The sequence below is a fragment of the Chiloscyllium plagiosum genome, unplaced genomic scaffold (genome assembly GCF_037043375.1).
Source record: "Chiloscyllium plagiosum isolate Xiang-an unplaced genomic scaffold, Cpla_swu_hap1 HiC_scaffold_4, whole genome shotgun sequence".
In the NCBI taxonomy this organism is placed as follows: Eukaryota; Metazoa; Chordata; class Chondrichthyes; order Orectolobiformes; family Hemiscylliidae; genus Chiloscyllium; species Chiloscyllium plagiosum.
The window spans coordinates 28,613,751-28,685,839 of record NW_028270142.1 but is presented as its reverse complement, the minus strand read 5'-3'; the positions used below and the strand labels follow the sequence as shown (position 1 = coordinate 28,685,839).

Here is a 72,089-nt window from a genome sequence, read left to right as displayed (position 1 = left end):
AACTCCACACAGTCAGTTGCCTGAGGCAGGAATTGAACCCGGGTCTCTGGCGCTGTGAGGCAGCAGTGCTGGATTTGGGAGGATAATCACAGGATAGAAATACTACATGTGTAATTCACCACCTGACTCTCCAAAGCCTGTTTGTCACCTACAAGGCATAAGTCAGGAGCCACTTGTCTGGGTGAGTGCAGCTCCAACAACATTCAAGAAGCTTGACACCATCCAGGACCTTATAGAGGTTTATAAAATCATGAGGCCATGGATAGGATAACTAGACAAGGACTTTTCCCTGGGGTGGGGAGTCCAGAACTACAGGGCATAGGTTTAGGGTGAAAGTGGAAAGATTTAAAAGGAACCCAAGGCAACTTTTTCACGTGGAGGATGGTGCGTGTATGGAATGAGCTGCCGGAGGAAATGGAGGAGGCTAGTACTATTACAACATTTAAAAGGCATCTGGATGGGTATATGAATAGGAAGGATTTAGAGGGATATGGGCTAAGTGCTGGCAAATAGGACTAGATTAATTTAGGACATCTTGTTGGCATGGACGAGTTGGACCAAAGGGTCTGTTTCCACGCTGTACATCTCTATGACTCTGTGACAAAACATGGCACTTGATTGGCACCACATCCACAAGTATCCATTCTCCCCACCACTGATGCTCAGTAGCAGCAGTGTGTACTATCTACAAGATGCACTCTTGAAATTCACCAAAGACCTTAGATAGCTGGTTCCAAACTCACCACTACTTTCATCTAGATGGACAAGGGCAGCAAATACTTGGGAACACCATCACCTTCAAGCCACTCACCATCCTGCCTTGGAAATATATCGCCATTCCTCCACTGTCACTGGGTCAAAATCCTGGATTTCCCTCCCAAATGGTATTGTGGATCAACCCACAGCAGGTGGACTGCAGCAGTTCAAAAATATAGCTCACCACCACCTTCTCAAGAGAAACTAGGGACAGGCAATAAATGCTGGCCAATCCAGTGATACTCAGTGAATAGGTAAAAGAATAACTACTCGTGCAATGCCTTGTGTGAAATGTGTGTTTTAATCCAGTCTGTTGTAGAATAATTCAATTTCTCCACAAAGGGAAATTTGAACCAGGAACTGTTGAGCAGATTAAAGATCATTTTATAGCACAGCATTCACTAAACTGACTTTAGTAAAGGTTATGTTTCTTGTGATCCCCACCATCAGGATGAACACTTAATGCACATGTGCAGGAAGACAGTGTCGCAGCCAGTTGATGTCACTTCCTGTGCATGTGTCAGTGTGATGGGGAAATGGATTGAGGTGAGGAGGATTGGAGTTAGGAGATGGGAACGATTCTACCAGACCATCCCACACCCTGCACCTCACTTAACCTGGTGACATTAGCAGTACATGAGCAGATATGTCCTGCAGCCTGTCATAGCCAACTGACCCATTTCGCAATGTCTGCACATGTGCGGGACCATTTTCCCATTATAGCTAACCACTTCGTTCAAAGCTGACCCTATTGTGTTCAGGGAACGGACTGAATTTTTTCAGCCAGAGGGTGGTGAATCTGTGGAACTCGGTGTCGCAGAAGGCTATAGAGGCCAAGTCACTGAGTGTATTCAAGACAGAAATTGATAGGTTCTTGATTAGTAAGGGGATCAAGGGTTCTGGGGAGAAGGCAGGAGATTGAGGTTGAGAAGCATATCAGCCATGATCGAATGGCAGAGCAGGCTCAATGGGCTGAAAGGCCTAATTTTGCTCCTATGTCTCATGGCCTTATGATAGTCCTATAATATTCCATTTCAGTTCTCCTACTCTTATCAAATGGTAGATACATCAGAATCATCATTTCTTTACCACCTTCATTTTTGTACAAGTCTTCTCTATTGCACAATCCTCCGCAAATGCCTGTAAATGGTCACTCAGCTAGAGGAAACCACACTTGTCTGGCTCCTTTCTCATACAATCATATAGTTAGAGAGTCAAACAGCTCAGAAACAGACCCTTCAGCCTAACTCATCCATGCTGACCAGGTTTCCTGAACTGAACTAGTCCCATTTGTCGACGTTAGCCCATATTTCTCTAAACTTTTCCCATCCATGCATCTGTCCAAATGTCTTTTAAATGTTGCAATGTGCCTCTACCATTTCTTCTGGCAGCTCATTCCATATTCCCACCATCCTCTATTCGAAAACTTTGCCCTTCAAGTCCCTTTTAAATCTTTCCCCTCTCAACTTATGCATTTCACTACCCTGGAGAAAAGACCTTGGCTGTTCACCCTATCCATGCCTCTCATGATTTAATAAACCTCTATAAGGTCACCCCCCCCACTCCCCCCCACCTCCAATGCTCCAGGGAATGAAGTCCTGGCCTACCCAGGCTCTCCTTATAACTCAGAGGAGAAAGTGAGGGCTGCAGATGCTGGAGATCAGAGCTGAAAATGTGTTGCTGGAAAAGCGCAGCAGCATTCAAGGAGCAGGTTCCTGAAGAAGGGCTCATGCCCGAAACGTCGATTCTCCTGCTCCTTGGATGCTGCCTGACCTGCTGCGCTTTTCCAGCAACACATTTTCAGCTCTCCTTATAACTCAAACCCTCCAGTCTTGGTAACATCCTTGTAAATCTTTTTTGCACCCTTTCCAGTTTTAGAACATGTTTCCAATAGCAAGTTGACCAGAATTGTATGCAATACTCCAAATGTGGCCTCACCAATGACTTATACAGCCATAACATGACGTCCCAATTACTGTACTCAATGCTCTGACCCATGAAGGCAAGCATACCAAATGCCTTCTTCACCATCTTGTCTACCTATGATGCCAGTTTCAAGGAACTATGTAACTACACCCCCACCCCCCTGCCCCCTGACACTGGTCCCTCTGTTGAACAACTGTGTAAGTCCCGCCCTGGTGTGTCTTACTAAATGCAACACCTCACATTTATCTAAATTAAATTTTATCTGCCATTCCTTGACCCACTGCCCCTGTTGATCAAGATCCTATTCTACTCTTAGATAACCTTCTTCACTATGCCTATACCATCAATTTTGGTGTCATCCACAAACTTACTAACCATGGAGACAGTGAGGTCTGCAGATGCTGGAGATCAGAATTGAGAGTGTGTTGCTGGTCAGCACAGCAGATCAGGCAGCATCTGAGGAGCAGGAAAATCGACGTTTCAGGCTAGAGCCCTTCATCAGGAATGAGGCTGGGAGGAAGATAAGGCATTCTTCCTCCAGGCATCAGGTGGTGAGGGAGTGGCAATGGAGGAGGCCCAGGATCTGCATGTTCTCGGCAGAGTGGGAGGGGGAGTTGAAAAGTTCAGCCACTGGGTGGTTGGGTTGGTTGGTGTGGCTGTCCTAGAGATGTTCTCTAAAGTGCTCTGCGCGAAGTTGTCCAGTATCCCCAATGTAGAGGAGACCACATTAGGAGCAATGACGTGTGGGCGTGCAGGTGAAACTTTGATGGATGTGGAAGGCTCCTTTGGGGCCTTGGACAGAGGTGAGGGAGGAGGTGTGGGTGCAGTTTTGCAATTCCTGCAGTGGAAGGGGAAGGTGCTGGGAGGGGAGGGTGGGTTGTTAGTGGACGTGGACCAGGTAGTTACGAAGGAAACAGTGCCATTCCTTCCACAACTACCTGGTCAGGAAGAATGCCTTATCTTCCACGTCAGAACCCTTCAACCCCAGGGCACCAATGTGGACTTCACCAGTTTCCTCATTTCCCCTCCCCCCACCTTACCTCAGTTCCAACCTTCCAGCTCAGCACCGCTCTCATGACCTGTCCCACCTGTCAATCTTCCTTTCCACCTATCCGCTCCGCCCTCCTCTCCGACCTATCACCTTCACCCCCACCTCCATCCACCTATTGCAGTGTCAGTTACCTTCTCCCCAGCAGCACTCCCCTCCCATTTATCTCTCCACCTCTCCCCCACCCACCCCGAGGGTCCCAGCTTCATTCCTGATGAAGGGCTCCGGCCTGAAATGTCGATTTTCCTGCTCCTCGGAAGCTTTCTGACCTGCAACACATTCTCAAAATTTACTAACCATGCCTCCTATGTTCCCATCCAATTTGTTTATGTAAATGATGAACAACAGTGGACCCAGCACTGATCCTTGCACCACTGGTTACAGGCCTTTAGTCTGAACCATAACCCTCTAACACCACTCTCTGTCTCATATTGTCAAGCTAATTTTGTATCTAACAAAAACAGAAAATGCTGGAAAAACTCATCAGGTCTGGCATCATCTGTGGAGAGAAATCAGGAGTACCATGTCAGGTCAAGTAACTCTTCTTCAATTACTTCAATTTCTGTTTTTTTTTCTGTTTTCCAGTATATGCAGTTCTTTTGGTTTTTAATTCAATTTTGTATGCATTTGGCTCGCTCTCCCTGGATCCCATGTGATCTAACCTTACTAACTAGTTTACCATGTAGAAACTTGTTGAAGGCCTTGCTAAAATCCATAATGACTGCGGTGTGCTTGCAATTGCATGGGGATCCAACAGGGGGCAATGTTTGACACAGGAGAAAGATTGAAATGGCAGGCTCTGAATTTTCATACAAGAACACATGTGAAACAACGCATCGTAAATGAGAAAAGCAAATTTTGCTGAACAGCATAGAATCCCTACAGTGCAGCATAGAATTCCCTGAACATCCCACCCATATCACCCCTCCACCTTAAACCCATAACCCCACATTTACATGGTTAATTCACTTAGTCTGCACATGCTTGGACAATGCAGGGCAATTTTGCATGGTCAGTCTTACAACCTGCACATCTTTGAACTGTGGGCATCAGTGCAGTTGTAGCTGGAGAATCCCCTGCCGTGATTTTCTCTTCACTGTTCCACACTGTACCTCTCCTTTCTTCCAGGGATGTAGCCTTACCTCATCCTATTTCTCGCCTACGTGACCTCCTCACTGACATCATCTGAGAACACAGTGTCAGTTTTCACGGGCATATTGATTACACCCACATCTACCTTATACCACCACCAACTGCTGCCTCTACCACTCACATTATTCCCACTCCTACTGACTCCAAAGTGTCAAACTGTCTGCTAACTGGGACTAATGAACTGAAATTTCCTCCAATTAAACATTGGAATTGTCTTTGTTCCTTGCCCCCTGACACTAATATAATTACCTAACCAGCAACTCTATTCCCCTCTTTGGCATCTCTCTGACTGAGTATTTCACAACTTTTCTGTCCATAATTGACATCAGGATGAGTTTTCAACCACAGCATCACCAAAGCACCATTTCCATCTCTACTCCCACTCAATATTGCCCTGTTCTGCCTCAGTTATTCTGCTTCTAATTTTGCCAATTTGACCACTTCTACCCACCCCAGCCAGCATCGCTTCTAGTATCTTCAAACTTGAAATCTCCATCAATGTCATCTACTGTATCCATTGCACTCAATCTGGTCTCCTTAACATCGGGGAAACAGGATGCCAACTTACAGATCGTTTCAGAGAACATCTCTGGGATACCTTGACCAACCAACCAACCCCACTGCCCCATGGCTAAACACTTCAACTCCCCCTCCAATATATCAAGGCAGGTCCTGGGACTCCTCCATTGCCAAATATTACCACCTGATGCCTGGAGGAAGAACGCCTCATCTTCCACCTTGGGACCCTGCAATCCCACGGTATCAATGTGGATTTCACCAGTTTCCTCATTTCCCCTCCTCCACCTTATCACAGTCCCAAGCCTCCAACTCAGCACCACCCTCTTGACCATCACCTTCCCCACCTATCCGCTGCACCCTCCTCTCTGACCTATCACCTTCTCCCCCACCTTTATCTACCTATCACATTCTCAGCTACCCCCCCCCCCACCAGCCCCTCTCCCATTTATCTCTCAGCTCCCCCCGGCCCACAAGTCTCATTTCTGATGAAGGGCTTATGCCCGAAATGTCGATTCTCCTGCTCTTCAGATGCTTCCTGACCTGCTGTATTTTTCCAGCACCACACTCTCGACTCTAATCTGCAGTCATCACTTTTGCATATAAGATCTAGTTGTCTAAGTCCTGACTTGCATCAATCCCCTCACATTACTCCTGTACTCTCTGGTTTACTTCAGATCTTGGTTAAGCAAAGCCTCAATTTAAAAAAAAACTCATTCTTGATTTCAAATCTCTTCATCACCTCACCATTCGCTTTTATGCAATCTCTACCATCCCCATAAGCCTGTGAGGAATCTGTACCCTTCTAATTCTGGCTTCTTGAGTGTGCTTGATTTTAATGGGGTGGCCTGGTGACTCAGTGGTTAGCTTTGCTGCCTCACAGTGCTAGGGACATGGGTTTGATTCCAGCCTCGGGTGACTGTCTGTTTACATAGAGTTTGTAAATTCTCCCTATGCGTGTGTGTGGGTTTCCTCTGAGTGCTCCAGTTTCCTCACACGGTTCACTGATGTGGAGGTTAGGTGGATTGACCATGCTGAATTACCTCATATTGATTGAGCAAATAGTTCAAATAGTTTGGATGGAGCTAATTTTGTCAGGTGTATCCAGGAAGGATTCCTGACTCAATATGTAGATAGGCTGACTAGAGAAGAGGCCATTTTGGATTTGGTGCTTGGCAACAAACCAGGTCAGGTGTCAGATCTCTTGGGGAGAGCTTTTCAGTGATAGTGATCACAACTCCCTGATCTTTACTACAGTTATGGAGAGGGATAGGAGCAGATGGTATGGGAAAGTATTTAATTACAATGCTATTAGACAGGAACTGTGCAGCATAAACTGGGAACAGATATTCTCATGGAAATGCATGACAGAAATATGAAGGTGGTTCAGGAAGCACTTTCTGATGGTGCTGGAGAGGTTTGTCCCACTGAGGCAAGGAAGAGATAGTAGGGCGAAGGAACCGTGGATGACAAGAGATGTGGAATATCTAGTCAAGAGGAGGAAGGAAGCTTACTTAAGGTTGAAGAAGCAAGGTTCAGACAGGGACCTAGAGGATTACAAAGTAGCCAGGAAGGAACTGAAGAATGGGATTAGGATAGCTAGAAGGAGCTTGACGGGTAGAATTAAGGAAAATCCCAAGGCATTCTACAATTGCATGAGGAACAAGAGGATGGCCAACTTGGCCACCCAAGTTGATAGATTGTTGAGAAGGCGTACGGTGTGTTGGCTTTTATTACTCTGGCCATCCTCTTGTTCCTCATGCAAATGTAGAATGCCTTCAAGGATAGTGGAGGGAACTTGTGCCTGCAGTTGGAGGAGGGAGGGGAGGTCCTTAATGTTTCAGTACTCACCTGTTGTTTGTGAGGACAGCATGAAACAGGCGGATATGCTCGAACAGGTAGATGTTAAGAAGGAGGATTTACTGGAAAGTTTGAAAAACATGAGGATAGATAGGTCCCCGGACCAGACAGGATATGCCCTAGTTTACTACAGGAAGTGAGGGAAGAGATTGCTGCGCCTTTGGCAATGATCTTTGCATCCTCACTGTCCACTGGAATAGTACCAGATGATTGGAGAGTGGCAAATGTTATTCCCTTGTTCAAGAAAAGGAATAGGCATAATCCTGGGAATTACAGACCAGTCAGTTTTATGTTGATGGTGGGCAAATAATTAGAAAGGATTCTGTGAGACAGGATTTATAATTATTTGAAGAGCATAGTTTAATTAGAGATAGTCAGCGGGCTTTGTGAGGGGCAGGTCATGCCTCAGAAGCCTTATTGAATCCTTTGAGTATGGGACAAAACACATTGATAAAGGTAGAGCAGTGGATGTGATGTATATTGATTTTAGCAAGGCATTTGATAAGGTTCCCCGTGGTAGACTCGTTCAGAAAGTAAGGAGGCATAGGGAAATTTGGCTGCCTGGATACAGAATTGGCTGGACCATAGAACAGAGAGGGTGGTGGTAGATGGAAAGTATTCAGCCTGGAGCTTGGTGATCAGTGGTGTTCTGCAGGGATCTGTTCTGGGACCTCTGCTGTTTGTGATTTTCATAAATGACTTGGATGAGGAAGTGGAAGGGTGGGTTAGCAAATTTGCCGATGACACAAACTTTGGTGGAGTTGTGGATTGTATGGAGGGCTGTTTTAAGTTTAAACAGTATATTGACAGGATGCAGAGTTGGGCTGAGAAGTGGCAGATGAAGTTCAACTTGGAAAAGTGTGAAGTGATTCACTTTGGAACGTTGAATTTGAATAAAAATTACAGGGTTAAAGGCAGGATTCTTGGCAGTGTGGAGAAACAAAGGAATCTTGGAGTCAATGTACATGTATCCCTGAAACTTGCCACCCAAGTTGATAGATTGTTAAGAAGGCGTACTGTGTGTTGGCTTTCATTAGCAGGGGGATTGAGTTTAAGAGGAGCAAGGTTATGCTGCAGCTCTTTAAAGCCCTGGTTAGACCACACTTGGAATATCGTGTTCAGTTCTGGTCACCTCATTATAGGAAGGATTTCAAGTTTAGAGAGGGCACAGAGGAGATTTACCAGGATGCTGCCTGGACTGGAGGGCATGTCTTATGAAGAAAGGCTGAGGGAGCTGGGTCTTTTCTCATTGGAGCAAAGAAGGATGAGAGGTGACTTGATAAGGGTGTACAAAGTGATGAAAGGCATAGATAGAGCGGATAGCCAGTGATTTTTTTTACCCCAGGGCAGAAATAGGTATCATGAGGGGGCATAATTTTAAGGTGATTGGAGGAGGATTTAGGGGAGATGTCAGAGGTAGGTTCTTTACACAGAGAGTGGTGGGTGTGTGGAATGCACCGCCAGCAGCGATAGTAGAGTCAGATACGTTAGAGACATTTAAGCGACTCTTGGATTGATAGATGGATGACAGTAAAATGAAGGGTAGGTAGGTTCGTTTGATCTCAGAGTAGGAAAAAGGTAAGGCACAACATTGAGTGCTGAAGTGCCTGCACTGTGCTGTACTGTTCTATATTGTACAGATTGGCCCGTAGTATCCAGGGTGTGCAGCTCGGTGGATTAGTCATGGGAACAACAGGGTTACAGGGATGGGGTGGGTCTGGGTGGGATGCTCTTTGGAGAGTGGGTATGGACTCGATAGATTATTATGGGGAAAATCACCATTCTCGGAGTCAGAGTCGGGGTTCAGCGGCAGAGTTTATTGTACAAGGAAATACCGAGCTCCGGGGAGAGAAAGACACCAACAGCTCAGTGGTCAGCTGCGAGTCTTCTCTCCCCCCGGAGCACTTTTGTGATACAGTAGGTCAGTGATGAGATTATTGTTTTTGTAACATGATTTGTTTATGACAATCATTGCAGAATCGTTAATAGTTTTGATACAGTCATTATCAGTTCCAGTGCAGACTTCGTTAATTTCAGTGCGGTTGTTAGTTTCAATGTGGACATTGTCAGTTTCAATGTCTGCGCAAAAGTCCTTTGCTGTAGTAATGGGCACTAATTGCTTTTCCTGAGAAGGACGATTACTGCAGCACTGGCTATTAGCACTCAGTATTGAGCCCATATCAAACGGTTAGCATTTCTATCAAAGGGACCCAGACATTTCGGCGAGCAGTGTTCATTACTCATGTGTATTCTCTCCCTCACCCACCTTAAACTAATCAACTAGGTTGTGAGTGCATTGTGCTGGCATTCTGGTGGCCCCAGGTAGTGTCTGTGTTTGCTCTGCTGTCTCTATTCATATTGTGGTCTAGTGGCCATCTTATGTGTCAAGTGTCCAACTGATGGCTCAGCGGCCATCTTGTGTGTCCGTGTGTCTAGTGTCACCCTGCCCCATGCAGTTCCCATTTCACTCCCCTTTGTGGTCAAGGAGGCAACTTCGGAGATCTCCCGCAGATCACCCAATTTACATGTAGAAGTAGGTCATCTCTAGGACGTCTTCCTCCTGACAGGTATCATGGAGTGCTAATTTCATTGGGGTCTCTTCCATCAGTTCTCGTCAGTTGCGCCTTACAGCAGAGCTTTAAACACCCGAGGCCCACACAGCATGCCAGCATGAGTGCAATTAGGAGAACTATCCCGTGTGCCAAATAGGCTCCCCAAGACTTACCTATCAACCAATTTAGCCAGCTGTCTGTGATTGTGACTCCCTGTCGAAAATTATCTAGCTGGTCTCGGATATTCTTGATGGATTCTGTAGTGTTATATGAGGCATCAATAACATGGGTGATACAATCGTCATCAATAATTGTACAAACTGCCCCCTGTTGTGCTAATTGCTAATCCACCACATGTCTGCTGTGTGTAGAGTCTGAGTTGAGCCAGCTCTGTTAATTGCTTCCAGAGCTTTTGAGGTACGATTGCCTAGGATAGTCAGGCCACATACAAGATAATTTTGGTTTTTAGCGCTGATGACCTCTGCAGCGCCCCTCCCCAAAGATAGAGATCCCAAGGGGTGGGGACCTGCTAGTCAGCTCAGAACTCCTGACTGATGGAGTGGGTCACTATCCTTCTCCGAACATGTCCCCCGCTGGGAATGGTACAGTAAGAGATCTCTACTGCGAACAGGTCTGGGAGGTCTGATGTGTCTGTCACGTAAATCCTCTTCAGTAGAAAAACAAATCCCTTCGCTGCTCAGTAACAGACATTGTCCTGTCCTTCCATCTGTCTGTGCACCCACATTGTCACTGACCCCTGGGCGCCCCACCCGAGCTGGTGAATATTGAACGGGTACGTCCATGTGGCAGAGCTGACATGGGTGCCATTGCACTGACCACATGTATTAGATTAGATTAGTTACAGTGTGGGATCAGGCTCTTCGGCCCAACAAGTCCACACCGACCCTCCGAAGAGCAACCCACCCAACTATCTGCCCGCGGTCACATTCAAGCACGCCTGCTCGCTGCAAGTGCAGGTAAACTGTCCCCTGGTGACTGCTTAGTGCTGATAAGTGCACTGAGTCTGGAGGCAGGAGTTGTTTTTGGGAACCAGGGCATAAATGCATCCCCATCCCTGCCCTGTGAAACAGAGTGGGTAATTACTGGGTTTTAAATGGGTCTTCCCTTCCCTAGGCTGGGGCCCCCGGCCCCATGGGCTGGTGGTCCTGTTCAGCTGCACACACCTACCTTGGAGTCCCCATTTGTATTTCTCTATTTGCCCTTTACACGGCGCTCCAGAGTTGTCTACTGTATACAGGTCGCGAGGAGTTCACATCGGGGGCGGGGGGGGGGGGGGCCACAAATAAGGATTTCACTCATCGTGCCACTGGGTAGCAGACAGTTCAGTTCCTATGTAAGCTTAGCTGGGTTTGAGACAAGAGGTCATCCTCAAATCCTGACATGTTCCTGACAGTTTTGACACTTAAACACAGTGAAATGCATACAGATATATACATTTTGCAGTCAAAATAAAGTTATCAGTCAAAGTCTTTGCTTGCGTCAGGAGGTGCAGTCGTGCTTTTGTGTGGTTTGTTCTGTTGGGTTTTTTGGTACCCCCCCTCCCCCCCTGCAGGATGACTGTCCTGTCTGCTGTTCCTGTCTATACCTGGGGAATTGCCAATGACATTAGTTTGGTCACAGGAGTTTTTAAACAGTTTGATTTGGGTCCAGTGCTTCCATGTGCCTTTTCCTTTACTATCTATGCAGGCACAAGGGTCCCCACTTATTACCACATCGTATGGCCCATTCCATCTTGGAGCAAAGCCTGGTTTGTTGGGCAGTGCTTGCACCAGGGCATGGCTTCCTGCTGCTGGGACCTCAGGGAAGATTTCGAGTTCCCCTGCCCTGTCCTTTTTGTTTTGTTTATCAATTGCAGATTTCTGCATCCCTTTCCATTGGGCACTCAATTCTATTACATATCGCAGAATTTTGTCTTTTAGTGGACCCACAATGGTGCCACCTGTGATTATTGTCTCTGGCAATTGCATTGCTCGCCCGGTCATTAATTCATATGGTGTTAGCCCAGTTGCCTGATTCATGGTAGCTCTGAATTTCATTTGTATGGCTGGCAGCACTTCAACCCATGTTCTGTCTGAGGTTGGTATAGTCTTAGCTAAAGTATTTTTGAGCATTCTATTCAATCTCTCTACCATCCCTGAGCTCTGGGGGTGATAGGGAATGTGAATTTTTTGTCTAATGCTGAGTAATTGGCAGACAGTCTTCATGGAGAAAGTGAGGACTGCAGATGCTGAAGATCAGAGCTGAAAATGTGTTGCTGGAAAAGCACAGCAGGTCAGGCAGCATCCAAAGAGCAGGAGAATCGATGTTTCGGGCATGAGCCCTTCTTCAGGAATGAGGAAAGTGTGCCCAGCAGGCTAAGGTAAAAGGTAGGGAGGAGGGACTTGGGGGAGAGGCGTTGGAAATGTGATAGGTGGAAGGAGGTCAAGGTGAGGGTGATAGGCCGGAGTGGAGGTGGGGGCGGAGAGGTCAGGAAGAAGATTGCAGGTTAGGAAGGTGGTGCTGAGTTCGAGGGTTGGAACTGAGACAAGGTGGGGGGAGGGGAAATGAGGAAACTGGAGAATTCTGAGTTCATCCCTTGTGGTTGGAGTGTTCCTAGGCGGAAGATGAGGCGCTCTTCCTCCAGCCATCGTGTTGCTATGGTCTGGCGATGGAGGAGTCCAAGGACCTGCATGTCCTTGGTGGAGTGGGAGGGGGAGTTGAAGTGTTGAGCCACGGGGTGGTTGGGTTCGTTGGTCCGGGTGTCCCAGAGGTGTTCTCTGAAACGTTCCGCAAGTAGGCGGCCTGTCTCCCCAATATAGAGGAGGCCACATCGGGTGCAGCGGATGCAGTAAATGATGTGTGTGGAGGTGCAGGTGAATTTGTGGCGGATATGGAAGGATCCTTTGGAGCCTTGGAGGGAGTAAGGGGGTGGATGTGGGCGCAAGTTTTGCATTTCTTGCGGTTGCAGGGGAAGGTGCCGGGAGTGGAGGTTGGGTTGGTGGGGGTGTGGACTTGACGAGGGAGTCACGGAGGGAGTGGTCTTTTCGGAACGCTGATAGGGGAGGGGAGGGAAATATATCTCTGGTGGTGGGGTCCGTTTGGAGGTGGCGGAAATGACGACGGATGATACAATGTATATGAAGGTTGGTGGGGTGGTAGGTGAGGACCAGTGGGGTTCTGACCTCGTGGTGATTGGAGGGGTGGGGCTCAAGGGCGAAGGAGTGGGAAGTGGAGGAGATGCGGTGGAGAGCATTGTCGATCACGTCTGGGGGGAAATTGCGGTCTTTGAAGGAGGCCATCTGGGTTGTACGGTATTGGAACTGGTTCTCCTGGGAGCAGATGCGGCGGAGACGAAGGAATTGGGAATATGGGATGGCGTTTTTACAGGGGGCAGGGTGGGAGGAGGTGTAGTCTAGGTAGCTGTGGGAGTCGGTCGGTTTATAGTAAAAGTCCGGACCAACCAACCCAACCACCCCGTGGCTCAACACTTCAATTCCCCCTCCCACTCCATCAAGGACATGTAGGTCCTTGGACTCCTCCATCGCCAGACCATAGCAACATGACGGCTGGAGGAAGAGCGCCTCATCTTCCGCCTAGGAACCCTCCACAAGGGATGAACTCTGATTTCTCCAGTTTCATCATTTTCCCTCCCCCCACCTTGTCTCAGTCCCAACCCTCAAACTCAGCACCACCTTCCTAACCTGCAATCTTCTTCCTGACCTCTCCGCCCCCACCCCACTCCGGTCTATCACCCTCACCTTAACGTCCTTCCACCTATCGCATTTCCAATGCCCCTCCCCCAAGTCCCTCCTCCCTACCTTTTATCTTAGCCTGCTGGACACACTTTCCTCATTCCTGAAGAAGGGCTCATGCCCGAAACATCGATTCTCTTGCTCCTTGGATGCTGCCTGACCTGCTGTGCTTTTCCAGCAACACATTTTCAGACAGTCTTCACGACCTTGCCTGTAAAATGTTTTCCTTGGTCGGAGTCAATCCGGAGGAGTACCCCCCACCTAGGCATTACCTCCTCCACTAATATCTGGCTACAGTGGTTGCAGTGTAGCTTCTGGTCGGGAATGCTTCTACCCACTGGTTGAATTGGCCTACGATGACCAGGCAGTATGTTTTCCCACGGGAGGGTGGTAGTGGCCTGTAAAATCCACCTGAAGGTGTTCTCAGGTTCCCCGAGGTCTGGATTAGCTTCCCGTCTGTACCTTTACTGATCTCTCTGGGTTATGTTGTGCACAAATCATGCATCTGTGGCAGTACTTGGCCACGTCTCCTTTCCACCACCACTCTCTCCCTATGCTTGCTATCATGGCCTCTCTACCTGTATGGGAGAGCCCACGGTGCAGTTCAAGAAATGTGTTCTGTATACATGCGGGTGCTACCACCTTGTCTGTTCGCCTCCAGACACCATCCTCCCCTTTGAATGCCCCCTGAAGTTTCCATTGTTCTGTCTCTTCCTGCGGGGTGTCCTTCTGTCGCTGCTGAATTTGGATAGCGTCTTTCACTAATTCAATAGTGGTTATTGCAGCCTCATCAATGGCTTCTTGTTCTGGGGCTTTCTGAGCTGCTCAGGCTGCTGCCTGGTTTCCTTTGAATTTTAGCCAACCTGGACACTCTTTTGCTGCCTCCTTTTGATGGGGTTTTATTTTTATTACTGCAACCTCTTTTGGCTGTTCACTGACAGGCAATACTGCCTGAATCCTTAATTGGTGTCTGATACGGGTTCCCCCTATAGTGGTGAACCCTCTTCTGCCCCATGCCACCATGCACCCGAAGGTATAGTGACTGTTTGTATACATATTCATGATGTTTCCTTTTGCTAGTTCCAATGCTTTGGTGAGTGCTACAGTTCTGCTACTTGTGCGGACTGACTTCCATCAATCCTTCCGCACATATGTGTTTCTAACTTATCATTTATCACAGCCCATCCTGTTCGGGGCGACCCTGCTATGTATTTTTGTGACCTATCACGAAGAGGGTCTCCTCGGCTGTGTCCAGGGGGTATCCTTTACTCTCCCCCTACCCTCATTCCCATCTATAGCCCCACAGCTGTGCAGTTCCCCTGTGTCTGGAATTCCCTCAGCTGTGTTTTCTCCTGTATCCCTAACTATTACCACAGACCGACTTGGGGGTAAAAGAACTGCCTCCCACTTTGCCACTCTCGTATTGGAGACGGCGCTCAGTTTCCCTGAATTTAGTATCTCTACTAGGGTGTGTTTAGTGTGGAGGATGACATTCCCTGTCATTACTATGGGCTTGCTTACCCTAATGGCTCAAGCAGCACAGTCCAAGGCTGCTATGTACCTGGGCAACCTGCTGACTACTGGTACTTCTGTAGTTGAGTAGTACCCTATGGGCCTTCTCCTGCTACCGTGGTCTTGGGTGACCTCCCTGCAGAGGAAAACCCTCCCTCATTATTACAGTGGATGTGAAAATCCTTGCTGGGATCTGGCAGCCCTAGCCCGGGGGCCGATATAGTCGAGTTTAAAGCTGACTGTATGCCTCCTCCTGTTCTGGTCCCAAGATTACAGGTTCCAAGGCAGGATTGCCTCCTTTAGTTAATCTCTGATCGGTTCAGCCAATTTTGCAAACTCAGGTATAAAGCTCCGACTGTAGTTAAATAGCCCCATGACCTTTCTGACTCACCTGACAGGGGCAGGTTGTGGCATCTGTTGGATTCCCTTCTTGCAGTCGTTGGGCATTTCTCTGAGTCCGTGGGATATAAGGTATCCCAGGTATAAGAATTGTGTTTTGCCAGTCTATGCCTCTGTAACCTTTGACCCTATGGTTGCCAATTCCTCTAATAGTAGACATAAAGCTTCCTGGTGTCCTGACCCGGACTCTGAGGCAATTAGAATATCACCAACATATTGGAGGGCAGTGCCACCCTCTGGTAAATCTACTCTCTTCAGAATGTCGCTCATCACCCTGTGTGGCAGGCGGGTCCACGTGTACTGCCTGTACGTTATTGTAAAAGCGAATTTGATCTGGGACTCAGGGTGTAACAGGGTAGACCAGAAACCGTTGGCTATGTTTAAAACAGTAACCATCTTGTGCTCAGGGGCCAAGCCGTTTAAGATGGTGGAGGGGTCTGCCACCATGGGGTGCAATTTGGGGGTGACCTTATTTAGTCCTGTATAATCAATGGTGAGCCTATAGCTCCCATCAGACTTTATTACTGGCCATGTTAGGGAATTAGTTGTACTTGTGGGTTTTTTCAGGATTCCCTGTTTCACTGGTCTTTGCACTATCTCCACAACGGCTTTTTCTGCTTTGGATTTTATTGGGCATTGCCGGTGGGGATTATGCTCCCATCCGGGAACCCGTACTGGGTCTATGTTAACTAGATCTGTATCTAACTTTGTTTCTGCCCATGTCCTGGGGATGGAGGCGCAGATAGCTCTGAATCCCTCCTTTGAGGTTCCAGTCCCGACTGGTGACTGTAGCCACTTTAATAGTTTCAACGTGACTTGTAAGTTTCCCAATCTCAGTCTTCGTTATTTTTGCATACATAGAGTTTCATGGGGATATATATATTGTTTAATTCTACGAGGGTAGTTTCACTTAGGTAAGCTGGTGTTTTATCCCCTCCTACCCCAGTTAAGTGAATCATTTTATTTGTGTGGGGTAAGGGTAAGCTTGTGATATAGAGTCATAGAGATGTACAGCATGGAAACCGAACCTTCGGTCCAACCCATCCATGCCGACCAGATATCCCAACCCAATCTAGTCCCACCTGCCAGCACCCGGCCCATATCCCTTCATTCCTGAAGAAGGGCTTATGCCCGAAACGTCGATTCTCCTGTTCCCTGGATGCTGCCTGACCTGCTGCGCTTTTCCAGCAACACATTTTCAGCTCTGATCTCCAGCATCTGCAGACCTCACTTTCTCCTTAAATCCCTCCAAACTCTTCCTATTCATATACTCATCCAAATGCCTCTTAAATGCTGCAATTGTACCAGCCTCCACCATTTCCTCTGGCAGCTCATTCCATACACGTACCCTCTGCTTGAAAATATTGCCCCTTAGGTCTCTTTTATATCTTTCCCCTCTCACCCTAAACCTATGCCCTCTATTTCTGGACTTCCCCGACCCAGGGAAAAGACTTTGTCTATTTACCCTATTCATTCTCCTCATAATTTTGTAAACCTCTATAAGGTCACCCCTCAGCCTCCGACGCTCCAGGGAAAATAGCCCCAGCCTATTCAGCCTCTCCCTATAGCTCAAATCCTCCAACCCTGGCAACATCCTTGTAAATCTTTTCTGAACCCTTTCAAATTTCACAACATCTTTCCAATAGGAAGGAGACCAGAATTGCACGCAATATTCCAACAATGGCCTAACCAATGTCCTGTACAGCTGCAACATGACCTCCCAACTCCTGTGCTCAATACTCTGACCAATAAAGGAAAGCATACCAAACATCTTCTTCACTATCCTATCTACTTGCGACTCCACTTTCAAGGAGCTATGAACGTCTCTTTGTTCAGCAACACTCGCTAGGACCTTACCATTAAGTGTATAAGTCCTGCTAAGATTTGCTTTACCAAAATGCAGCACCTCGCATTTATCTGAATTAAACACCATCTCCCACTTCTCAGTCCATTGGCCCATCTGGTCCAGATCCTGTTGTAATCTGAGGTAACCCTCTTCGCTGTCCACTACACCTCCAATTTTGGTATCATCTGCAAACTTACTTATGCTCGCATCCAAATCATTTATGTAAATGACAAAAAGTAGAGGACCCAGCACCAATCATTGTGGCACTCCACTGGTCATAGGCCTCCAGTCTGAAAAACAACTCTCCACCACCACCACCTTCTGTCTTTTACCTTTAAGCCAATTTTGTATCCAAATGGCTGGTTCTCCCTGTATTCCATGAGATCTAACCTTGCTAATCAGTCTCCCATGGGGAACCTTGTCGAACGCCTTACTGAAGTCCATATAGTTGGATAGATGGATACAGCCGCTCCTGTGTCTACTAACATTTCACATTTCCTCCCTCCTATTACTGCAGGCATGTAAATTTTCCCCTCTCCCTTGCCCTCATGAATGGGGGCAGCTGGTTGTCACGTCTGCTTACCTTGGGACTCCTGCGGTTCCGCGGTGTTCCGGGTGGTGTTTGGGGGTGCACCATTCTTTTCCCAGCACATTGCTTCTATGTGTCCTGTTCTTTTGCAGTGGCTGCAGTATTTTATATTGGTCCCTGGTCTATCCCCTGCTCGTGGTACCCTACACTCTCCAGCAAAGTGTCCCTGCTGGCCCACAGTTGTGGCAGGATTGTTTTATTCTATTCTTGCCTCCATTCCGGTAGGCTGCTTTGTCAACTTTTACCATTATCACAGGAGCTTCTGCATCCTGAACCCCGCTAGCCCACTTGACTAGGTCATCATAATCCTGGGACATTATTTCTCCGATTTTCAACATGCCTTGGTGGACGCTAGAGAGTCCATTTTTAAAAGTTTGAATGAATGCCCGGTTTCCCCCGATCTGGGTTTGCTTGCCCTGAGCATTCCTGATAGACCCTAAATAATCATTCCTCATATTCAGAAGCTCCTTCCCTTTTAAGTTGCTTAGTGTTCGTGATCTTGCTCCAGTTCTTGGGAGCATTTCCTAGCACCCTCTGGATTTCTTCTTGAAAGTTGGTGAAGGGGGCCTGCTGGGCATCTATCTCAGCTTTGAGGGCAACGGCATGTGTCCACTCTCCTCCCTTAAAGTCTCGGGCTGCTGTGATGTCGGGTCTGCCAGCTATCTGCCTCCAATTGTCCGCTGGGCAAGCAGCCTGGACCAGCTGGTGTATGTCCCTCAGGTGTAGTTGGTGCCCTATCCATACACCATCCAGCTCTTCCCAGAACAGGGTGTTTGCACTCCAGGACTGTAATTTGCCCAGTGAGGCCGTAATCTGCTGCCTCTCCCCTGGGTGAATGGCTTATAATTCGCTTTGGGTTGTGATTCTGTCCCCCCTCTGGTAATGGGTGCTAAGTTATACTCTTGCACGATTTGTCCAACAGAGGGAGCAGTTGGTCCCCGCTAAATGGTTTTGTAGGAGGGGAGAGTGTCAATTTCTCTCTCCTCTTGTATTCTTTCTAATGTGAATTCTGGATCCTTTATCCTGATCTCCAGCTCTTTAACTTGTTCCTGGTCCTTTCTCCACCTACTCGTGGAGGCAATCACTTGTTCAATTAGGCTGGCTAATTGGTATGCTAACATTACCCCTATCTTTTTAGTTTTATTCCAATGGGTCCCAACCACTTTTCTTCATTTGCTCTGTCAGCCCTTGTCTGCCTGCCTTATATTTCTCAATAAGGGAACCTACAGTATCCCCCTTAAAACTTTGATCTGCCATTTAGTAGATTGTGTACTCCTGGATATCACCAACAGTAAATGTTCCTAACCAGTGCAGACTTCTCTACCCCCTGGCTAATAACACTGTCCCAGCACCGTCAGTACAGCAGTAGCAGTCTCCTAACAAGGTGTCTGTCTACCGGTAGGACTTCTCTACCCTTCTGGCCCCCTCTACTGACCCAATGCCTCCTGATAGGCCCAGAAACCTACCTCCAGCCCGGTGTGCTCTCTACCGGTGGGACTCTTTGCCCTCCCGGCCACCGCCACTATTCAAGCTCTGTCGTTCTACTATGGACTGACAGGGTATCACGGTTACTCACAGCATCCACGTTCCCCACTTTGGTAACACGCGCTCCACTGAGGTTTGGCTCTTGGTCAGATTGATCAGCTCCTCTTCCTCACCACACTGGAAATTATAACAGCACCCAACTTTTAACTTAATCTCCAACTGGACTCTGTGTTGTTCGCCCCAATAGAGTCCAATGTTACCTGACTTCACAGTTCCTAGTGCCCTCGGCACCTCAATTCCCACTTCAAAACTCAACTTTGCATGGGGGGGCTACCCCTCTTAACAACCAGTTTAGGGCACGGTTTTTGAGAAAGGCACTACCTTGTCCTCTGGCTGTTTCAGCACAAGCAGCAGGTTCTTACAACAGTTAAACACCTATTCTCCACAGACATGCACTTGAAAATTTTAACTCAGTACTGCAGCAAATCAGACATTACAATCAGTATACCTTTTAAACTGTGCCCTTGGCCCGGTCTGACTCTTCCCATTTGCGGGTACAAATTGGTTCTTATTCCAGCGCCCCTGATCGTGGCCTTCGACCAGGGCACAGTAATAAGAACCCTGCTCGCAGTGCCAATTGTTATGGGGAAAATCACCATTCTCGGAGTCAGAGTCGGGGTTCAATGACAGAGTTTATTGCACAAGAAAATACCAGAGCTCTGGGGAGAGAAAGACACCAACAGCTCAGTGGTCAGCTGCGAGACTTCTCTCCACCCGGAGCACATGTCAAGATACTTTTATACACCTTGTGATACAGTAGGTCAGTGATGAGATTATTGTCTTTGTAACATGATTTGTTTATGGCTATCATTGCAGAATCATTGGTAGTTTGATACAGTCATTGTCAATTCCAGTGCAGACTTCATTAATTTCAGTGCGGTTGTTGTTAGTTTCAATGCGGACATTGTCAGTTTCAGTGTCTGCACAGAAGTCCATTGCTGTAGTAATGGGCACTAATCACTCTTCCTGAGAAGGATGATTACTGCAGCCCTGGCTATTAGCACTTTGTATTGAGTCCATATCACACTGTTAACATTTCTATCAAAGGTGATGGCTGGACCCAGATACTTTGGTGGGCAGTGTACGCTACTCATGTGTATTCTCTCCCCCAATCACCTTAAAATAATCAACTAAGTTGTGAGTGCATTGGGCTGGCATTCTGGTGGCCCTAGGCAGTGTCTGTGTTTGCTCTACTGTCTCTATCCATATTGTGGTCTGGTGGCCATCTTATGTGTCAAGTGTCCAACTGATGGATCAGCGGCCATCTTGTGTGTCCATGTGTCTAGTGTCACCCTGCCCGTGCCATCTCCCACTGCAGGCTGAATGGCCTTCCACACTGTAGGGATTTTAAAAACTGCTTTTCCATTAGAGGTGATGGTTGACTAGTTCATTTCGATATCGTCTGGTAGCCTCTATGGCACTATCCATAAAATGGTATAGATTAGTAAGCCTTTCTTCTCTCTGCCACTCATTAAAATGTGTTAAAATAAAGAGTTATTGTCTGTTAACAGTATATCTTGGTGTGAATTATATCCTGAGTAACGGTCAGTCAGGTAAATCAATCATCTTGGTAATCTAATTGGGAATTTTGTGATAGCTTGTGGAACAATGGGGCAAGATTATCGGTGTAATCTTCCTAACTAAATCATGAGAGTGGTTAGTTGGGTTACGTTAGGGAACAGTCAGGTTAGAGTTGATTGTGGGGTGTTGGGGTGGGGGGGAAGGTGGTTTTTGGTTGTGATGTTTGGTTCACTTGCATTGACCAATCACCAAGTTAGACCAGACATTAACCAGAACAGCATTTCTTGGTAAGTGTCCAGGTAAGTTTTATGTATCTGTCCCAAGTCTCTGACAGAGCTCAGGCCTGGTGTTATGTCCTAGGACAGCAGAAATCAGACCATCAGGAGTTTCAATGTATGTGTGCACATCAGGACATCCATGGGTTTCTGATACACATCTCTCAACTCGCATCCTTTCTCTGTCCAAACCATCTTTAAGACAAATGTTGAGATGTGAAAAATCAAGCTTTTTTTTAGTTACTGTTTCTCACGATTAACAAATAGATCTTGATAATTTATCATTATCATTTAATAATAATCAATAACTTAGCTATGTGAGAAACAATAATGATCACAACCATAAAACCTGTTCCTCCAATGAAAGTCTCACCTGTAATTGTGTTCTAGCTGCACAACTGATCAGGTTTATTTAGGGCACACTGATCCTTTTAATTAATGTGATCATTTGGAAGCTGTAAAGTACAGCATAATGCATAAAAATATGCCTCTTATCGTTCTTGACTTAACTTTTAAAAACTTTTCCATGATAATGTGATAAAACTGGAAGACGTTGTGTGTTGCAAATTTAGATTAGATTAGATTGGATTCCCTACAGTGTGGAAATAGGCCCTTCGGGCCAACCAGTCCACACCGACCCTCCGAAGAGCAACCCACCCATACCTATTCCCCTACATTCACCCCTGACCATTGCACCCAACACTATGGGCAATTTAGCATGGCCACTTCACCTGACCTGCACATCTTTGGAGTGTGGGAGGAAAACTGAACCCCTGGAGGAAACCCACGCAGACACAGGGAGAATGTGCAAACTCCACACAGACAGTTGCCAGAGGCTGGATGAAATGTGAAAGAGCCTCAGAGAGCTCTAAAGCTGAAGAATGCAATCTGCTGCCCTGGATGTGGAAGGAGTGGCCTTTACCATTGATTTTGCAAATCAGATTGGCATAGTGTTCCTGTAAATCAATTTTTAAAATCTATTTGAAGTGTAACAGTTACACAACCAGTTAAAGCTCCACCAGTACTATGACTGAAATTCATGCATTCTGTAGTTTCTGTCTTCCTGTGTTATTACACTTAGAGGCTGAAGCAAAATAAGTATCATTCACAGTCAATAGAGGGAGTCATCCACCACACCTCAAATTACATATTTTGACTAAGTCTGAATTCTCCACATTTATTTGGAAGGTTTGAAGCTCTAAGGCCTAGCAAGTTCTCGTTGTTTCTTACTGAAGCTGCCTCATTACTTACCTACCACAACCGTATAGGATCTCTCACGCCCAATTTCTGCCCTGCCCATCAGACACCATTCCCTGAACAACTTGCCGCTCAGCAGATATCTTGGAATTAACTGGCATCTTTTATGCCCATGTCATCTTTAAAAGCCTGTTGTGCACCCAGACAAACAATATCAGTGTAGAGCTGACTTGCACAGTTGCAGAGATTTGCCCCGGACATTGCAGTCACAGGGAAATTGGCACCCTGCTTTGGGAACAGGGTCTTGGCGCTCCCACTGGATGGGTTGGTGCTGATTTGGGACGTTCTCTTCTCCCAGGACCAGCAGTGGAGGCCATAACACCAGAGCACATCATGGCAGTCTGACCCAAGGTTGCCACCTGGGTTAGTGTGGTCTCAGTGGTCTGGAGGAATGCCAAGACTGTAGGAAGAAGGTCAATCACCTTCTCCACTCCATCAGCATGAGTTCCTCCATTTTTTCTCTGATATCTCACACTTTAAGCACGCTACTTCCCACCAAGGTTCATGTTCTGACACTCCCACCATTGTCTCCAGTATCTTCCCTCAGCTTGCTGCAGCATCACAATGATTGTTGCTGGTGCAGGCCAAGATGCAGCATTGAAGTGCAGAAGTATCCTGCAAATGAATTGGAAATGCAACATGTAGGTTCTTAAAGGCTGGCACTTGTCATATGCAAATGTCTATTTATATGGGCACATGTAGCCATGCCCATGAAGCATATTCTGAAATGTCGGTGCCTGGATATAACACAGAAGTAGTTCAGAGCCAGCGGTGAGCTGAACCTATCAGGTGCCTACTATGGTTTCCTTGTTGGGTTTTCCCACTTTTGAGCTTGCTTGAGCAATTTAGTCAAATGAAAATTTGAATGTCAGATAATTATGCAAGTCAATGACTTAACAGGTCAGGCTGTCCTGACAAATAAGTGGAAAGAATTTAACAAGTTCCCATTATTGGTGGACCACAAAGTTTTGGTTGATTAACTTTTAGCAGTCTCGCATTCACACTTGGAATCCTAAACTTTAGATCTACACATCCATGACTATAATTTCCGGACCTGGGTAAGTAAAGAGGTTCTTTCCTTTTCTTCTCAATAGTCAAGAAGCAGAAGAATATTATTCCAGCCTTGCTTAATTTTGGGAAATTCTTTGAGATAACCTGAGCAACTCACTATACACCTCACCATTCCTGTTTTACTTGCTTCTGTCATGTGTAGTGTGCAGTTTCCAAATAACACAAGCAGAAGTTCAACCTATATGATTTCTCGGAAAATAGAGTTGAAGCCTCTTAAATGTGATTACAGTTTTGCAAGTACATCAAACTAAACATTTGATCAACAAAACAAATTGACTTGTTACACCAAAGTGCCAGATAGAGTGGCACTCCTATTAGTACCAGTAATAGGAGACATGTGATTAATTTAAGTTACCAGAAATATAATGGCCATTTTATTTTGTGTTTGACAGCTGAACCTATTCCTTATGATTTTCTTTTCCTAATTTCTGAATGATTTCCTGCTTCTCCAAGAAGCCTGCTGAAGACAGGTTCAATTGTGGCATTAGTTGAATATTTAAATGGAATAAAATCTGCAGGGTCATGGGAAACAGACTTGAGATTGAAACCTATTGAAATAGCTCAGAAAGACACGATAGGCCAACAGGTCTTCTTCTGCACTGTAATGATGCTATGATTCTGAGAACCATCTGCACAAGAGATATCTGAATTCACTGTTTTAAGTTAGACAAGTGTTTGAAGGATAAAGACATAGATGGCTTTGAAGGTAGATTTAAATGAGAAAACTTAGAAGGGTGCTTGAATAAAGCAAAGGCACTAGCATGAACTAGTTGAGCTAAATATTCTGTTTCTTTTCCATTTTTCCTATGTTGTGTGGGGCTTGGCAAACACTTGAAATACCCTTTTGAGTTTCAAAATCATTTTACCTTGACCGATTTTCTTTTCATCTCAGCGATGTGGTTTTATCAGGATGCCATGTACACATCACCATCTCATAAAACAGTAATAGAATTAATGGCAATTTAGTTGCCTGCAGTCTTATTGAGGAGAAAAATGAGTGTGATCCAGGAAGACGAGCAGAAATAGTTTCCTCTTCAGCTTATATCATGATTTACCCAATGACTTCCAAAAGCTCCTTATTGTGTTTGTCCATCGATTATATGATCGAAGTGTGAAATTATTCATCCAGTAATAAATGAAAACTGAGTGAAGATGTTATGATTATGGGAATGGGAGGCTGGGTCCACTGCTTTCCGTCATTTATATAAATGATTTGGATATGAACATAGGAGGTCTAGTTAGTAAGTTTGCAGATGACACCAAAATTGGAGGTACAGTGGACAGTGAGGAAGGTTACTTCAGATCTTGATCAGACGGGCCAATGGGCTGAGGAGTGGCAAATGAAGTTTAATTTAGATAAGTGTAATGTGGCACATTTTGGAAAGGCAAATCAAAGCTGACTTATACACTTAAAAGCAAGGTCCTTGGGAGTGTTGCTGAACAAAGAGACCTTGGAGTACAGGTTCATAGTTCCTTGAAAGTGGAGTCACAGATAGATGGGATAGTGAAGAAGGCATTTGTCATGCTTTCCTTTATTGGTCAGAACATTGTGTATAGGAGTTGGGAGGTCATGTTGTGGCTGTACAGGACATTGGTTAGGCCACTTTTGGAATATTGTGTGCAATTCTGGTCTCCCTCCTGTTGGAAGGTTGTTGTGAAACTTGAAAGAATTCAGAAAAGATTCAGAAAGAATGTTGCCAGGTTGGAGGATTTGAGCTATAGGGAGAGGCTGAATAGGCTGGGGCTGTTTTCCCTGAGTGTCAGAGGCTGAGGGGTGACCTTATAGATGTTTATAAAATCACGAGGGGCATGAATACAGTAAATAGACAAGCTCTTTTCCGTGGGGTGGGAGAGTCCAGAACTATAGGATATAGGTTTAGACTGAGAAGGGAAAGATTTAAAAGGGACCAAAGGGGCAACTTTTACATGTAGAGGGTGGTGTGTGTTTGGAATGAGCTGCCAGAGGATGTGGTGTAGGCTGATACAATTGTGACATTTAAAAGGCATCTGGATGGGTATATGAATAGGAAGGGTTTAGAGGGATATGGGCCAAGTGCTGGAAAATGGGACTAGATTAGGTTAGGATATCTGGTCGGCATGGACAAGTTGGACTGAAGTTGTTTTCGTGCTGTACATCTCTATGACTCTAAATGTGGTTATCTCTTTAGTTCTGGCAGAACAAGCGAGTTAGATTGCATTTGTAATGTTTCCAGATTTCTCCTGAAAACATGTACAAGACCACCTGCAGCTACTGCACAACACCTGCCATGTGAGTACATTTTCAATTTTTGTCAGATCTGAAAGGCTTCTCCTGAAAGATAGTCTGTGAAATCTTCAAAAGAAATACAGAGAACTTGCATGTTCACTTATGCAGCAAGTCAAATGAAGCTTTTTTCAATTTGAATAAGGTAGATTATGGGGTAATTTGATAGAGATGATTAAAACAGTGAAAGGGATGAAGAGATAAAAATACAGTGATTCCCTTGATTTAGGGTTCTAGAATGAATGGACATAGATGGAGGATAAATACAATATACAGTGTTTAGGCCAAAGTGGTTGAAACATTTAACACAGAGGATTGCACATAATTAGTGATAGAAGTACAAAGTATGTCAACATTTAGGAAAGGCTTAGGTGGAAGTGATGGGAATAGGGCTTGTTTATCGCTGGAATGTGGTTAAAATGTACATACAGAATAAGGATCCACTATACAGACTGGAAATTTAAACAGATTGATCACAAGTTGATACAAGATTAAAAAAAGGAAACAATATTCAGACCAATATTTAATGCTGTAAATTATCAAGAATGATTATTGAACATAATATGGAGGAGCAGAATGTTGTGATCAGACATAAATTTTAGACTAAGTATACGTGTGGCTCTGTAATCACTTGCAGCTGTACAGGCCATTGGAAGGGAAAGTAATAGCTATCACATTGCTCTAAGATTATTTATAATCTTTGCATCAAGCAATTCAAACTAGGATTCAGGAGACTCCACTTCAAGGTATTTGTCAGTACCTCTGGCTGTTAGTGACTGAGAACTATCAGCAGCAAGATTATTACCTTTTCTACCAGGTACTAAGCTTCATTACCTAATGATCTCACCTTCATTATGTAATGTATTTTGTGGGCTGATCTAAAACAAAATAAAAGGAAAGAAGACTAAAGCAATCTGAGAACAATACTAGTGCATCATGACCAAGAATATCACTTACTCAGAAGACAAATAAAACTGTTTCACTGTAATCTCCTTGTATGGTTGCTGCTGGCAGTGCTGATTCAGAGCTCAGAGTTTTTCATCTGTATGTTACCTTGCAAAGTTGTTCATTAATCTTCCGCAGTTTTAGCAGCTTCTCGGTATAAAATCACTCATGCCATTCAAAGGAAAGTATTCCACAAACCTTCTTGATAACATTGTCTTCCTGTCCAGCAACTTTCAGAGAGTAATAGATATAAACTCTTAGGACTGGCTGTTCTTTTGTACTTATCTGAATCTTACCATTTATTATGTATGTCCATGTCTTGCCATGAGTGTTTTACCTCATACTTATGTTGAATACATTTCATTTGCCTCTTTTCTGCCTGAAATGTTGACAAAATGTTTACAAGATCTTTAGCAGTGCAGAAGATCAGCAGAATCTTGGTATGCGTGCCCATAGATCCTTAAAGGCAAGAGGACAGGTGGAAAGGGTGGTTAAGAAGGCATATAGAATACTTGCCTTTATTAGACAAGGCATACTATAGAATACAAGGTTAAAAATCACACAACACCAGGTTATAGTCCAACAGGTTTAATTGAAAGCACACTAATCATAGAAGCATCTCCAAATCATAGAATACAAGAATCTGGAAGTTCTGATGGAGCTGTATAGGTGTTAGGCCATAGCTGGCATACTATATGTAGTTTTGGCACCACACTACAGGTGCCAAAAGGAAAGATATGATTGCACTAGAGAGGTTGGAGAAGAAATTCACCAGGATTTTGTCTGGGCTGATGTATTTAGAGAGAGCTTATAACAGCAAAGCCTTTTTCCTCAGATCAGAGAAGGCCAAGGGGGCCCTGATTGAGGTTACAAAATGATAAAGGGGACAGTCAGGATCTTTTCCCCTTCAGTGAGAGATCAATTAATAGGGGGTGTAGATTTAAGGTAAAGGGCAAGATGTATAGGGAGGATTTAAGGAGATTTTTTTTTCACAGAGAAGGTGTTGGGTATTTTGGACTAACTGCCTGAAATGGTAAGATTACAGCCTTTAAGCAGTACTTAGGTGATCACTTGAAGCACTGTAGCATGCAAGGCTATGGTCAAATGGGAAATGGGATTAGAGCAGATAGGTACTGAATGGACACAATGGACCGAAGAGTCTTTTTCTATGCTGTCATAACTCTATGATTTAATGTTTTGTGTGTTTAATTTTACAGCAAAATTAGAGTGCTGCAGTTCACATGCAGTTGTACTTACATCTGAATACATCCAGAACAGTACAGCTGAAAATCAAGAGGAGGATTAAAATTTAGATTTCCTTAGAGTTATAGAGTCATGCAGTATATATTTTAAAAAGGCCTTTTGGCCCACCATGTCTATGCTGACTAACAAACACCAAACTGCACTAATTCCATTAACTGGACTTGGTCCATAGCCCAATGTGTCATTCAGATGCCTATTAAATGTTGCAAGTAACTTCCTCCACCAACCTTTCAGGCAGCAGCACATCTACACTTCTACCACCCTCTGAGTGAAATTTACTTTTTCAGATTTCCTCTAAACCCCTCACCTGAAACTTATGGTCTCTGGTTTGAAACTATGGGGAAATATTCTGTTTATAACTCTCATAATTTTGTATTTCTCAGACAGATCTCCCCTCAGACTCCTCTGCTCAAGGAAATCAAACTCAGCCTATCATAACTGAAACATAACTTTCCAGGCAACATCCTGGTCAAACTCCTCTGCACCGTTTCCAGTGCAATTATGTCCCTCTGAGTGCGGCGACCAGAACTGCACACAATATTCCATCTGTGGCCTAGCCAATATTATTTAAAGTTGTAACAAGACTTCCTTGCTCCTATATTCTGCACCCTGAATGCCTTCCTCACCACCCTGTGTATCTGTACAGATATCTTCAGGTACCTATGGACTTGTGGACCAAGATCCCTCAGCACTCCTTCAGGCCCGACCATTCATTGTGTAAATCCTTCCCCTAGTAGACCTCCCAAAATGCATCACCTCACTCATTGGGATTAAATTCCATCTGCCATTGCTCTCCCTACTTTACCAACTGATCAGTATCGGATTGTAGCCTGCGACCATCCTGCTCACTATCAACAACACCACCAATGTTCATGTCATCTGAAAGCTTACTAATTATACCTTCTACATTCTACTTGAAAATCAAAAAAGCCAATTTTTCAAACAGATCTTTTTTTATTTACATTTACCAAAAAGAGATAAACAAGCAGGCAAACTGAAGTTTCACTATACAAGGCAAAGTAAAATAACAATGATTTACACTTATCCCATGTACTTTTAGACTGGAACTAAGGTAATGTTCGAATATTTAGGAGTAAAAAGCCAAAATAAAATTTGTCAGTCTCTTCCACTTGATAACAGCATTTTCCAAAAATGAAAGAAAGTTCCAACTCTTGGTATCTTCTCACACTCTGAACTTTATTCTCACTGCTGCTGTTGGCTGCTCTGGGGAAGTGGCACAATCTTACAGCATAAAGAAAAGGGCTGTGATAAACCACAGCAAGTTGTGTTGCAGTGATTGACACATGTTTCCTCACTGTGTGACTGATACCCACCTCCAGGGAAACAGGCTCATCCTGAAAGCTAGTGGTGTACACAATGACCAGTTATATTCGCATGTGCCCAGGAGCAGGTACTGCCATCAGTGTGCATTAGGTGCAGCCTCTTGATGCTATACAGGTAGACAATCCTTTATCCAAAAATCCAAAATCCAAAAAGCTCCAAAGTCCAAAGGTTTTTTTGTGAGTTTTTTTTCTCATTAATGAGGTTGTTTGGCATGTTAACAGTTAACCCAAGTTGACACCCACTCGATGCATGTCACTCAGGTGTGACGTGGGGGGGCGAGGCCCAGCACCGGCAGGCCTCGATTCTGTTTCAAGGCCCTGTTTTGCTCAGTGAGTCTGCTTCTCCGGTAAGATTTTTTACTGTCACTTATTCTGAAATTCGAAAAATTCTGATATCCGAAAACCAGCTGGTCCCGAGCATTTCAGATAAAGGATTGTGCATGTGCACTTGAAATTAAATTGGCAGGCAGACACCTCAATGATAGCCTGAAGCAACTGGAGATGGAACCAGCAGACGATGACCATTACCAGCACCACCAGTTTGACAGTGATTGCAGATGGCACCTGGTTCTGGGTTGTCACAGGCTGTGTGATGTCAGTGGAGGCAAAGGTGGAGTTAATTAATAGCTTATGGGGGCCAACTCCTGGCCTTGGCTCCAGTGGAGATTTTCTAGGCTTTCTGAGACTTTCCTCTTGGCTTTGACTGAATTGAAAGATGAGCCGGGGAGAAGGTCAAAAACAAAAGTGAAACTGATCACATTCCATGATCCAAAAGTTGGAATTTGACCAAATGATAGAAATATCTCATTCCCATGGGGCTGCTATTGACTATTTCTTGGCAGTGGACTGAGATGAAATCAATGCTGTTAGCCTTGTAAAAACAACTTTTGGATTTATTCTCAGAGCAGAGTTTTGTTTTCTCTCAGAGGTCCGAGGATAGATTCAAATCATATGAGCTCACCTATGAGCTGGGGTTCTGTCTATGCAGATGACCACTGAACCTTCATGTACAGGTTGCCATTATCTCAGAAATGGGCTTAAGAATAATAGTAGCACTCTCCATTGGGTTATTTCTGTTTGGAATTAAGTATATAGATAGCTGTTTACCTTTTGAACATGATGTGGATGAGCCGGTGTTGGACTGGTGTGGACAAAGTTAAAAATCACACAACACCAGGTCATAGTCCAACAGGTTTGTTTGGAAGCACTAGCTTTTGGACCACTGCTCCTTGATGAAGGAGCAGCTCTCTGAAAGCTAGTGCTTCCAAATAAACCTGTTGGACTATAACCTGGTGTTGTGTGATTTTTAGCTTGGTCTACTTTTTGAATATCAGGGAAGATGAAAGAAGGAATGTCTAAAATATTGCAGCACCAAGGATTTTGCATCTTTGGATGTTTTGCTTCCTGAAGAGTACTTGGATGTCAACAAAGAGGAAACAATACAAGAGCAACCTTTGACTGATCAGCTAATTTTCCCCATTTTAATACCCTTAACGTTCTAGCTTTCTGACCTGATGGAATGGAGTTTAAAAAATTAACAGCAGAGTGAGAGAATTGCCTTAGTTACAAATGCTCAAAAGTTACAAAAAATGACCACATTGTTGAGAATTTGGTATCTTTGTGTCGTCTATATTAAATACTGTAAGAGATGGGAAATGCATATTCCCTAGTGTACTCACCTTTTTGAAAAGAGATTTGTAAAGATGTTAAGAATTGGGTAGAGCCAGATTTCATAATGGGGTCTGTTGTTAAACTATAAAAGAGACAATTGTACAAAAAGATTTGGGCTGTATAGTAGGAAATAATGTATGGGGCTAAATTAAATGGATCACTGCAGGGAACATTTTAGATCATCTGCATTAAATTGCAAAATATACTAAACAATATATAAATATAACATCAGAGTTCAATATAGTGAAATTCCAAATTGGAAAAGTAAATCTTCGATTAATATTTTACCCTAACTTCCTCCTTTGAAATCCAAAAGTTCTGTACATAATTTTATGATTTACTTTGGAATTGGCTGATCTAATTAAGTGTAATTAATTATCATTCACTACATTACAAACCAAAGATAAAAACAAAATGTTTTTATTATAAGCCACTAGTGAGTGTTACCTTTGGTAAAACCTACAAACTCCTTTTAGATCATGAAAACTTCTTTAAAAATTCACAGATGAAATACATGGTGATATGGCATTCCACATCATTCCAACCTCCATCGCTCACAATTTCTACACAATCCTCACCACCAAATGCGTTGTTGGGTTCTCCTGGTCTCCAATGGCTATAATCCTGGAGAGGGGTAGCGTCGGTGTACATGAATTGTCTTTCCTTTTCTAGGTCATTCACCCCAATGAACACACGAGATAAACCTGTCTTATTCACATAGGCAGCAATCAGTGTGTTTGTCTCTTCATCCTTTGGCATTGCCAGTGTTCCTCCTCGGTCTTGGCAGTGCAGAAGTGCAGCATTATAATTCTTCCCTTCTTTCACAATTAGGTAGAATTTCTCTGCTGTCTCTTTAATACCTGCAATAACTGTGGAGAATAAAACAGAGAATTAATTTTGTTTTTCAACAAGTGGCCAGCAGTTATGACTGCTTTTTTTGCTAAGATGCTGTAGTTGGCAAATTCACAGAAGAACCAACGGGAAGAATAAATTATTTAAGCAGCAAATTATGATGATCTGGAAAACACTGTTTGAAAAGTTGGTGGAACGAGATTCTGGAGCAACTTTCAGCCTGGTTCATTTCATTGCTGTTTGTGGTACCATTTGCACAAATTAGTTGCTGCATTTCTTCGTAATGCAACAAGGCCCATACTTCAAAAATATTTAGTGGCAGTGATTTAAAATGTACTGTGCTGCAAAATGCTAAATAAATCCCTGTTTATTCTTTCTTCTTACCCTTATTTGAAAAACGAGATATTGTCCCCCTTAGGTTTTCAACTACAACCTTCTGACATGACAATATTTCATTAATTTACAATGATAAATATTTTGGATGAGGGATATGACCATGTATATTGCTAGTATTTCTTAATAACTGGCTAATTTGCCTCTCTCCAGGTTAGTTTCTATTGAATTGATTGAATGGGATTTTCCACCTCTCTTCCAGAGAATGTGAAAAAGTCAGGACGCAATAAAATGATTAAATTACATCATCTTGTTGGCCTCAGAGGATTTAACCAAAAGTGTTTGTCAAACATGCTTTATCAGTTCATTTTGACTGTGACCTCTTAACGTATTTTCATTTGTACAATGCAAATCTGTGCAGGGAATAAGTTAAAACAAACAATGTTTGTTTCATGGAAGAAAATTAGGTTCCTGTGGCGGCAGAATACAATGTATCAGAATTTGCTGCAACAATGGCACCGAGGCTATCAGCACTCAGTTATTGAGAAGTAATTTGGTGACCAACTTTCAGCGATCACACATGCAGTTAAATGTGGAAATCAAGATGCTGCAGTCCAAGTTGCCTGCTTCATACAAAAGGTATGCTTTAGTGGTATCTGATTGAGAGACTTGGCATTGAACAGAAGGTAAAGTTGCTTTACTTCACAGGAATTTGTCCACAGTGGTTACCCAAGAACACTAATATTCACTAAATTGGAAAGTCTAATGATGTGGTAAACCCTAATTGTTGCCATACAATCTCACTGGCACTGCAAATTTATGTATAAGAATGGAGCCTTATTCTTTCAAATTTTAATTAAGATTGGAGATTAGAATAAACTAAGATGTTTACTTTTTCTTTCTATATCCTTTGGTGTAAGTTAGTGAAGCCTACTTGAGCGAGCTTGATGTCAGATCGGTTTGGAAAAATTGCACAAGTCTGGAAATTGTGAAACCTAATTTTCTTCCATGAAACAAACACTGTTTGTTTTAACTTGTTCCCTGCACAGATTTGCATTGTACAAATGAAAATACGTTAAGAGGTCACAGCCAAAATGAACTGATAAAGCATGTTTGACAAACACTTTTGGTTAAATCCTCTGAGGCCAACAAGATGATGTAATTTAATCATTTTATTGCGTCCTGACTTTTTCACATTCTCTGGAAGAGAGGTGGAAAATCCCATTCAATCAATTCAATTGAAACTAACCTGGAGAGAGGCAAATTGTGAAAAAGCACATAGGGATCCCATTCATTGTTCACCTGGTGGGCAGCATTCCTATTGCCAAAAGTAACTTCCTTCCTTATCATTCTCAATCCCATCTTTCTTTGCCTCTCTCTTTCTGCACAGGATTTCACATTGAATTAAGTATTTTAACTTACACTTCCTTGTGGTGGATGACTCTTTGTTTGCCAGGTAACACCTGTTGTTTTGGCACACCAGGGCAATTTTGGCTCCAGGAAGCTGGTGTTGGCACATTCACACTCTTGCTTTGAGCTATCCTGTGTGTCTGTATGGAGCATTCAGGAGCATGTGCAAACAGCATCTGCCAGAAGTCAGTAGGATAGATGGATGATGACCCCAGTCAGTGTAGTTTTCAGAAATATGCCGTCATTGCCATTTTGGAACTTAGCGCATCATTAATTCCTTCTCTCAAAGATGCATAACATTCCAGTGATGGTACTGAAGATATGTGCTCCAGAAGCAGCCTTTCCCTGGCCAGGTGTTCCAGTACAGTGACAACTCTGGCATTTACTTGACCATTTGGAAAATTGCCCAGGTATGTGTTGTACACAAAGCAGGACAAATCTAACCAGCTGATTACCACCACAACAACCTACCCTCGATCAACAGCAAAAGGATGGAACCATGTTGGCATTTTATTAGCAATGAGCTCATTCAGACTCAGTTTGGGTTCGATCAACTCCTGACTTCGTTATAGCCTTGGTTCAAACATGCATAAAAAAGCTAAACTCCATAGGAGAGGTGAGAGTGACTGCCCTTAATATTAAGGCTGTTTTTGAATAAGTTGAGAGTGTGTTGCTGGAAAAGCACAGCAAGTCAGGCAGCATCCGAGTAGCAGGAGAATCGATGTTTTGGGCATCTGCCCTTCATCAGGAATGAGGCTTGTGGGTCGGGGCTGAGAGATGAATGGGAGGGGGCTGGGGTTGAGGAGAAGGTAGCTGAGAAAGCAATAGATGGATGAAGGTGAGGGAGAAGGTGATAGGTCAGAGGTGGGGGAGTGATGGACTGGTTCGGAGGACACTGCCGAGTTGGAGGCTTGGGACTGGGATAATGTGGTGGGAGGGGAAATGAGGAAGCTGTTGAAATCCACATTTATCCCATGTGGTTGCAGCATCCCAAGGCGGAATATGAGGCATTCCTCCTCCAGGTATCGGGTGTTAACGGTTTGGCAGTGGAGGAGGCCCAGGACCTGTATGTCCTTGATGGAGTTGGAGGGGGAGTTGAAGTGTTCAGCCACGGGGCGGTGGGGTTGGTGGGCGCAGGTGACCCAGAGATGTTCTCTGAAATGATCCGCTAGGAGGCATCCTGCCTCCCTGATGTAGAGGAGACCAGACCGGGTGCAACAGATGCAGTAGATGACATTGAGGTACAGGTAAATTTCTAATGGATGTGGAACGATCCCTTGGGGTCTTGGACATAGGTGAGGGGAGTGGTGTGGGTGAAGGGTTTGCACTTCCTTCGGTGGCAGGGAAAAGTGCCAGGAGTGGGATGTGGGCCAATGAGGGGTGTGGACCTGATGAGGGAGTCATGGAGGGAATGGTCTTTCCGGAATGCTGATAGGAGTGAGGAGGGAAATATATCTTTGGAGGTGGCAGAAGTGGCAGAGGATGATGAGGACCGGGGGGTTCTGTCCTTCTTGCACTGGGACGGGGGTGTGGTTCAAGGGCGGTGGTGCGTGAAGTAGAGGAGGGCATCGTTGACCATGTGGGAAGGGAAGTGGGGACTATGGAAGAAGGAGGCCACTTGGGACTTAGTGAGGTGCAATTGGTCATCCTGGATACTGCTGAGATGGAGGAATTGGGAATAAGGGATGGCATTTTTACAGGAGGTAGCTGTGGGAGTTGGTGGGCTTGTAGTAGATGTCTGTGATTAATCAGTCACCAGAGATGTGATGGAGAGGTCCAGGAAGGGGAGGGAGATGTTCAAGATGGTTCAAGTGAATTTGAGATCGGGGTGGAAGGTGTTGGTCGTGGGAGCATGAGGCAGCGCTGTTACAGTCATTGATATAGTGGAGGAACAGGTGGGGGTGATGCGGAAGATGGACTGTTCCATGTACCCGACAAACAGGCAAGCATGGCTGGGTCCCATGCGGGTGCCCATGGCTACCCCTTTGGTTTGGAGTAAGTGGGAGGATTGGAAGGAGAAGTTGTTGAGGGTGAGGACCAGTTCAACCAGGCAGATGAGGGTGTTGGTGCAAGAGTACTGGTTGGAACAACATGAGAGGAAGAAACACAGGGCTTGGAAACCTTTGTTGTGGTGGATCGATGTGTACAGGGATTGGATGTCCATGGTGACTTTGACTAAGTGTCAAGGAGCCCTATCAAAACTAGAGACCATGAGAATTGCAGAGAAATCTCTTGATGGTAATCATGGAACAGGGAATCTGCTGGCCATGAGTTCACAAATTGTGGTTGAATAAGATTCTGTTGTTGGCCCACAGCACCTCATAGATGCCCAGTCTTGATTTGCGAGATCTGTTTGAAAACTATCCCATTTTGCTTTGATAACAATGCCACACAAAACACTGGTGAACATCTTCAAGGTGAAAATGGGACTTCATCTCCACAATGACTGTGTCGTGGTCACTCCTACTGATACTGTAATGGACAGATGCATTTACGACAAGTAGATTGAGGATGATATTAAGTATCCTTTTCACTTTTGTTGATTCCCTCAGCACCTGCTGCAGGTGCAGTCCAGCAGCTATCTCCTTCAGGATGTAGTGGTGCTACCAAACCACACTTGGTGATAGATATTGCAGTCCTCCACTCAGGATACATTCCATGCCCTTGTTATCCTCAGTGTGTCCTCCAAGTAGTGTTCAACATGGAGGACAATTGATTCATGAGCTTTGAGGTGGCAATCTGCATGAGGGTTTGTTGCTAATTTTGACATGATGCCATGAGATTTCCTGGCGTCCAGAGTCAATTTTGAGGATGCCCAGAGCAACTTCCTCCTGACAAAATATCATTTTGTCACCATCTCTGCCATGTCTGTCCAGCTGATTGGGACAGAATATATGAGGGGATGAGATGGTGTTGTCTGGGACATTGTCTACAGGTCTGATTCCACGAGCATGACTATGTCAAGCTGTTGCTGAACTAGTCTATGTGACAGCTTTCGTAGTTTTGGCACAAGCCCCCAGTCAGCAGGGTGGCTGGCTCAGTGGTTAGCACGGCTGCTTCACAGTGACAGGGACCCAGGTTCGATCCCAGTCTTGCGTGACTGTGTGGAGTTTGCACGTTCTCCTCGTGTCTACATGGGTTTCCTCTGGATGCTCCCATTTCCTCCAACAGTCCAAACATATGCTGGTAGGTGGACTGGCCATGGTAAGTTGCCTGCAGTGTCCAGGGATATGCAGGCTGGGTGGATTAGCCATGGCAAATGCAGGGTTATGGGGATAGGGTGGGTCTGGGTGGGATGCTGTTTGGAGGGTCAGTACAGACTCAGGCTGAATGGCCTCTATCTCATTATAGGCATTCTATGATATTAGTGAGGAGGATGTTTCAGGTGGACAGGGCTGCATGTGCCATTGTTGTTTCTGATGCTTTGGTTGGTGCCAGGTGGTCTGTATGGTTTCATTCCCTTTACCAGACCTTATAGCAGTTAAGTATAACTAAGTGGCTTGCTAGACCAGTCCATAAGGCACGTAAGACTCAGCCACACAGCTATGGATTTGGAGTCAGATGTGAGCAAAGCCAGGTTAGGAGGCAGATTTTCGTTCCCTAAAGGATATTAGAACAATAAATTTCTAGGGACATAAGTTGTAATGTCTTACTGTATTCAAGCATAAATTTTGGTCTAATTGAAAATCTCCTCAATTAGTATTGTTCAAAAACATAAGACAGCATACCTATTTCATAAGCAACTGCTTCAATTCAACTTAAAACTAAAATGACCTACCATTCTTCACGAAGCGCATTGTATTGTTCAAACGAGCAATGTTGATATCCATCTGTCCTACAATTTTCCGGTATCTTCCGCAGTCACAAAAGCTACCTGTTAATTGACCAGAATACATATGGAAGTGGTGTTGCCAGAATGAACATCCTTTGTTTATCTGATAACTGTGACTGTAGCATAAAACAATTCACTGTCTAATTATCAAGATGTCTGTGATATGGAGGAATTTTGTAGTAATACATTCATAAGAGCACCAGAAATAGATGTCAGAGGAGTTTCAACTCTCAAGAATGAATTGACATTTTAGTTTTGGCCAATTATTGCCGGCCACTAATACACTGTAAATTTAAAATTAATATTAAAATAGAACTGAAAACTGCTTACAATAGAAGGAGAAGACTTTTAAGTTGAATACTCTGCAGTGATTCAGAACCCAAAATTTGGCAATTTGCAGGTCCAGACCGCATTGGTGTCCAGTTTCTTACCCTTTGCATGGGAGTTGGCCATAGTTTGCTTTCACAGTAAAGTTTGCATTAATGTTCCAGATCTGCCTCATCAATAACACTCATATATTCATATTTACAGGACTAATTGATTTTCATGGATGTGCAGAAATAATTGCAGTTGTACTGGATAGTAACTGAATGCTGGATTATTTTTTAGGGACAGCACTAAACAGGCATATAGCCTCTGGAATGAAATTCAGTCCCAAGTTAATGAGATCTGTAGCTCCATTACCAGTTGTAATGTGGTGTCTCATGTTGTATTAAGTGTATAAAAACAGGCCTTTTGCCCCATGAAATCTGGGCAAGTCCAAATGGAAGCAGTTTCAATCCAGTTACTTGCAGTTATATATTCACTGCACCGGACTGTCAAATTGGCGTGTAATTGACGGCATTACTCAGGTGAGGGTGAGGGCAAGGGCAAGAACAAGTCAGCCCCAGCAATCCCAGAGACAGTCCAGATGCAGCCTTGAAGATGGACAAACACTGAAGTGGGCTGGTTCAAAGATCTGCCTCAGTTCTCTGAGATTTTGTCCCGGATGTATCAAAGGTTTTAGCTCCCAGGCTTCATACCACATCTGCTCCCCCCACTCCCCATACCTCCACTCCTCTTACATCCTCACCAGAACCCCTCCACTCCATCTTCATGGCACCCCATCCCATGCATCTTTTATGTCTTCTTGCACCTTCCATGCTCACTCACTCAGTGTGAACTATAAAATCCAACGAGCCAAGTTTTGAAATGCGCTTAAGAAAATACCCATTTCAAAATCTGTTTTGCAAACCTGCTTCTTTAACAACTCTGTAAGAGGATCAAATTCATTATAACATCAATACCAGAAGCTTTTTCTCATATCATAATTCTTAATCTTGTCCAAATTAATGTATAGACTTGATAAAATAGCTTGTTCTAACCTTGTAAAGATGTCAATTAATCAAACCAGACACTCCACTTGCACCTGTGAAAACAACCTCTCTTGATCCAATCCATTACTAAAGTTTGGAGTTCAGTCAAGCAGGCATCATAAGGTCATCTTGAGAAATAGATCTTTTCCTGTCAATGCAGTTCATAAAGGCAGTGGAGGGGAAAAGAGAGATGACAATAGGTGGTATCAGCATAACTGAGAAGCTGGCCCCATGTCTGCAGCCAATATTATCAGGGGCAGCACAGAAATCTGGAAGAAAAAGTTGCCTTGTGAGTCTGCTGATGGCTTGATATGCTCATGGGAGCAGAGGTAATTGTTAAAGATTACACTGCAGTTTGCCTGAATGAGTGCCACTGTCTGGAACAATCCAGCATAAGCAAGACTTTAAAGGAGATGTCAAAGGATGTAGTGTGGGTAAGGTGAATGGAAGATGAATAATGCATCATGGTCATGGTGGATGTCAATCCTAAATTTTGTTAGGGCACATTTCTGTGTAATAGGATGGATGTATACTTAATTGACAGAATTCAAACATAGATTTGCATGAAAATAGGACCAGTTTTGGGTTCTCATATCATATTAAATCGCGAAGGGATTACTTGCTCAGTTGGTTAGATGGCTCAAGTGTGGATTGGATAAACTCCTAGAGCAGAGGGTTCAATTCCCATTCCAGATAAGGCAGCTGCCTCTTATGTCCTACCCATCGCAAAATGTCACAACACTGGCTATGATTCAGAGACTGGTCACCAAGAACATGCCTTGAGGTGGGAAACTGAAGAAGAACACCACATTCCTAGCTTTAACCAGGTAAGGATAGAGTCATAGAGATGTACAGCACAGAAACAGACCCTTTGGTCCAACTCGTCCATGCCGACCAGATATCCTAACCTAATCTAGTCCCATTTGCCAGCATTTGGCCCATATCCCTCTCAACCCTTCCTATTCATATACCCATCCAGACGCCTTTTAAATGTTGTAATTGTACCAGCCTCCACCACTTCCTCTAGCAGCTCATTCCATACATGCACCACCCTCTGCATGAAAGTTGTCATTTACGTCCCTTTTATATCTCCCCCCTCTTACCCTAAACCTATGCCCTCGAGTTCTGGACTCCCCCACTCCACGGAAAAGACTTTGTCTATTTATCCTATCCATGTCCCTCATGATTTTATAAACCTCTATGAGGTCACCCCTCAGCCCTAGCCTATTCAGCCTCTCCCTAGCAACATCCTTGTAAATCTTTTCTGAACCCTTTCACATTTCACAGCATCCTTCTGATAGGAAGGAGACCAGAATTGCACACAATACTCCAAAAGAGGCCTAACCAATGTCCTGTACAGCCACAACATGACCTCCCAACTCCTATACTCAATGCTCTGGCCAATAAAGGAAAGCATATCAAACACCTTCTTCACTATCCTATCTACCTGTCACTCCACTTTCAAGGAGCAGTGAACCTGCACTCCAAGGTTTCTTTGTTCAGCTAGACTCCCTAGGACCTTACCATTAAGTGTATAAATCCTGCTAAGATTTGCTTTCCCAAAGTGCAGCACCTCACATTTACCTAAATTAAACTCCATCTGCCACTCATCAGCACATTGGCTCATCTGATCAAGATTCTGTTGTAATTTGAGGTAACCTTCTTTGCTGTCCACTACACCTCGAATTTTGGTGTCATCTGCAAACTTACTAACTACACCCCCTACATTCATATCCAAATCATTTATAAAAATGATGAAAAGTAGAGGACACAGCACCAATCCTTGTGGCACTCCACTGGTCGCGGGCCTCCAGTCTGAAAAACAACCCTCCACCACCTCCCTCTGTCTTCTACCTTCGAGCCAGTTCTGTATCCAAATGGCTAGTTCTCTCTATATTCCATGAGATCTAACCTTGTTAACCAGTCTCCCATGGGGAACCTTGTTGAATGCCTTACTGAAGTCCATATAGATCATATCCACTGTTCTGCCCTCTTTGTTACTTTTTCAAAAAAACTCAATCAAGTTCATGAGACATTGGAACCTGAGGTAGGAGTTTGCAGGCAAAGCATGGTCAAGGGTATTTATGACTTTGTGAAGGGAGATGATGACGGTAGTTTTAAGCGTGAAGAAAAAGATGCCCAAGGTGAGGGAATTGTTTGGAATATCAACTAACAGGTGAAGTTGGGACAAAGGCAGACAAGCAGGAGGCTGGAAGACTACAGCAAGCCAGGCAGCATCAGGAGGTGGAGAAGTCAATGCTTTGGGTGTAACCCTTGAGGCAGGAAGAAAAGCTGACCTGTCACCAGTTTTACTGGGAATGGGAATCAAGGCAGTGGGAAATGAATCATGATTATGAAATCCGCAAGGGCATAGAAGGAAATAATCAGAACAAAAGAGTGATGGGGATCTTTGTTAATTTTATGATTGGTCTTTGAAGTAAGTGTTTGGAAAGCAGAATGGGAGGAAGACAAAAAAGCAGCTGAACAAATAGTCTCTACTTTGGCAGAGGAAACTGGACACTCAGTATGGTAGGGTGTTTTTTTAGAGTCATAGAACCATAGAGATGTATAGCATAGAAACAGACCTTTCAATTCAATGTCGACCAGATATCCTAAATAAATCTAGTCCCACTTGCCAGCATTTGGCCCATATCCTTCTGAACCCTTCTTATTCATAAACCCATTCAGGTGTCTTTTAAATGTTATAATTGTACCAGCATCCACCACTTCCTCGAGTAGCTCATTCCTCACACGCATCACCCTCTGTGTGAAAATGTTGCCCTGTAGGTCCCTTTTAAATCATTCCCCTCTCACCATAAATGTATGCCGTCTAGTTGTGGACTCCTCCCCACCATGGGTAAAAAACCTAGTCTGTTCACCCTAACCTCACTCTCCGATGCTGCAGGGAAAATATCCCCAGTCCATTCAGCCTCTCTCTGTAGTTCAAATCCTCCAACTGTAGTAATATCCTTGTAAGGCTTTTCTAAACTTTTTCAGGTTTCACAACCTGCAGTATTCCAACAGTGGCCAAATTGAATGTTCTGTACAGCCCCAACATGGCCTCCCAACTCTTATACTCAATGCACTAGCCAATGAAGGCAAGCATGCCAAATGCCTTCTTCATTATCCTATCTACCTGTGACGCCACTTGCAAGGAAGAATGAACCTGAACTCCAAGATGTCTTTGTGCAGCAACGCTCCCCAGGAAATTACCATAAAGTGTATAGGTCCTGCCCTGATTTGCCTTTCCAAAATACAGTACATCACCTTTATCTAAATTAAACTCCATCTGTCATTCCTTAGCCCATTGGCCCATCTGATCAAGATCCCCTTGTACTCTGAGGTAACCTTCTTCATTGGGGAGAAAGTGAGGTCTGCAGATGCTGGAGATCAGAGCTGAAAATGTGTTGCTGGAACAGCGCAGCAGGTCAGGCAGCATCCAGGGAACAGGAGAATCGATATTTCGGGCATAAACCCTTCTTCATTCCTGAAGAAGGGCTTATGCCCGAAACGTCGATTCTCCTGTTCCCTGGATGCTGCCTGACCTGCTGCGCTGTTCCAGCAACACATTTTCAGCTCCAACCTTCTTCATTGTCCACTACACCTCCAATTTTGGTGTCATCTGCAAGCTTACTAACTTTACCTCCTATGTTCACATCCAAATCATTTGTATAAATGACAAAAAGTAGTGGACCCAGCACTGATCCCGTGGCACACTGATGGTCCCAGGCCTCCAGTCTGAAAAGCAAACCTCCACCACCACCCTCTGTCTTCTACCTTTGAGCCAATTCTGTATTCAAATGGCTAGTTCTCCCGGTATTCCAAGTGATCTAACCTTGCTAACCAGTCTATCATGAAGAACCTTGTTGAATGCCGTACTGAAGTCCATATAGATCACATCCACCTCTCTGACCTCATCAATCCTCTTTATTACTTCTTCAGAAAACTCAATTAAATTTGTGTAACACAATTTCCCACGCATAAAGCCATGATGACTATCCCTAATCAGTCTGTGCTTTTCCAAATACATGTAAATGCTGTCCCTCAGGATTTACTCTGACAACTTGCCCATCAAAGTGTCAGCCTCACCGGTCTATGGTTCATTGTCTTTTTCTTATCACCTTCCTTTAATAGTGGCCTCATGTTTGCCAACCTCCAGTCTTCCAGCACCTGACCTGTGGCTATCGATGATACATGTATTTCAGCAAAGGGCCCAGCAATCACTTCCCTAGCTTCCCTCAGGTTCTGGGGATTTATCCACCTTTATGTGTTTTAAGACATCCAACACCTCTTCCCTGTGTAATATGGACACATTTCAAAAACACATTAATGGAACAATACAATGGGAATATTATTTGGCTCACTTTGTTGGTTGCATTAGTGCACCTAATGCCAAAAGTTGGAAAGCATTTTATCTCCAGCATGAACAATTCTAAACTTTATTAACAAAATGGTCATCAAATAAATTACAGTCACCTATCCATTATAGCTCCTAATAATTATAGAGTCATAGAGTCATAGAGTCATAGAGATGTACAGCACAGAAACAGACCCTTTGGTCCAACCTGTCCATGCCGACCAGATATCCCAACGCAATCTAGTTCCACCTGCCAGCACCCAGCCCATATCCCTCCAAACCCTTCCTATCCATATACTCATCCAAATGCCTTTTAAATGTTGCAATTGTACTATCCTCTGTGGACTTTTGTGGGTTTTGTTTGGGATTATTACATTTACATTCAATTGTGTACCATCACTGAATCCCCCACTATCACCATTTTGGTGGTTACCAATGACCAGAAGCTCAATTGCACTCACCAAATAAATACAGTGGGTACAAGAGCAGGTCAAAAGCTAGAAATGACTCCAGAAAGTCTGTCCACATCTACAAAGTGCAAGTCAGGAGTGTGATGGGGCACTCCCCACCTACCAACAACACTCAAAAGCTTGCCACCTTCCAGGACAAAACAGCCCACTTGATTGGCACCACATTCACAAACATCCACTCCTTTTACCACTGACGCTCAGTAAGAGCAGTTATGTACTATCTACAAGATGCACTGCAGAAAACTGGCAAAGATCCTCAGATAGCACCTTTCAAACTCATAACTAATTACATCTAGAAAGACAAGGGCAGTGAGTACATGGAGAACCATCATTTGCAAGTTCCCCTTGAAACCACACACCATCCTGACTTGAAAATATATTGCTGTTCCTTCACTGTTGCTGAGTCAAAATTCTGGAATTCCCTCCCTAATGGCATTGTGGGACTACGTATAGCATATGGACTGCAGTGGTCAGGAAAGCAGCTCACCACCAGTTTCTCAAGTGCATTTAGGGACAGGCAATAAATGCCTCTGTCCACCCCATCTCCAACTGCCAGTGATGCCCACATCCCACAACTGAATAAAAAAGCATATATTTTAGAAATCAGAAACAATACCTGATTCACCTTTCAACCCAGGTGGTCCTGGGTAACCTTTATTTCCTTTATCACCTAAATTATAATAAAAAATGAGTTAGAATAGATGAGTTCACAGATGGAAGACTACTTATTACCACTTATACAGTATTATAACATTTTAAAATGAAAATATAATTAGAGGTTTTTGTAGGAAATAGTCATGCTTCATTTTTGTCAAATCAAAGTTACATGTACATGACAATGATGTATTGCAATGTGATTTGCATACATTAATTGCAAGACATGTTCATAAATGAACAAAAGTAGATGTGACAAATAATCTTTTATGTTAATGGTTGTATCAATCCATTATCTGGAAAATACCACCCAACAAATATTTTTACTTATATCTGACTGTTTATTCAAAAAATTCAAAATTAATATTTGGATAAATCAGGTTTGAACAGCAATTTTGACAACATTTATCAGCAAGTTTATTTTATAAAGGCAGTCACTTGCCACCCAATGTGTTGGAGGTTAAAAAGTCATTCAACATGTACAATAATTATCAGTTTTAAGAAATGTATCCCATTGCCTGCAACCAGTATAACATGCTTGAAACTACTTGTTCACAAATTACAGCTATTACATCCAACCGGTGGGATAAATACACTACAGTGCAAAAATATGTTCATCATGATAGAACTGTAGCTCTGTATCAGCTATTTATAAGATTTTTATACTGTACCAGGAATTATAATGTGCTGATCTCCTTGCTGAAAATACTGGAGTTCCATTAACTGTTGCACCTATAAAGTTTACTACCTGAATTTATGAATGCCTCGTTATTACTAGAATGTTTTCTGTGCCTCTGGCACTGATTTATTAATTTTATTTGATGGTAAGGCACTATTTTGCACCAAAGATAAGGGGCTGGATTTTCTTCTGATAATTTACAATTGTTGAAGCAGAGGTGCTGCTTTGGTATGCCCAGTAATTCTCTGGTCCAGCAATGGTGTGGTGTTGTAGGAAATGGTTTGTTTCTGCACCTGCAGATTGAATCTAAATCAAAAGAGAGGAACTGAACTGTTTTCACAAAAATCACAGAAGTCATTTTCATCCTGAGGCACAGGAAGAATTGTGAATTGTTTTTCTCCATTTATTTAGATGTAAAATCGACTTATATCAATTAGATTAACTGGGATATGTGCAAATATTTTATCCAATAAATGTGGAAATAAACATGATGAAATGCAACACATGCACTTAAACCTAAGATTAAATAAAATACTGGTATCACTTTTACTGAATGTAAGTTAATATAGTTTCTAATTCCTTCTTTCACTGTCGCTTTTTTATCTGTCCTTGCTTCTTATGGGCTCGCCTCCCCTGGATTGGTGCTTGTAGCAAAGTACTACAGTGGTTTGTCCTTTCCTTCTTCTGGATGACTGATCAGGAAACTTGTCCACTCTTATCACCTGCCATCAAGCTGTTTGGAAGGACTTACAGACTGATAACCAGTTTGTTTGCCCATTGCTATATATGCACTTTCGGTGGCTCAAATGTCCTGGTGTGGTACTTGAACCTGGATCTTTTGGGCATAGGGACACTACAATTGCACCACAAGACAACCCTTTATTCTCACTAATACACAAAATATACACAAAAAACAAGAATATGAAGCAAAGTTTGTGTTGCTTGAGAATGTCACACTTCACGAAAGAAACTGAGAACAAACTCATTATTACATGATATGGAATTAATAAATGCATTGTTCCTTAACTGAATGAATGTGAATTAATTACTTAAATGTTTGCAATAGGACTTTTATTCCATTATATTTTATTCTAAACATTATTGTATGCTAAATGAGAGATAGTTATTTCTCAATTATTTTTGTTTATTCTTCAATAACATTCCGTAATATAATCAACTGCCTGAGACAGAAAATATCTAATTATAACTAAACATTGCAACTTCAAAGTTCTTACACTATTCAAATTTCAGACTTACCCTTTAAACCAACTGGACCTATTTTACCCCTACGTCCAACTTCTCCATTCTGACCAGGTTCACCAATCATTCCTTAGTAAAAGTAAAGCTTCAGGTTAGTTTCCAATTTATTGCATTGCAGCATAGCTATTGACAAAAATGGCAAAATAGTAGTTCACGGTATACTTTATGCAATTAATTAAATTAGAATATGTATATTTCTGAGCAGCAAAAGGAACGAAAAGAAGAATTCTTCGGGTTTGTTTTAAATGACAATGATCTTAAATTTAAAAATTGATTCATTGCAATTAATGCCAATATTTTCTGAAGAGCTGAATGTTTCTGTATAGTATACAAAGCTATATTGCTAAGCTTTTCACAGTCAACTCAATTCATCATTAAAATATATGCAGTTGTGTCAAGTATAATTAAAATGATCATGGACAATGTAGGTCTCCTTAAATGCATTTCATTAGGTATAAAACTAAAGTTACAGTTTAAATCTAACAGAGATTAAAATTTATTCTTTCACAGGATGTGTGCATTGCTGACAGGACTAGAATTTGCTGCCTGTCCATAATTGTCATTAGTTTGCCAAGACATTTCAAAGTTAACTTTGCTGGTACATGGAGAATCACATATAGACTAGACTGGGTATGAATGACAAATGTCCTCCCTAAAGGACATTTATGCTAAGATTTTTAACACTGAGAAAATGTAATTTTACATTATGTTTGGGAAAAATTCAAGGGTATAATGTTAAAAGTATACAGTTAAATGTCAGGGCTGGATTAATCACTCGATTTGTCCTCCATTATATTTTATTCCCTATTGATGTAAAATAGCATTAACTGGGTGTAAAACAGGTGACTGGTCTAATAGTCAATAACCAGTCAGTTATTCACCATATTTATGAAGTTAAAGTGGTCTACTGTAATTCAATCCCACAAATGCATGTGTGTGTGTGTGTATGCGTGTGCGCGTGCACTGGCGGGATAGGGTGCTGAAGTGGAGGTATCCATGTCAGGGTTTGGGACACAACAGTTTTTAACTCCGCAGACCCCATTTACATTATCCAGCTGACTCTCTGCAGGAATTATGTCCCTACCTATTACAAGAGTGAAAAGTTGAGAGGAACGCAGAGTGTTAGGACTAACAAATACAATTCTTACAAAGAAAGAAATGCCTCAACTCTAAGAGTAAAACAGCTGTAGAAAAATACAAAGAATACAAACTAGTGCAATACGAGTGCAAACAAGATGTTTGCAGAAGGAAGACAATGAACAAAGATGCCAACTTCCCATTGCATTCCCCAAAACTGAAGTAGAAGTAGGTAGTTGCACTTAGTGGCACAATAGATAAAACAATACATTAGGTGGAGTCATTTATTGTAATCTCATACAAGAGGAATACCCAAATCATGGAAAATTACCAATGATACATTTATTTTTAGAGTCTGATTAGCTGTGATTAAACTTCACACACTGAACATAATTTTGTTCTATTGTTATAACAGTACATAGTTAAATGTGGAGTAGGGACCAACAGAGGATCAGCCATGGTCATGTTAATGGCAGAGCAGGCTTGAAGGGTTGAATGCCCACTTCTAATTCCTATGCTGATATAATCTTCAGTAGAGTCAGCCAGACCCTTGAATTTTACCACTGTTGTAATAGTAGAACAAAATCCAACAAATGCTGAGACATACTTTAATGCTAACTGTGATGATGATAATTTGAACTCTGCCAATTATTAGTACATATCTAAATGCTTTACGTAATCCTCAAAATCTTCCAATCACTATTAATTGTATTACCCTAGATATCATTAGATAAGATAGCATTAGTTAATGAATCTCTGTGTGGAATTTAATACCCTCGCCCAAGGAAGGCTTGGACATATGATGGGAAGGTGGTAGAGGGGGAGCCCCTTGTCTTCCTACATAGCCCCAATGCTGCTATCCCACCCCAATCTCCCTCATCTGTGGTGTAACTCCCTCACTGATCCTGAGTTTTTCATTGGTACATTGCTGGCAGGTACTGCTACTGTCATTGACACATTCTGCACTGGATAATTGCCGGTTTCTGATTGACTGGCACTTCTTCAGGAGGTTGCTGGGGGGCAGGTATAGGATTCATCCAGGAGGTCTGCCATTGAGCCACTCAATTTGGTGTGCTTGCCCAAAGGAGGTGATATATGACTCTCACTGAGTCACCAGCCAACGAACAATATTCCTCTCACCAAGATTAAATACCACCCTCTGTGTCTAACCTCATCTTTGATTACTCTGGCAAGCAATTAAATGTTCATTGCACTTTACTCAATATTTTTCTTTTTTGCAATCACGGCACTTTGTTGGAATTCATTACTCATCCCTAATGTTACTTGTGGCGAACAGCTACAGTCGTGCAGTAGAAGTGCTCCCTTCATGCTGTTAGGTAAAGATTTCAAGACATTTGACCCAGTGACACTGAAAAGAAAAGGATATGTTTTCATTGCAGGGTAGCGTGTAACCTGGAAAGGAATTTGGAGGTGGTGGTATTCAAGTGTGACCTTCTAGATAGTAAATTTCATGTGTCTGGCTGACTGTTGAGGAACATAGGGACATACAATCAGAGGAATTTGGAGGGGCAGTAGGCAATTCAGCCCTTCGAGCCTGCTCCACCATTTAACATGATCATGGCTGATCTTATCCTGGTCTCAATACCACTTTTCTGCCTGTTCCCATTGCCCTTTATCCCACTTTTTTGTCAGAAACCTATCTATTTCTTTCTTGAATCTGTTGTTTGATTCTGCCTCCATTGCACTCTTGGGCAGTGAGTTCCACAGATTCACTACCGTCTTAGAGAAATAGTTTCTCCTCATCTTAGTTTTGAACCTATCTTGTCTCGCTATATCTATGACCTCTTGTTCAAGACTGTCCCACAAAAAGCAACATCTGTTCCATGGAGAAAGTGAGGACTGCAGCTGCTGGAGATCAGACTCGAGAGGGTGGTGCTAGAAAAGCACAGCAGGTCAGGCAGCATCCGAGGAGCAGGAGAATTGACATGAAGGCCTTTGCCCGAAACTTCGATTCTCCTGCTCCTCAGATGCTGCCTGACCTGCTGTGCTTTTCCAGCACCACACTCTTGATCAACATCTGTTCCATGTTGACCTTATCAATCATCTTTAGCATTTTATACACCGCAAACAGATCTCCTTCATTCTTCTGTACTCCAGAGAGTGCAAGCCCAAGCTATTCAACTACTCCTTGTTCAACAACTCTTCCCTCCCTGGAACTGGTGAATCTCCTCTGCACTGTCTCCAATGACACATCATCCTTCCTCAAGTCAGGAGACCAGAACTGGACACAATATTGCAGATGTAGGTGTCACCAATGTTTTAGATAATTGTAACAAGACATTTTTACTTTTATAATCCAGTCCTTTGGTAATAAATGCCAGGAGTCCATTTGCCTTTCTTATTGTGTGCTGCACCTGTATATCCACTTCCTGTGATTCATGCACAGTGATGCCCAAATCCCTCTGCACTGATGCACTTTGAATCTACTTCCCATTTAAATAATAATTTCCCCCTTTACCTTACCGGCCAAAATGGATAACCTCACACTTATCCACATTAAACTCCGTCTTCCAGATTCCGGCTCACTCTCCTAGCCTATCAACATCGATCTGTGAACTCTTTATCTCCTCATCACAGCCTGCTTTCTCACCTGTTTTAGTATCATGAAGAATCATTTGGTGAGTTGCTGCAGTGCATAATGCAGATGGTTGTGGAGGGAATCAAAGCTACATGGGCTGGATGGGGTTCAAATAACAGAATCGTTTGTTCTGGATGCTGCCAGACTCCTTGAGTATTGCTGCATTAAACCGAGCAAGTTGGAGAGTTTCCCATAAGCTGAACTACTCAAAGGGACACTGTATAGATGACAGTGAATAATGTGAAAGTGGAGTAGAGGAAATAACTGTATGTTTCTCAACATACATGGCTGTACCTCACTTTCCAGGTGACTTACTAGACCTCAGGCTGCAATATGCAAGAGTCTGTAGGGTTATCCCTTTCCCTACCCAATTACACAAAGAAGCCTGCTCACAAGAACAACATGATGTGGCTGGAGTTGTGAAGGAAATTTGCAGCAAGAGTTTGGATCCACATTCCTGTATCCAGTACCTGAATGGATCTAATCGGGACAGGAAAAGTGAATGGGGGAGGCAATGACTGTGGCATTATGGCCAGACTATTAATCCAGAAATTCAGCTAATGTTCTGGAGCCCAGGTTCATATCCCGCCATGGCAGATGGTTGAATTTGAATTCAATAAAACATATCTGGAATTAGGAACCAAAAACAAAACCAGAAATTGCTGGCAGAGCTCAGTAGATCTGGCAGCAGCTGTAGAGAGAAATCAGAGTTAATGTTTTGGGTCCAGTGACCCTTCTTCAGAGCAGTTCTTCAGCCAGAAGTGTTGAGTGGACGATTCATCTTGGCTTCCTACAGTGGTCTTCAGCTTCATTGATAACAGTTTTTAGCAAATACAACTTGCTCCCAATGATTTCAAGAAACAACTGAAGGCACGGGATACTGCAAAGGACCTGACAACTTTGCAATAAAAATACTAAAGATTTATGTTCCAGAATTTGCTGTGTTCCTAGCCAAACTGTTTCAGTAGAGCCACAACACTGGCATCCATCTGGCAATGTGGAAGTTTGCCAGATATGTCCTGTGCACAAAAAGCAGGACAAATGCAACCTGGCCAATTACTATGCCATCAGTCTACTCTCCACCATCAGTTAAGTGATGGAAAATGTTACTGGCAGTACTATCAAGCAACACTTGCTTAGTAATAATCTATTCAGTGATGCCTAGTTTGGGTTAAGCCAAGGCTAATCAATTCCTTATTTCATTTACATCCTTGGTTTGAACATACAATTGAACTTCAGAGGGGAGATGAGAGTGACCAAACTTGATATCAAGACTGTATTTGACCAAATGGACATCAAGGGTGAAACTTGGCTGGTTGGAGTCATACCTGCTACAAAGAAAGATCATCATAGTTGTGGAAGGCCAATCATCTCAGCTCCAGGACATGTCTGCAGGAGTTCCTCGGGGTTCTAACTATACCCAATCATTTTCAACTGTTTCATCAATGACCTTCTCTCCATCAGTAGATGGGGATTTTCATCAATGTTCAGTACCATTCACGGCTCCTCAAATAGTGAAGCAGTCCACATCCAAATGAAAGATCTGGACAAAATTCAGCTGAGGCTGACAAGTAGCAAGTACATTTGTGCCACTATCCATCACTCCTTAACATTCAATAGCATTATCATAACTGAAGCATCTATTATCAATATTGTGGATTTACCATTGACCAGAAACTGAATTGGATGAATGATTTAATGTAATTACTACAACAGCAGATCAATGGCTAGGATTTCTACAGCGACTAACTCACTTCCTAACTCCTCAATGTCGAAGAATGTGGTGCTGGAAAAGCACAGCGGGCCAGGCAGCATCCGAGGAGCAGGAGAATCAACATTTCCAGCATAAGCTCAAAATTCCTGATGAAGAGCTTATGCTCGAAATGTTGATTCTCCTGCTCCTCGAATGTTACGTGACCCGCTGCACTTTTCCAGCACCATACTCTTCAACTCTGATCTCCAGCATCTGCAATGCTCACTTTCTCTTAACTCCTCAAAGTATGTCCACCAGCGACAAGACACAAGTCAGGAGTGTGATGTAATACTCCCACTTGCTGGGTGTTTGCAGCTCTAATAACACTCAAGATACCATCCAAGTCATAGCAGCCTACTTGGTTGGCTCCACATCCATAAATATTCACTCTCTTCACCACTGACGCTCAGTGGCACAATCTTAAAGATGCACTGCAGAAATTCTCCAAGGATCTTAAACAGCATCTTCCAAACCCAGAACCATAAGCCTTCAAAAGGACAAGGACAGCCATCATATGGAAACACTGCCACCAGCTATTTCCCCTCCAAGCCCTTCACCATCCTAACTTGGAAATGTATTGCCATTCCTTCATTGTCGCTGAGTCAAAAGCCTGGAATTTCTTCCCCAACAGCATTGTAAGTCTACCTACAGCGTGTGTACTGCAGCAGGTCAAGGAGCCAGCTCACCACCACCTTCTCAAGGGCAGTCAGTAGGTTATAAATACTGCCCCCCCTCCCCCCCCCGCCCAAACAGCAAAGCCCGCAACTGCTAAATGAATAATAAATGAAACAAATATCACTTATGCTCAATCACAATAGAAAGCCATAGTTTTATGTACTTGCATAGCTCATGCAATTACTTGTCCTGGCCTTAATTACAGGAATAAAGAATAACATTTTGGATCAAGCCTCAGGGATCACCAATGGTTATAATTTTTGACAATTGTTTCAATTTTTATTGGAAATGAAGGTGTGTGATAAACGAAAGTGATATGCGTCAAGAGAACATGCCACTGTCAAGAACAAGTCGAGAATCTTCCATGTTTATACTGGCACTTGAGATTTGCACTTTCCACTCATGCGATGTAAATTTGTTTCTAGCTATCACATGCATTGCTCAGAAGATTGGGCACAATGCAGACAAATTTCCATTGCATCATTTGAGTGGGCGAGGCTCGTATTTGCCAAAATCAAATAACCTTGCAATAGATCACTTCCACTCGCACGCCCATGTGTCCACTAAACCTCTACTTTTCCATATCAAAGTGCCTTGAGTCAAATCTCAGAAACTTATAGCCTTCTGTGATAAATCAGTGTGCTGATGAATTTGAAAGATTTAACACAGAATGGTAAAACTCAACTTTATCTGGATTGATTGAATCAAACTATTCTCTGTTAACTGTATGGTAGCTAAGTGACATGAAGTTACTGTAGAGCTTGCATACCGATGATCAATCCTCTTCAGGCAGGATGGAACTGGTACAGTGTGAAATGCTCATCAGGAGAGAGAAAGATATAAATGAGCCGGGAGTATCCAAAGAATCGTTCCTTGTACTAATCCATGCACATTAGTGAATTTGAAAACTAAATTAGCGCCAATATTATCTGACAGTAAAGTGATAATTGTTCTATTGAGTCAATCCTACAGAGTTTAGCTGGCCCTTTCATCAAAAGATTATTGGCATTGTTGAAAAGCAAAACTCATTTAGGGACTGGATTTATGTAGAGTCATAGAATCACAGCAATGAATTCACAAAGTAAACAAATACATCTTCTGAAGTTGCAAAATGTAATTTAGTAAAAACATTGGTCTTCTTCCAAACCTTTACTGTGCCGCGATCCTGGCCTAAATGCCTAGAATGGGGGCATTTAAATATTTTACCTGATTGTTATCACCGTTGGGGGCACAGCTGAGTTGCCCACCTAAGGTAGTAAGGTAGCAGAGTTGTGTGGAGTGGGACAGGGAAAGAATATTACTGAATTTTCTCTGTGATGAATTGTTTTGCTGCAACCAGCCATTTAGAAATTTGACCTCATCTGAGCCATTGAGAATATTACATGCCTATGTGGCAGATATTTCACTTTCACTCAGCATTTCTAGCGCACAAATTTCAGAGAACATACCAAAGGTCTCTGCTCAATTTGCACCTGCACTTCCCTGCACAGCGATAATACATTTTTTGGCACTATTAAAACAGTTGAAATGCATAGAGGAGGATGCTATTCATTGAGAGGGGATTTATCACAAATAAAATGCTCAGTATTACCTGATAGAAACTTTTGCCTAAATTTCAGGAAGGAAAATGTATGCACGGGAAATTACAGATGCAACAAAAGAAAGATGAGTAGGAGAAAAGCAAAAAGAGACGGATTGCACAAGTGAAAATTAGGTTTAGAGACATAAACCTGAGAACAGGAGATCGATCAACAGGGGAAAAGGAAGGCAATGAACTATTGAGAGTCACTGAAAGGGATAGGCTGCACTAAAAGCGATGGCTAGATTGAACCTGAATGCACTAAGAAATTAGCAGAGGCTCAGGTTGCAGGTGATGAAGCAAAAAAGATCCTCAAGTGCAAAAGGGAGACAGCAGGAAAGCAAGAGAGTGTCTGTAGCAGGATTTGGGTAGAGTGGAGAAAGTCTGGAATATCAGTTTTTTAGGGGAGGAACTTCATTCCCCGTCATAAGGAAGTATGGGACACTGTGAGTGTAAACTCTGCTGTAGCATGCTAAAGGGTCAACCTATAATTGTAAAATGCAGCAAGATCACCAAACTCTCCCAGTGATTGTGACAGTATTATAGAACAATCATTATATGTTAATTGACCAGCAGATACACAAGAATCCAGTTATTACAGAAACTCCTGCAGATTAAAATTATAGTATATTTTTGTCTACCATGCACCATACCTTTTGGTCCAGGTGGACCCAGTTTTCCTGTTTTTCCGGGTTCACCAGGGTCACCTGTTTCACCTTGCTCACCTTTAAAACAGAAAACAGTCTTCAGATACAGGTTGCGCTAATTAAAGAATCCTTATTCAAAAGCATGAAGTATTCATAACAAAATGGATGAATTGCTAGCACAAATACGATAGTGGTTGCAAAATGACAAGGTGGGGAACTGAGTATTTAAAGATATTTGACATTTTGGTGGGATGGGAAGAAAGGAAATCTGCATGAGAATATAAGAAACAGGAAGGAAGTAGAACATATGACTTATCAAGCCTTTTCCAACATTCAATATGATCACGGCTGATCTTTGGCTTTAATTCTACTTTCCCACTTGTTGTCATATCCCTCGATTCCATGAGAGGCCACATATATGTCAGTTTTAAACATCTTCAACATGTGAGAGAATTCTAAAGGGTCACAATCTTCAATTGAGAATTTCTCCTCAACTCAGTTTTAAATGATAACCCATTATCATGAGATAATGCCACTATGTTCTCAATTTTCTCAAACAGTAGAAGCAGTTTCTCAGTGTCTACCCTGTCACAATCAGGTATGTTTCAGTGAGATTAGCTTTTATTCTTCTAAACTCATGAATTTAGACTCAGTTTACTCCCTCACAAGGATAACTCTCACAGTCCATGAGCCAATCTGGGGACTCTTCTCTGTAACATCTCCAAAGCAACTATCTCCTTTGTAAAATGTGGAGACCAAATCTGTGCAGAGTACTCCAGGTATGGTCTCACCAAATGCAGACTTCCTTATGTTTGCACTCCAGTTGCTTAAAGGCCAACACAACATTTACTTCCCTAATTGCTTGGAGCATTTGCACTCTAACTTCCTGTGTTCATTGTTTGAGTATATATAAATGTCTCCAAACATCAACATGTAGAAATTTCACCCTTTTTTAAACAGAATCTGCACATTAGTCTCTATTCTGAAGAAGCGTCACTGGACCTGAAATGTTAACTCTGCTTTCACTCCAGAGATGCTACCAGACCTGCTATGTTTCCCCAACAATTTCTATTTTTGTTTCTGATTCCAAGCATCTGCGGTCCTTTGGTGTTTTTTACTGGACTGTTAAACCTTTTTTGCACTCCCTCCATAGTCAGATCATCCTTCCTTATTTAAGGAGATCAAAACTGTACACAATACTTCAAGTGTGGTGTCACTAAAGCCCTGGGTACAATTGCTCTGTATTTGTGTACTCAAACCCACTTGCTATGAAAGCCAACATACCATTTGCCTTATTAACTGCCTGCTATACCTGCATGCCCAGGATACCCAGGTCTCGTTACACTTCACCCCTTTCCTAATCTATCATTGTTCAGAAAACAACCTGTCTTATTGTTTTTGCAATCAAAGTGGGTAAACTCACATTTATCCAAATTATACTTCATCTGCCATGTATTTTCCTCATCATTCAGCTTGTCCAAATCACACTGAATCATCTCTGCATCCTCTCAACAACTCAACCTGAAACTTATGTTTGTGTTCGCTGCAAACTTGGAAAAACATTTAGTTCCCTCATATGAATCATTCTTATATCCTTATTGTGATGGCTGGTGCCTTAACAATGATTCCTGTGGTACCCAATTTGTCGCATCTACTACTTGAAAAAAATACATTCCAAAGTAACAAAGCACCCTTCTTGGAAAAGCAGTAAATTCCCTTGGTGAGGCAAAAAAATAACATTGTCACAAAGTTTAATTAAATGTCTTTATGTAACTGTTTAAATAGAGACAGGGGAATTCCTGCAAATCAAACATTTCCTTGTTCAGAAGATGATAATTCAAAGACCAGATTATTTTGGAAAAGCTGTAAACCTCATTTAAATACATAGTTATTCACTTTGACTCCACCACAAACCACTTAGTCTATGGACTGCATTGAAGGGTTTTTTTATTGTGATGTTATTGCTGTTCCTAAGCTGACACCAGTCCTGTTAAGCTGTCAAACTGTAGCCGAGTTGGCATAATTTGTCCCATGAGGGACTGTTCTGATGTCAGCAATGATTAGCAGTGAACTGCAAAGTTCTACTCAAATTTCCTGATAAAATCCTGCTCTGAGGGTACGTAAGATTGCATTAGTAATGGATCTGCACAGTTTAGGAACTAAATAGATTTTCTTCAGTATTACTCCATTTTAAGTAAACAAAGCCCAATATACCAAGATGGCAGTGGATTAGCAGGGCCTCTGTAGGCTTTAGACTTCTGTAACTGGGGCTCGTATAGTCGCCACCTTTCTTTCCTTTCTACTTCTTCTTTTCAGTTTTGCTCTTTTTCTTTTCTTTTTGTTTATCTTTTTGTTAAAATCTTTTGTGGCAGGGTAATCCAGCAGCATATAAACAAAAAGGCTTCTCAATATCCTTTAAGCTCTGTACCAAACCAGTCTAATCAGAACCAGGAGCTATTTACGACCCTTCTGAAAAAAGCCAAGGACACAGTACCCAAGAGAAAAGGAACAGCTTTTCGAAAAAAGGGAACGGCATTGTGACAATATCAAGTCTTCCCTAAAATCATAACTGACCACAAAAACAGGAAGGTGGCATCAGCATTTCCGACATCCCTCGTAAGAGAAATTAGGCAATAGAAAAATTTCCTTTACGTTATGCTTTTCATGATTTGTAGACATCCCAAACTAACTTATAACAAAAGAAGTACTCTTTTAAAGTGTAGTCACTGTTTTCATTTGAAAATTGCAGCAGCCAATTTGCAAATGGGAAGTTCCAAAATGAGATAATGAACAGGCATCTATTTTAGTATTATAAGCAGGGAAGCAGTCATGTCATGATATTTTTACTTCACTAGTAATCAAGAGACCCAGCCTCATGCTCTGGGGATAGGGGTTTAAATGCTGCAGTGGCATTAGGAATTAAACAGCTAGCCTAATTATGACAATATAGCCACCATCAATTGTTACAAAAAACAATCTTGTTCACTAATGTTCTTTCGGGAAGGAAATGTCTGGTCTATATGTGATTCCACACCAACAGAAATGACCTTGGGAAGCTTGTCAATCAAGCAACAATTAAGGATACCTACATCCCAGGAATGATTTTTAAAAAAAAATTCAATGTTTAAATGGGACTCAGAAATATGGAGCCAAATGTTTTATTTGTTCATGGAATATTAGTATTGTTGGTGCAGCCAGAATTTGCTGCCCATATCAATGATCTTGGAGAAGTTAATGATCAGCTACCTTCTTGAACTGGTACAGTTGTTGATGTGAAGGGACACACACAGTACTGTTAGGGAACAAGTTTCAAAATTTTAATCCAGTAACAGCGAGGGAATGGCAATTTGATTCAAAGTCAGGATCGTGCGTAGCTTGGACAGAAACTTACAGGTGGTGATACTCCCTTGCATCTGCTGTTCTTGTCCTGCTAGGTGATAGAGGTAATGGGTTTGGAAGTTGGAGACTTGGCAAGTTGCTGCAATGCATCTTGTAGATGGTATACGTGCATTAGTGGTGTAAGGAGTGGATGTTTACAGCAGTGATTGGGATGCCACTGAAGTGAATTGTTTTGTTCTGGAAGGAGTTAAGTTTCCTGAAAGTTGTTGTAGCTGCACTGATCCAAGCAGGTTGACAGTATTCAAACACAATCCTAACTTGTACCTTGTTAATGGTACGCTGGAGTTTTGAACGTAACTATTTAAATATATTTAAATCTGAATTGATTGTTTCTTGAAAAAAATCAGATGGAAATTCAATCTGGACATTTTGGTCCACCAGAAAACATAGTAAATGACAAGCTTTAAAAGGTAATTTGAAGTAAAAATATGATGGGGGAGGATTTTCTGAATGGTGCTGTTTCTGAGATGCATTAATTATCTGGAGACAAGAATTCCAGCCTTCACCCGACCTCTTAATTAAATCTCAGAGGCCTCAGTATCAGAGACAGACAGAATTAGGATTACAAGCAATTCCTAGATTTTAATTCCTGGAGTCCAGGACCAGGTAAATATAGGGAATCGCATGACAGGGAATGGAGATGAGACCTGTTTGGAGAGGGGGAAGAGGGATTGTGGAATTGCCAGGTTGGGATGGAGTACTTATAGGGGGAATATTTTGTGGTCCATCCAGGTCGAATAGGGAGTCACCAATCCATAGGAGGAATCATTGATAATGACAAACATTTGGTGGTGAAACGTGTTTAACTACAGGGCAATATAAACTGGCTGGTGAGATGGGCTGAACAGTGGCATATGGAACTTAACCCTGAAAAGTAATAAGGGTGCCGTTTGGGGGGACTAATAAGGAAAGGGATACTCATAGACTGGTATGATCCTAGAAAGTACAGAGAATCAGAGGGACTTTGATCTCTATGTCCATAGATCCTTGAAGGCAGCAGGATAAGTGGATAAGATGATAAAGAAGTCGGATGGGATATTTGTCTATCTTAGACAGGCATCAAATCCAATGCAAGGAGGAATCATGAAGCTGTATATAATATTAGTTAGTCTTCAGCTGGAGTACTGCATGTGGCTCTGGTCGCTACAATGTAGGGAGAATGTGATTTCAGTCGAGACGGTACAGAAGGGATTCCCAGGATGTTGCCTGGGCTGGAGCGATTCAACTCTGAAAAGAGACTGGATAGGCTGGGGTTACTTTCCATACAGCAGAAGGTGAAGATGGGACCTGATCGAGGTGTATAAAGTTATGAGTGGCATTGACAGGGTAGATAGAGTGTAATGACTCACTGGGTTACCACATTAGAAATCAAACCCTACTAGTTACAGGGTTATCGCAAAAGTTAAAGAATTTAAAACATCCACAAGGTTCCCCCATTTGCCTCATTCTCAGACCCAGATTGATAGAAAACATGGTCTGACTTTCTCTATTGAACAAGAACCATCTCTGTCACAAGCAATTAGACTCTCGCTAAAGGTAAAAAGTTATAAACTGTCGACATATAATACTAATAATTACAATTATATCCCCCTTGTAAACTCCACAAGTAATCAGACTCTAGCTAAAGGTAAATAGTTATAAACTGTCGACATATAATACTAATAATTAAAACTGTATCGTCTAGTAAATTCCACAAGTAATTAGACTCTAGCTAAAGGTAAATAGTTATAAACTGTTGACATATAATACGAATAATTAAAACTGTATGCCCCTTGTAAACTCCACAAGTAATTAGACTCTAGCTAAAGGTAATAAAGTTATAAACTTGACATAAAATACTTATAATTAAAACTGTATCCCCTTGTAAACTCCAGTTGACACACACAGTGACAGACAAACAAATTGGGTAAAATAGGTTCTGGACAGAGAGAGAAAATTGGAAAGGCAGTTCAGTAGTTTCTGTTCTCAGGTTCTACTGTTGAGGTGATTCAGATAACACTTCTGCTGGCCAGCACATTTGCTTCAGTTATTTTCTCTGGATGACTCCACTGATTGGTAAAAGATACAAGGGGGCTAACCTACTTGTAAAAAAACTTTGCCTTTTCAGTTAAAAGTCACGGCTTATACCAACTGCTGCAAGAAAGACACAACCAGTTTTCATCAGTCTTACAGTAAGTTTTGACTGCAGAGAACATTCCTGAACTGAACACTTCTCTCTCTCTCTGTAAATTGTTCCCACTCCAAACTCTTCGGTTACCTGAGATCCAATCACACAGTTGCTGGCGGATAGAAAGGTCTCTGATAACTGGTCACTAGTCCATAGACCAATCAACATCTTATTGCTAGCAAAAGCTGCATCAGTATAAGCTTATGGCTCTAAATAGTCTGCAATTCTTCAATTATTGTTTGTCAGGTTATTTGGCAGCAGTTTTGAAAGCATTCTTTCAAACATTGGTTTCAAATTAGCTGTTTCCCATTTCAATACCATAGTAGTTTTTTTAAAGAATAAAAAGCCACATTCCCTACAGGGATAATTGGAAGCACACTAGTTTTCTGAGCGCCGCTCCTTCATCATGTCGTTGTGAAGGAGCGGTGCTCCGAAAGCTAGTGTGCTTCCAATTAAACCTTTTGAACTATAACCTGGTGTTGTGTGATTTTTGACTTTGTACACCCCAGTCCAACACTGGCATCTCCAAATCATCCCTACAGGGAGAGGCTTTTGTACTTTGAGACCCTTGGCTATTGACTTGTCTACTGTTTTAAGCTAAGGAGCAATATATTCAGAGGAGCTTTGAGGAAAAACGTTTTCACCCAGAGAGCTGTGAATAAACTGGAACTTACTGCCTAAAGGCTGTAGAGACTGGAATCCACAAGATTTTCAAGTTAATGACTTGGATGAAGAACATAATATATTAGAGCCAACATTTTAGAAGATGCAAAAAAAAGGTGGAAGGGCAAGTGGTGAGGATGACACAAAGATTCTGCAGATGGATTCAGGCAGGTTAAGTGTGTGGGCAAAGCCTTGGTAGATGGAATATAATATGGAGTATGTGCTTTGGCAAGAAGAATAGAGGAGCTGAATATTATTTAAATGGCAAAAGTGTGCAAAAAGTTATGGAACAGAGTAATTTGAGTGTCCTTGTCCAGGAATGACAAAAAGCCAGTTCAGTGAGTGATATGGAAGACAAATGATTGGTGGTCTCTATTTCAAATGGAATGGAGATTTTGCTAAATCTATATAAGGCACTAGTCAGACCACATCTGGAATACACTAGTCAGACCATATCTGGAATACACTAGTCAGACCACATCTGGAATACACTAGTCAGACCATATCTGGAATACTGTGAATAGTTTTGGGCTCCTACCTTTAGGAAGGCAAATGGTATGTATGACTTCACAGTAAGAATATTTAAGTAGGGTCGTCATGCTGCAACTGTAAGTAGTATTGTATGCAGTTTTGGTCTCCTTATCTGAGGAAAGATGTTCTGTCTATGGAGGGAATGCAATGAAGATTTAACAGACTGAGTCCTACAATGGCAGGAGTGATGTATGAAAAGAGACTGGATCAGTCATGTTCATATTCACTGGAGATTAAAAGAATCAGAGAAGGGGGAATCTCATAAAAACTTATGCAATTAACAGGAGTAAACAAGGCAAATGCAGAAGGGATGTTCAGAAGGGTACAGAAAGAAAGTGAGAACAGAAAGTTGCATAATCAGTCATGATCATATTGAATAGTGGAACTGACTTGAACAGCAGATGGCCTATTCCTGCTCCTATTTTCTGTGTGTCTATAACTTCTACAAGAGTTTAGCTATCCATTATTGTTAAAACTTATTAATTTTAAGCATTTTAACCCTCATTTCTTACTGAAGGTTTAAATTCTTGTTAAGTTATTACTTGCCTAGGGATGAGCTTTTCCATATTTCAGTGTGCACATCCCGGAAATAATGGCGACAATTTTGGGCACCATAGCAATATTTTCTCTCAAAATCTGTAGAATTTTCTCTGAGTCTGTAGAATTCTTTATTGAGTTTGGATCATTATGTAGTATCAATGCTAACGAAGATAGATTTTTAGTTAGTCAGGGAATCAAGGGTTATGGGGAAACGGCAGGAAAGCAGAGCTGGGGATTATCAGATCTGCCATGATCTCATTGAATGGTGGAACAGACTCAATGGGCTGATGGACTACCTCTCCTAGTCTTATAGTCTTATAGTCTTATGTATTTTGATGAGCACTTGAAATATCATTGCACAACAGGCTATGTGCTGGAAAATGATGATTAGAACAGATAGATGCTTGATGGCCAGTGAGGAATAGAAACATAGAAAATAGGTGCAGGAATCGGCCATTTGGCCCTTCAAGCCTACATTCAATATGATCATGGCTGACCATGCAATTTCAGTATCCCATTCCCGCTTTCTTTCCACGCCCCTTGATCTCTTTAGCCGCAAGGGCCACGTGCAGCTCTCTCTTAAATATATCTAATGAACTGGCCCTAACAGCTTATTGTGGGATAGATTTCCAAGGTTCACAACTTCCTTGATGAAGAAATTCTTCCTCATCTGTCGTAAATGGCTTACCCTTATTCTTAGACTGTGACCCTTAGTTCTGGACTTGCCCAACATCAGGAAATTCTTCCCACATCCAGTCAGTCTAGTCCCATCAGGATTTTTTATGTTTCTATGAAATTCCCCCCTCATTCTTCTAAATTCCAGTCTTTCCTCATATGTCAGTCCAACTATCCCAGGAATCAATCTGGCGAACCTTCGCTGGACTCCCTCAATAGCAAAAATGTCCTTCCTGTAACTGTACACAATACTCAAGGTGTGGCCTCACCACGGCCCTGTACATAACTGCAGCAAGTCATCATTATCCAATACTCAAATCCTCTCGCTATGAAGGCCAGCATGCCCTTAGCTTTCCTCACCGCCTGCTGCTTCTGCATGCCAACCTTTAACAACTGTTCCACCATGACACCCAGGTCTCTTTGCCCATCACCTTTTCCTAAACTGCCACCATTCAGATAATAATCTGCCTTCCTGTTTTTGTGACCGAAATGGATAACCTCACATTTATTCACACCACGTTGCATTTGCCAAGTATTTGCCCACGCAGTCATTTTGTCCAAGTCACCCTGCAGCCTCTTAGCATCTTCCTCACAGCACACACTGCCACCCAGCTTCATGTCATCTGCAAATTTGGAGATATTGCATTCAATTCCTTCATCCACATCAATAGTGTATATTGTGAACAACTGGGGTCCCAGCAATGAACCTTGCAGTACCCCTCTGGGCACTGCCTGCCACTCTGGAAAGGACCTGTTTATTCCAACCCTCTGCTTACTGTCTGCCAACCAGTTCTCTATCCATGTCAATACATTACCCCCGATAACATGAGTTTTAATTTTCCTTACTAATTTCTTGTATGGAACCTTGTCAAAAGGCTTTTTAAAGGCCAGATTATCTACTGATTCACCCCTGATAACTCCATTGGTCATATCCTCAAAAAACTCCAGAAGAATGTGCCGAAGGGCCTCTTTCCATGCTGTAAAGCTACCTTCTCGGGTGACAAACTGGGCTCCTCCTGCCCTGGAACTTGCTCTTCCAGCCTGAAATATTGAAGCCAGACAGGATGCTGTCTGTGAGTGGCCAGTAACAACAGGATATGAGAGTAGTAGGAAGGCTGCTTTGAGAATTTTACAGACCCATGCTTGCAAAGCCCTTGAGGGGAACCTTAAGATTCCACCCATGATCTGAGAAAAGGAAGAAAGAGGTCATATGGGGTGAAGTATTCTTGAAAGAACAGCTATGCAAACATCTCTGAGCAATTTTACTGGTGCATGAAGATTTGGAACAAAAATATTTGGAATTATTTCAGTTTGACCAAGAGGATTATGTCTGTTCTGGTCAACGACTTTTTAAATGTCAAAACTAATTCTCTGTGTATTATTTGTTAGAAGTCTTCCTGTAAACCTTTGCAAGCTGCCTACATTTTTATGGCAAATGCATTCCCTTTTCTAGAGTAAATGACTTTTTCAGTTGAAATGCCAGAAGATGACTTTGTTTCTAAACAACAACTTGAAAATGAAACCAAGTTATTCACTAGAGCTATCTTGGTTGCCAAACTGGGGAGGTGTAATTTTTGTAAATCTCCTGAGTGATAAATATTGAGTTGACTATAAGTACAGCATAGGTCTGTGTGGGGGCAGAATGTCATTAGTGAATGAATGATAGGAATGTCATTAAAATGCTTTCAACATTATGACCCACAGGGTTAACAAGCAGAATTTAGTGATGAAGCAAGGGCAACAGTTATTGTCAGAGCTATTCTGAGAAAAATGCCTTCAAGAAATTATGCTCTTGGCAACTTGTTTTCCTACTAATTGAGGAATTGCCCATCTCAAGCTTTTACTAATAACTTTTATTTCTATAGTTCATTTTACTAATCTCTTTGTTGTAAAATAAAAATATTTTTCATCAAACTTTTCATGACACACCTTAGTGGCAGGTGCGACCTGAAATGAGACCAATATTACTGCATCACGAAAGCCAAAAGCCATAAATTATCATTTTACATCCTGATTAAAAAGTATAGACAGTGCAACATGGTTAGGAGAAAACCTTCCTGAAGAAGGGCTTATGCCCGAAACGTCGATTCTCCTGCTCCTCTGATGCTGCCTGGCCTGCTGTGTTTTTCCAGCATCACATTTTTCAACTTAGGAGAAAACCAAACCATATCATTTGAATACAGAAATTCGAAATACATGCACTATGCACATAACTGTTCCCTTAGATTACACAGGGAGAGGTTCTAAAATAGTAAGGAGGTGAACTCTGGGGACTGAATTGAATATCCTCTGAAATTTGATGCAAGGATCACAATGTGTGACTAATTTGCACCTTTTCCAATCAATGCAGGTAGTATGCAAACATCAAACTGCCTGATAGGTCTATTGATTGTGGCATTTCGGGGAAGCAATTGCTCAATGCTATTGGTGCTGAATTAGTAACTCAGAAACCAAGGCAATGCGTTTTTGGGAGGCAGGTTTGAATCTCATCACAGCAAATGCTGGAACTTGAAGTTGAAAGGAATCTAGAATTAAAAATCTGACTCTGACCATGGGAACCATGGTCAATTATAATAAAACCATCTGGTTCAATAATGTCGTTTAGGGAAGGAAAGCTGTCAAGTTTACCTGGAGTATCCTACATGTGACTCTATTCACAAAGCAATGTGTTTGGTTCTTCACTCCTTTCTTCAATGTCCTATCAAGTCAATTGTATCAAACAACTAAAATTTCTCAAAAAGGAACTGGACAGACCACCTAGTATTGACCTAGGCATTGAAAACAATGGCAAACTCAGACTGATGACATTACAAACATATGTGGTCTGGTACAGAACTCAGAGATCCATATCCAAAATAGTCATGCAACAAATTGGCAGATCCATATTTCTGGAATCATACTTTACAATGTCCCAGACACCACTGTCATTATTCGTGGATATGTCCTGTCCCACTGGTAAGCCAACTCCAACAGATGTGGCAGTTGGGAGTGAGTTGCCATGGGAGTACTCAAAATTGACATCTTATTGAATCAGGGCAAACATAGGCAAAGAAACATCCTGCAAATTAATGCCATCCTCCTGAATCAAAATGTTTACTGACCGAGCAGGTCAAGTCCTAAAGGAATTGTATTCTAGATGGTGAAGGAATGATAAAAGGGAAAAATATGCTTGATCTCATCATCAATTTGCCTGTTACAGATGCATTTGTCCATTGTAAGGAGGCGAACCTTATGACTGACCATTGATATAGTCCTTTTGGAGTGAAGTCCCACCTTCACTTTGTGTTGTGTGCCAGTATCACCATGCTAAATGGGATAGACTTCAAACAGATCTAGCAACTCAAGATAGGGTATTCATGAGGTGCTGTAGGTCATTAGGAGCAGCAAAACTGTATTCAAGTGCAATATCCCTCACTCTGCCATTGAATCTCTGGCTTAATGGCAATGAAGAGTGCAAGACGGCATGCCAAGAGCAGCATCATGCATACGTAAAAATAGGTCTCAACTTGATGAAGCTACAAAACAGGACTACATTTGTACAAAGCAGAAAACATTGCAAGTATGGTAAACAGAGGTTAGTGATTCCAAAACCAATAGATTAGATCTAAGCTCGGCAGTCCTGTCATATCAATTAAGAATGATGATGGGAAATTAAACAACTCACTGGAAGGGAAAGTTCCACAAATGTCCCCATCCTCAATGATGTGGCCACAAAGCACACCAGTACAATGTTTGCAATAAATTTCAGCCAAGTGCCAAGTGGCTGATGCATCTTGGGCTCCTCCAGATGTCTCCAGTAACATAAACATCGGTCTTCAGTTCATTTGATTCATTCCATATATCATGAAATAACAGAAGGCACTGGGACCTGATAGCAAAACATGCTATACCCCTAGCCAAACAGCACTTGCTCAACAGAAACATGCTCATTGATACCCAGTTATGGATCCACAAGGTCCACTCTGACCTCATTACAGCCTTGGTTTTTAAACATGGACAAAAGAGCTGAATTCCAGAGGTGAGGTGAGAATGGTTACCCTTGACTTCAAAGCCATACTTAACAGAGTGTGGCATCAGAGCCCTAGCAAAACTGGAGCCAGTAGGAATCAGGGTCCACTCTCCACTGTTTGGAGTCATACTTGGCACATTGGAAGTTGATTGTGGTTATTGGAGGTTAGTCATCTCACCTCCAGGATATCTGTGAAAGAGTTCCTCAAGATAGTGTCCTAGGTCCAACCATCTTCAGCTGCTGACATTCCTTCCATCATAAGTTCAGAATTGGGGATGTTCACACAATATTCAGTAGCATTCATGACTCCTCAGATATTGAAGTAATGCATGTCCAAATGCAGTAAGACCTGGACAATATCTAGGTTTGGACTGACAAGTGCCAAATAACATTTAGGTCATATAAGTTCCAATCAATGACCATCTCCAACAAGAGACAATCTAACCATCATCCAAGCACAGACAGGTGATGCTAGTTTAGTTTGAGAACATGGTCTGGTTGGACCAAAGGGTCTGTTTCCATGCTGTATGACTCTATGACACTATGATTATGACTATTCAGTGGAATTACTATTGCTGAATACCCTATTACCAACATCCTAGTGTTTATCATTGATCAGAAACTGAACTAGCAATAAAAACACAGTGGTTACAACAGCAGGTCAAAGACTAGGAATCCTGCAGCAAGTAACTCACCTCCTGACTCTCCAAGGCTTCCCCACCAGTTACAAAGCCTAAGTCAGGAGTGTGATGGAATATTCTAAATTCATCACTTTCAAATATATAGACAGCTCTCACTTAAAACCTTGTATGGAATCTGGCTCTTCTCCAGGCAGCGCATTCTAAATCCTAACAATTCTCTGAGTAAAAATGTTTCTCCTCATTGCAATTCTAGCTCCCTTGCTGACAATCTTGATATTGTGACCCCGAGTTACTGACTAATGAAACAGTACCTGTTAAAATTGTTCGCAATTTTGAACATGTCAGTGAGGTCCCCTCTGTGTCTTCTCTACTCTAAGGAGAATAAGCCCAATTACTATAACCTTTTCTTGTCTAAAATCCCTCATCCCTGGTATAATTCAAATATTACTCCTTTGCACTCTTGTACGGCCTTAACATCCTTCATTTAATAAGGTGCCCAGAACTGAACACAATACTCCAAATGTCTGCCCAATGATTTGTAGAGGTGCAACATCATTTCCTTGCCTTTATACTCTCTGCCTGTATTTAGAAACCCAAGGATCCTATTAGCCTTCTTTGCAAATGCTTCAAATTGTCTGGCCACCTTCAGAGAATAATGCACATGGACCACGAGGTCCCTCTGCTTCTGTACTCCTGTCACAGTTGTATCATTGAGTCTTTCCATGCTTCGTCTACAGACACTCACACTTGAGTGTCTGTGTCAATAGTTGACTGAAGACTAATATGCAGTGTAGTAGATTATTGAGAAGACTAAATTAGGCTTTATTGCAAAAGAATTTGAATGCAAATGTAATGAAATGTTTCTTCTGTTGTTCAGGAGATTGGCCTAAAAATATTTAGGAAAAATATTTTGTCATGGAGGCAGGTACTGTTTCATTAGTTGGTATGTCAGTAATTCGGGGTTACAAGACTTGCCTCTGGTATGGCAGGACTATCCTCTGAACAGCAATAGGGCAAACTGGACCTGTATTTCCAGAGTTTTGAAAAATGAGAGTGTTCTCATTGATGCCTACAAAATACTTGAAAGGACAGTCAGGGTAGATGTAGTTCAGATGTTCCTCTGTTTGGAGAGTCTAGGACCAGGGGCACATTTTTAAAAAAAGAGGATGCCACTTAGATCAGAGGTGAAGAGTTCTTTACACAGAATGCTGTGAATCATTGGAATTCTTGACATCAGAAGGTTATAGAAGCTCAGTGTCTGAGCATGTTTAAAGTAGAAATTGATACCTTTTTGATTATCAATGGCTTAAAGAAATATTAGGATGAAAAGCATTGAAGTGTTCAATCAGCGATGATTATATTGAATAGTCTGGCTCGATTTACTGAATGGCCTAATCCTGGTCTATGTCAGTATAAATCGTACAACTCCATTTCCCAAGGGACAGAAAGGACACATAGATCTCTAAAGTCCTGACATCCAAAACACCTCCATCACAATCATCTCCCTTACATCCAAGACAAGCTGTAACCATTCTACAATTTTAGCAACTATTCTCATTTTTATTTTTAACATATCCAATTTTCCTTCATTATTCCAAAGTTGAATAAAAGGGTGAATAGTTAACCTGATTGCAGGCTTCTGGCTATGTCTTCATCCAGTTGCTGACAGAAGTTTGCAGAGTCAGTAAAATAGAATAGGATACCTCCTTTGTGGAAGTAGGCCATTTGGCACATCAAGTCCAAACTGACCCTCTGAAGAGCATCCCAGGCAGACACCACCCCCTCTATCCTACTCCTGTAACTCTGCATTTCCCATGGCTAACCCATCTAGCCTACACATCCCTGGACACTATAGACAATTTAACATGGCCAATCCACTTAACCTACACGTCTTTGGACTGAGGGAGGAAACCCATGCAGGCAGGGGGAGAATGTGCAAACTCCACACAAATCGCCCAAAGTCTGGAATCAAACCTGGGTCCCTGGTATTATTAGGCCGCAGTGCTAATCACTGAGCCATTGTAGTGTGAAGTCAAATTGAAATTTTGGTATCTTATTAGTTACAGAGAAATCAGTTCAATAAATGCATTACTATAATGATGTTTATCTGCAGTATATCCTCGTTACCTTTTGGACCTGGCAAGATGATATGAGTTGCGCAGACGTCTGAGGCAGGACGATGCGTTTCAGTGAAGGACAATGTCTGTACTTGGAGAACAATGAGCAAACATAAGAATCTTCTCACACACTCAATTTCCATTCTTCCTGACGTTTCTAACCTGCAAAAAGATTAAATGAAGCAGGACTCAGAATTGATAATTATGTTTGCTATTGTATTGATAGCACATTTTATATTGCTCTTGATGTTTGTTTCTCTTAAAATCAATGGGATATTGGGAAAGCTATAAAAGGTTACTGCCAACTTGTTATTACCTTTTTACACTATCACTCAAAGTCAAAAGTCTATTCTTTTCCTATCTTAATGCAATGTTTCTAAAATGTGTTCACCTCACGTGAAACTGATTTGACATAACATCTGCAAATTAGTATCTCCAATAAGACATCTAAGATTAATTGAAAACGTATAGGAAATCACAGAAAGCATTCTCTGATTTTATACAGCTTAAAACATACTGACAGATAGATAAGTTCACCATTTATAACAAAACTCATTACATATTTATCATTATACACATCTATAATAAACCTCCTGTTATGTTACAAAACTGCTAAAAGTGGTCACACACCTCCCTGCCAATCAGCTTCACGACAAAACTAAACATATCACAATGCTGAGATTTATCAAGATGCCAGGGGTTTGAAAGTGATGTTATTGCATTCATTGTGCAGATAGAAACCAGGTCAAACATTTGCCCTGCACACCAAGGGCTCTTAAAATACTTCCATCCTTGGATTTCTAAAATATGTCGAATTTCAGTTAGTTTTGAATGATTTTTTAAAATCCATCGCTGTCAAAAGGAATTAGGCCTCTTGCATTTGTTGATGAGGGACCTAGTTTAAGACATACTTGTCGATTTGGATTTGGTCTAGTTGCTCCCTAGGTGAAAACAAAAAGTGAAAGGAAGGTATATTCCTCCCAGCTCTCCAACACACATGAGCACTAACCTTAATATATGAGTGGCCTCCTCTCCCAGTATTGATCCTGCTACTCCCAGGATGTAAAGGAGGATTGTTGCTGCTGAGGCAGGCAATGCAAAATGAATATTTTGAATGCAAGAGCTGCCTTTGGAGATGCAATCATCGATAACAGTTTGAATAAGTCATTTAACAGAGGCCTTAAGTCCAAATTTCTAGTGAGGCTTCGGCCTGTACAGTTTGGGGCTTGTACAGCACGCACAATGTTGGTACTGCACACAGAAATTTTATTCCATCATACTTTAGAAAGAAGGAATTGCAATTCCAAACAAATAAATAATTTTGACAGGCTGCAAGGTTCTCTTTACATTTTGCTTGTGGTATTTACCAATTTTGTTTTTATCATTTAAAGCTGTTAAATCATTTATATTGTCAGATGAGATCACAAGGTGAAATGTTGCTTTACCTAAGAATTTGATAGAATACGACATTGTAATTTTACTGGAAATTGTAATGGTTAAACATAAATTTACAAGAAACAGCACTTGCAAGATTCCATCAGCTACAGTAATTCATCATCATGCATTAATTTCATTTATTTGTTCTTCCATTATCTTCATTCAGCTGCTTACAAGATGTTGTTATGAATTAAATTCTCAGTTAGCGAGAATTTCCCCCTTTGAGGCCCAGTTGAATACGTAGCTGTTCATTTCTGTTGGCAGTTCTCTGCATAAATAATGCTTTACAATTTGCTGTTACTTTATTCAGTTCTATAAGATGAGATGGGAGGCAATTACAAATAATTGTATAGACATCCAAATATAGAGCGGAACTTTGTGAACACCTTTCAGAAAATAAATTAACCATTAGCTGAATATACACAATTTTGGATGTTATTTTAAAACACACAATTATGGTCTTGTGTCAGAAACAACTATTTTCATTTAACAGCACACCTGAAGAAGGATATCACTCTAGAAATTAAATGGAAACAGTAGCTAAAGACCTTGTATGCCACTTTTTATTTAATACACTCTTCCTTCGTGCAAATTAATGTCAATCTCTTGTTACGACAATAAACACAATCTAACATTTTCAAGTAAACAAGATTTGCATTTTCGGAAACAAATATAGACAGCTTACCTCTCGAAAGAAGAGACTAAAATGGAGGTTCTTATCATACGTTCAGCTGATACTCCATCCAGATCCCATCCTTCCAGAATGTTTATTCATTGTTGACACTTGTTTATTAGAGTTGCTTTTAATATTGCGTCAGCAACTTACATTGCCCACCCAGTGTGTTTACAGGATTTAATGATATATCAAAGTTTTCTTTAAATTCTCTAACTTGCAATCATAAAATAAATGAATGCCTTGTTTAGTATTTGCAGTTTGTTTCAAATTAGTTTCAAGAGTAAGCAAATTGAACAGTGTTCTTTATCTTGTTTAAGGAGTCAATCCTTTTGCCTATCTGAGTCTTTCTTCTCTTTCTGAGCCTCCCAATGTATTTTCCTCCCTATAGTAGTTTATGCTTTCAAATATAGGAGGTTGTTAAAAAGTGCATAAAAACAATGTGGGATGAGTGAAACCGACTGTTTCCCTGTTTCTTCTGGTAAGGGATCTGAAAGTCTCCACTTTAAACCACATCATAAGAGAATGGCAATGATTGGAAGAAAGTGAGAGGGGAGGCAGTGGGGTCAAACACTGTTTACTGAATAATCGGGTGGTGAGGGGGAACAGAGATTTCTTGCAAAGAGGTGCTCTTTTGTCTCCA

At 42.3% G+C, this 72,089-nt stretch overlaps 1 protein-coding gene across 1 annotated transcript; it reads right to left on the bottom strand.

Annotated features, from left to right (window-relative positions):
- Positions 1-28,965: 28,965 nt before the first annotated feature.
- Positions 28,966-71,887, bottom strand: LOC122549336 (collectin-10). The gene is made up of 7 exons (XM_043688983.2): positions 71,459-71,887; positions 69,347-69,498; positions 54,601-54,672; positions 46,262-46,333; positions 44,288-44,341; positions 37,436-37,531; positions 28,966-31,931 (listed from the first exon to the last, which is right to left on the bottom strand). The coding sequence occupies exons 1-7, from the start codon at positions 71,494-71,496 to the stop codon at positions 31,540-31,542; spliced, it is 876 nt and encodes a 291-aa protein (XP_043544918.1). The 5' UTR covers positions 71,497-71,887; the 3' UTR covers positions 28,966-31,539.
- Between the last annotated feature and the right edge of the window lie 202 nt (positions 71,888-72,089).

Coding starts and splice junctions, on each gene's coding strand:
- LOC122549336 (XM_043688983.2), bottom strand. CDS start 71,496: ATGATAAGAACCTCCATTTTAGTCTCTTCTTTCGAGAG. Junction 44,342..46,261: donor AGGTCCAGTTGGTTTAAAGG/GTAAGTCTGAAA, acceptor ATTATAATTTAG/GTGATAAAGGAAATAAAGGT. Junction 37,532..44,287: donor TGGGTTGAAAGGTGAATCAG/GTATTGTTTCTG, acceptor GTCAATTAACAG/GTAGCTTTTGTGACTGCGGA.